The sequence below is a fragment of the Diplotaxodon limnothrissa genome, linkage group LG10 (genome assembly GCF_057381915.1).
Source record: "Diplotaxodon limnothrissa isolate DT_005_m linkage group LG10, D_limnothrissa_male_GT1.1, whole genome shotgun sequence".
NCBI lineage: Eukaryota > Metazoa > Chordata > Actinopteri > Cichliformes > Cichlidae > Diplotaxodon > Diplotaxodon limnothrissa.
Window position 1 is genome coordinate 6344977 of NC_140605.1, and position 72089 is coordinate 6417065.

At 41.5% G+C, this 72089-nt stretch overlaps 1 protein-coding gene across 1 annotated transcript; it reads left to right on the top strand.

The window, feature by feature from the left end:
* Window positions 1–22760: 22760 nt before the first annotated feature.
* Window positions 22761–56779, top strand: LOC146623794 (G2/M phase-specific E3 ubiquitin-protein ligase-like). The gene is made up of 4 exons (XM_085364845.1): window positions 22761–22816; window positions 55555–55665; window positions 56208–56515; window positions 56637–56779. Exons 1-4 carry the CDS (start codon window positions 22761–22763, stop codon window positions 56777–56779), a joined length of 618 nt encoding a protein of 205 aa, XP_085220971.1.
* Window positions 56780–72089: the final 15310 nt, after the last annotated feature.

A 72089-nucleotide genomic window follows, 5' to 3' on the forward strand; every position in this document is an offset into this window, starting at 1 on the left:
TGTATATATATGTATATGTATGTATATATATGTATGTATATATATGTATATATATGTATATATGTATGTATATATATGTATATATATATATACATATATATATGTATGTATATATATGTATATGTATATATATATATACATATATATATATGTATGTATGTATGTATATAGCAATGAGAGAGATGGAAAAGGCAAAGACTTACAGTGAAATTTATATGGGCTTCAGGAAGGAGAAAGGCAGATTGAGCTAGAAAGGATGGGTGGCAGGTTAGGGTAGTTAATGATAGAAATGGAGTTCTAACAAATGACGACAGTATTGAGAAGATACAAGAGGGCAGTGGATTTAACCAGATAGTTTAACACAATTTCGGAGAGCGAGAATAATGGAAGATAAGTCTACTGGTACTGATTTTTAAGAAAAAGGATGATGTGCACAGCTTTCGTAACCATAAAAGGATAACATTAATGAGCCATACTGTAGTAGTGGCCGCTAATAAACCAGTCCTCATAAAGGAACAGTGCTCTTTAATGAATTCAGCACAGACTTTACATCGTAGAGGTAACAGTGACACACATCAGTTATCAGTTAGCCATCTAACTATATTCTAACTCTAAACCTTTACTGACTCTGCTTTACTCTTATTTTGCGACACCACCCTCTAGTGGTGCAATATTGTACGATCATTACAGGACACAACAGGACTCTCTCTTTATAAAGAGTTCACCAAATAGCGTAGTACAGAAATAAAGTAATTCACTGTTTAGCAAATCAAACATACGCTTGTGAACAGAAATGTCGCAATAGTTATAACATCAGAATACTATAACTAGAAAATCTAAATAAGCCTGAAATTATATTGTACTCCTATGTAAAATGAAAAGAAATTATTATTGCAGTTTTTTCCATGACAATTTTTCTTAGTGCATTGGTGGCAGAAAATCAGTTCTTTTTAAACCCAAGATAGAACAAGTAATAACATTTCTCTTATGTTCTTTTTCCAAGCAACCTATTATGGTACAATATAGTCTTTGTGCCAGCGAGGCTGGTACTTGACGCGTGGCAGTCTTCTGGCAGTAGGTGAGCCAGTCTGAGTGTGGTGCAGCCTAGCAGTGTCAGCGTTCTTTTCAGTCACTGGGCGACAGCGTGCTAGATGAGTGGCATTCCAAATCTTTCCATCACTCAGCAAGAAGGCATTCGAGCCTTTGGCTTTTGTTACTGTTACAGGAGGGGTAAATCTGGGATGTCCTTTGGGAACATGGTGGGGTTTCCTTATCCTCACACTCTCTCCTGGTAGAAAAGAAGGTTTAGACAGATGTTCTGCTGTGGGAGATGCCTCTATTCTGGAGGAATAAGGTGAACATTACAGAGGTGAACTGTGTACCATTGTCAGTTACGATGTTCTCTGGGTTGCCATGATGACTAAAGACAGATGAGAGGAACTGAATGACATCATCAGTAGTAGCAGAAGGTGAAAAGGCAAGCTCAGGCCATTTGGAGTAGTAGTCAGTCAATGTTATGACGTATCTACAAGCAGGTATTGCAGTATCAAAAGGCCCAACAATGTCAAGACCAAGTTTTTTCCACGGTCCGTTAGGCAGTGGGACGGGTTGGAGAGAAGCAGGATTAGTATGTGCAGTTTTGTCATTGGACTGGCAAAGGAGGCATGAGGTTATGGCAGACTGAACTTGTGAATCCATTTTTGGCCACCAGTAGAGATCTCTTAATCTTTGTTTTGTGCGCACAATCCCTTGGTGACTTTCATGTGCCAGTGCAATCAGTTTAGGTCTCACTGAAAGTGGTGCAATGAGCCTTGAACCTCTGAGAACATAATCACTTAGGGTTGAGAGTTCATTACGGATTTTGTAGTAAGGTGCAAGCGTGACATCAAGTGTTGTCAGAGCTTGGTGGTCTGTCCGCAGAGTAAAACATCGGCCCCACAAATATGTTCTCTATTTCTCTGCAGCCCACACACAAGCATAAGCTTCTTTTTCAACAGTTGAGTACTTCTGTTCTGCTGCAGACAGTGTGCGGGAAGCAAACGCCATAGGTTTTTCTGTGCCATCAGGTTGCACTTGAGCAAATATAGCACCAAGCCCATAGTCACTTGCATCAGTAGAGATCACCACACGCAAGGCAGGGTTAAACAGTGCCAGTGCAGGACTATTCACCAGGAGTTTCTTTACTTCTTCAAAGCTTGCTTGTGCATCTGAAGTCCATGTGAAGGTGTTCTTGTCGTTAGCACAGGCACACATAGGGGCTACAACAGTTGCAAAGTTTGGCAAGAACTTGGAGTACCATAACACCAAGCCCAGGAAGGATCTCAGAGCAACAGCCATCAGATAGGGGAGGGGTTCTCAAAACAGCATCAATATCATCTTTGAGCAGGACAGTGCTAAGGTTTTGGTCATGCTCAGCTGCACTTTTACTGTAGACAATAAGGTCATCCAGGTAGTTTTGGACACCTGGGAGGTCTTTAAGGATTTCAGCCACCATTTTCTGAAAAGCTGAGGGGGCAGAGGCCAGTCCATAAGGTACTCTGCAGAATCTGAAGAGTCCATCATGAGTAATGAATGCTGTCAAATAATAATAATAATGGATTGGATTTTATATAGCGCTTTTCAAGGCACCCAAAGCGCTTTACAATGCCACTATTCATTCACTCTCACATTCACACACTGGTGGAGGCAAGCTACGGTTGTAGCCACAGCTGCCCTGGGGCAGACTGACAGAAGCGAGAATCTCTGCTATCTTCATGCAGGGGCAGCTGGTAGTATGCATTTGCAAGATCAATTGTAGAAAACATCTTTGCACCCTGTAAGCTGGCAAACAATTCATCTACATATGGTAAGGGGTAGCAATCAGTGATCACAGCTTTGTTTGGTTCACGGAGGTCTGCACACAGCCTTATTCCACCAGTTTTCCGTCCTGTCACAACAATTGGGGATACCCATGATGATGCATCAATCCGTTCAATGACACCAGCTTTGAGTAAGCGATCCAGTTCGGATGAAACTGAAGCCCTCACAGCAAACGGGAGACGTCGCAGCTTCTGACGGACAGGTTTGACTGTTGGGTCAACTTTGATTTTATGCACAAAGAACGAACACAGCCAATATCTGGGGCAGCAGGGATGCAAGAAACAGGTGATGGGTTTGTAGACATCACAGAAGCAGTAGGATCAGTACATGGAGGTAGAACAGTTTTGCCTGCAATGCTGACATTCAGCGCTTCCATCAAATCTCTTCCAAGAAGAGGAGTTCCTTTCCTTACAACAAAGAACACAGCTGAGGTGGATGCATTTCCTCTGCTCACTGTGACTTGCAGGCAGCCTAACACAGGGATTATTTTCTTTGTGAATGTAACTAGTTGAAGGTCAGATGGTTTTAGTGGCGTATCACTGAAGTGCTCTTCGTAGATGTGGTTAGGCAGGATAGGAACTGCAGAACCTGTGTCCACAATCAGTGCAATGTCCTTAGCTGATGAGGTAGGTGTGCTCACATTTATGCTGCATTGCAATCCTTTTGATGCATGAGAAGGATCTGTTAAGTAAAGGACTGTGAGTTTTGGTAAATGTACTTCTCGTACATCTCTTGTCTTGGATGAGCAGCAGACATGAGCAAAATGTCCAATTATATGACACAGTTTACGAGTAGCTTTGGCAGCAGGACACTGATGACAGTTTGCTAAATGACTGTTTGAACCACATCTAAAACAGTTCTTAGATGGTTTTGTTGCATGAGATGGCTTTGCAGGGTGAGCATTGTATTTGTGTTTCCTCTGCATGGAGTGCGAGTGAGACTGCACAGCTTGGACTGGAGTACTGGTGTCTGCAGCTATGGATTTAGCTTGTTGAACTGCAGATTCCATTTGTGTTGCCTGTGTAACAGCTTTATCTAGTGTCAAATCAGGTTCAAGCAAGAGTCTTTCTCTTATGCTGGGGCTAGACACATGTTCAACTAGCTGATCACGGATCATTTCTTCTGTCCTGTCATCAAACTCACATTTAGAAGCAAGGTCTCGCAAGCTGGCTACATACTGGATAACAGTCTCATGTGAAGCTTGTGTTCGCTTTCTGAAAGCATGTCTTTCCACAACAACATTTACCTTGGGTGAAAAGTATTGTTCTAGGGCAGACAGCAGAGGCGAAAGTATCACCTGTATTTGGCAGTGAGTAGAAAATCCTTTGTCCCTCTGTTCCCAAAGCAGTGAAGTAAAGTAGCTCTTCTTCGTGCTTCAGGCCAAGCATTCCCTGTTGCATTGATCACAAGCAAATAATTGTTGAACATACGCATCCACATGTTGAAGGGCAAAGCAGGATCTCGTTTGGACGTTTGCAGCCATGATGACTCCGCAAAAAACTAAGCAGAAAAAACATGCAGGGTTACTCGTCGCCAAAATGTAGTAGCGGCCGGTAATAAACCAGTCCTCATAAAGGAACAGTGCTCTTTAATGAATTCAGCGCAGTCTTTACATCATAGAGGTAACAGTGACACATATCAGTTATCAGTTAGCCATCTAACTATATTCTAACTATGAACCTTTACCGAATCTGCTTTACTCTTATTTTGCGACACCACCCTCTAGTGGTGCAATGTGGTACGATCATTACAGGACACAACACATACATTAAAGCTATGGGAAAGAGTCATTGAAGTTAGGTTAAGAAGAGAGGATAGGTTGACTAATGAGGTCAGGCAGGATGTGGCATCGTAATTTGTAGTGAGAGATGAATTTAAATACCTGGGGTCAACCATCCAAAGTAACAGACAGCGCAGAAGAGATGTGAAGAAGGGAGTGCAGGCAGGGTGGAGCTGGTGGAGATGAGTGTCATGGGTGATTTGTGACAGAAGGATAGCAGCAAAAGTGACAAGATGGTAATTAGACCTGTTATGATGATGGTAGCACTAACAAAAAGACAGGAGGTGGAGCCAGAGGAGGCATAGATGTTAGGTTTTCACTGGGAGAGACCATGGTTGGTGTGACAGAGATAGGGTGAAATGGAGTCATGATGGGGTTATTACATAGAAAAAGTAATTTATTACACATGACGTGTTACGTCTCACAAAAGTAACAAGTCATGTGTAATACATTATATACTCACTGAAGAAAATAATTGTTATGAATTGTTATAAATAATGTTACAGTACTGGTTACATACTTTCTCATTTCTTGGCACAATGAACCAAAAGGCACTGTCTCTTGTGTTAGACTACGGTCTAACACAACAACACATTCCTATCCTAATCGGGACACGCATTTGATCTTTCTTTTAGTATTTATGTATGAACACAAAGGCTACAATGAAAAACAAAGATAAAAATCAGCCCAAAGTGGCTTGAAAGTGATTGCCATTGATTCTACTTTAGAAACACAAACAGGTAGAAACAGATGCGGGAAGACTGACTGTTCAACACTGCGTTGGGTTACCTGTTTAAGTTCACGCTATGTCTACTGGCCATTCACTCAGCTTTATTAAGGGCCTTGGCTAGCTTTGTGTTAGCATGCTAACTGTGCTTTCTGTTACTTGCCATCTCTGATTCCCACACTATCTGGTCTTTAAGTGGTGACGTATGAATCCTGTTTCCGGGTTCAAACTACTCTGCGTTTATTAAGGCTGTTGTGTTTTTAAAATGTTTTAATGCTTTGTATCTTGTTCTATTTAATCTCAACAAGCCCCTAAAAACAGTCAGTGATCACTGCTGGCCTCTCTCAGTTTTCATTTCATCCTCTATTCATTTTAAAGCTGATTAACTAACTGTCACTGATTATTGCTGTCACTGTGTCCTGCCAAATAAAACTGGCATTAAAGGCTTTTCTTTTCCCCAGAAAAATGCAATTGCTGAGATTTATTTTGTTTTCCAGCAGACCGTGTCTGGGCTGATGCATACTATTTTCATTAGCTACAGCTAGGTTCCATGCATGTGCCCCCCTGCCCTGTTGATTGGATATCCAATTGAAATTAATTTAATCGATTGCCTGAGATTTATCAATTCACTGGGCATGCTTTTGAACAATTTTAACTACAACAGATAATAACTCACTTAAATGAAAAATATAAAGTCTTGGTTCACAGTGTTGAATATTAGTTATTAGAGAGTTATGGCCTTATTTGTGCCACTATTCTGAGCGCACTAAAAAAATTGTGTTGCATTTTGAGGAGAAATTTATATTGAGCGACGAAAAGCTAAATTTGAGTGAACAAAATTCATTGCTGCGTGCAAAAAATGTATTTCAGTGTTTGCTATTATCCATACACACACACAATAGCAGCTCCTCTTGCTCAGTTTTTGCATTTCCGCAATGTGTTGCTTGCACGCTCAATATTTCTGCCCCTGTGCGTTCAACTCTTTCTGTACACCATTATATTTGTGCCACAAAACCAGCCGATCACAGACTTGGATGCAAAAAAATCTGATTCGCTGTTTTGGTGTCCAATCAGCTCGAAATGACGAAATGCAATATCCCAGAATGCCTTTCGTCCAAAACTCAAATGAGGCAGTGGCGGAGGAACGCAGAGTGGCGGAGTTTGAAAGATTACTCTTTCTGGGTCACAAAATAAACTTTTAAGATATTTTCAGGTGAGAATGGTGCTGTGTAAACTTGAAATAGCTGCTCAATTTATCAAGACATCACATATTTGCAAAAGTGCTCTAACGTTTTCAGAGATGCCTGATACCCACCAGCTGACCGGGTGGTCGAGGCGCTGCTCACGGCACATCGATTTCAAGCCCCCCGTGGTCTTTTGCTACTCGGGTTAAACATACTATATAATTCACTTAGATCAGCGTCCCCAACCTTTTATGCGCCACGGAACGATTTAATGTCAGATAATATGTTCACGGAAAGGCCTTAATGTTTCGTGGATAAATACAACAAAATAAAAGCTCTACAAGTAAGACTTCAGTATTAAGTAAAACGTTCCAGTTATGAAGCTGAACTTTAATCTCATCCAAACTGATTTATTCAGGAACAAATCAAACACTAAAATAAACCAAACATTAACATTTAGGGGTTACCCAAGTGACTCATATATCGTGTTTAACCCAAGTAGCAAAATACCACGGGGGGTTTGAAAACGATGTGCTGGGAGTCTGCGCCTTGACCACCCGATCAGCCAGGGCTGGACTGGGACAAAAAACCGGCCGACTACACCACCAGGTATTATAGAAAAAAAACATAAAGCCTTTGAACGAAAACAAAAACTGTTGTGACAGTGATGTACACTGTCTTGTTGGTATATATGTATCATTTGTACACAGTGTATCACCTTCATGTTTCCCTCTCACCAGATATTCAAACCGATATCATGACCAGCAGCTTTTACGGCTGTGGCTCCAGCAAACATCAGCTGATACTAGAAAGTAATATTAAATAAATTCTAACAACAGCTTATCAAGCTTAAACGTGCTGCTGTTATTTAGCGCAACGTCCGCTGGTTTCCTCTTTCTGGCGCAAAGTGGGCAATAAACAAACAAGAGAGACAGGACTCTCGGCAGAAAAGTCGATCAGTTGATCATTGATTAGTTTCATGATTGAAGTAGCAGCAGGAGAGGGAGGGGGATAGAACGAGAGAAGAAGAGGCAGTTGTGCAACAAAGACACAGAATAACTCCAGCTTTGTCTTTTCTTTCATTCTAGCTGAAGTATGGGACAAATCATGTTCCTCAATGCGGATGTATTGTAATTGGTCCAGCCCAGAGCTGATCATGACCAATTGGCCAATCCACCACTTTAATCCACAACTTTTCATTGTTTATACTGTTACAAAAACAAACAAAAAACATAAAAATGAAAAGTCACCATCGGTCACCGGGCAAATGCCTGGTATGCCCAATTGCCAGTCCAGCTATGCGGTCAGCTGGTGGGTAACAGGCAAAATGTCTTAATAAATCGAGCACATATTTCAAGTTTACACAGAACTATTCTCTCCTGAAAATATCTTAAAAGTTTATTTTGTGATCCTAAAGAGTAATATTTCAAACTCCGCCACTCTGCGTTCCTCCGCCACTGTCTCCTTTGAGTTTTGGATGATAAGCATTCTTGGATATTGCATTTCGCCTCCATCTCGGCCACCATTTGGGTCAGGTCCTTACCCGGCTGGCCCAGTCGCGGGTCTGCTGTGTCCCCATCCTGGGTTTCGGCACCACTGTAACAAACCCACAGCAGACCTGGGTACATGTTCATGCTTCGCAGCTTCTCTTTATTAATGGTTGCTTGTTCACACACAGCTGTGGTGTACAGAAAGAGTTGAACGCGCACAGGAAGATATTTCAAGTGTACACAGCACATAAAATTTTTTCAAGTGTACACAGCACATAAAATTTTTTTTTACATGTGCTTAAATTTTTTTACGTGCGTTCAGAATAGTGGCACAAACATAACGCCATAGAGAATGGCTTTCATTTAATTTCAGATGTTTTTGTTCCTGCATTCAAAGCACTTTCTACTACAAGTCGAATTAACCAAGTCACAGATACATTCACATTGCATGTGAGACTTCATTTATCTATACTTAAGCACTTTTATTTAACATTCGCATACACATGCAGTTTAGTAGACATTCAACAATGAACAAATTGTTAAATGTGAATATGAACGCTTTTTCTAGCAAAAAGAAAAAAAAACTAAGATGAGACTAATGGTGCATGAAAAAAATGTTTCAGTGCCTTGCTGTTCTTAAAATTGGTTGGCACTTTGACTTTGGTTTCCAGTGACCTGTAGAAGCAAACATTGGAATGTATCACTTATATTAGACTTGAGATAAACATATGCTTCTGTTACATTTCATTAAATCATACAGATTTCCCTTCCTGTCCCCCTCACATTAAGAAAGTTCCATCCTTCAATTACTGGCTAGGGCCTTGCGTGGTCTCCCTTTATCTGTATGTGTTTTCTCTCGGTGCTTCATTCTAAGACATACATGCTTACTTGGTGATTTTACATTAGCTGCTGATGAGAGGTAAATAACGTGCTTAAAACTGTGTAGAACAAAGCACTCTATGAATATATAGTTAAATATGGCTATACATTAGTAGTCTAATGTAGTCTATTGTATTTTCTGTAAGCAGAAAGACTAGAAAAGTACTTTAAAAGCCTATATAAGAATTATGTGTCTTGAAAACTTAGAACACTGCTGTTAATTACACCTCCAGTGACTTCCAATGCTGGTAATGAAAGCCTTATCTTGGAGTAGATGTTATATTGAGCTCATTTATTGCCAGCATATGATGTGTGAGGACCAATATTTCCTTCTTTAGTTCACTTTTGTTTTAATACCAACTTTAGAGTCATCATTTTAGCATCATACATGCAGCATTATAGACATGTGCAGATTCAGTCTTTACCTGAAGTCGTGAAGTCGTTCAGTCTCAGCACTACACTGAGATTTACCCATGACAGTCTGATAATATGAACCACTGAATCACTAAGTTATTTGTCTGATTTTCCAAAATTATTTGATTCTCCTGCATTTTGGTGATTTGGTATTATAATGATAGCAGCTTTAAGTAGTGTTAGCTTTGGTAGAATTTTTGCCAATGCCAGAGACTTTTATGGCCTTTATACTCTATACCAGGGGTCAGCAACCTTTAAGACCCAAAGAGCCATTTGGGCCCGGTTTCCACGCAAAGAAAACACTGGGAGCCGCAAATACTTTTTGACATCTAAAATGAAGATAACACTGTACACAACATTGTTTTTTTTTCACCTTTGTGTGAACAACTAAGGTGTGTTGCTTATGAAATCCAAGAAGTGCTATAGAGAAAATCATATTTTATTTATGTAATTAACACATTTTGAACTCTTAAAGAAATATAACAAAAGGAAAGACACCCAGCTGAACTAAAATGATCCATGTAGCAAACAAAAACTGTTATGAGCCACAACCCTTATATCTCCTTCGGGCTTTTGGAGCCTTGACCTGACTTTTAAAAAATAATTGGAAAAAAGCACTATGCTGCTAAAAAATGAAAAATAGATATTTGCAAAATTCTTCCTAAATATGTATTTTAGCTGGTTGATGTGTGTGGTGGGGCGTGGTCTGCAGCGCCGCTGCAGGGGAGGCGGGGGCACTTGAGCAGCACCCGCAATCACGCATTGCCACCTTAACGTCTGTGCTATCTATGCTGTTGTGTTGCTATGTGTGAGCTGAAAAGCTACAACCAGCTGTATGCGTACAGCAACCGTGTGTGAAAAGTGGTCAATAAAGAGATGCTGAAAAGCATGTTCATGGAAACATCGTCGGGTCTGCCGTGATATGTTTACAATGGGACTTCTGCTCCTGAACCTCTACGCACAGTGTCTGCATATCGCGGCTGTACGAAGTCACTTTCATCTTTACGCAGGCCTGTAATCTGTCATCTGTGAGGCACAAGCGGTGTTTGTTTTTAACATAGTTCATGGTGGAGAATAGCTGCTGACATAATGTGGATCCGAAGATCCATAATTGGCCTACCTGGGGTTGAAAGTCACGATAAATGCATGCCGTTTCGGCGGGTATACCGGCTTCCGCGAGTATGACTCTTATTTTAAGAGATGAAAAAAATAATAGAATATAATTTTATTTTTGTATTTCAATATTACAATAATCTTCCAATGTAGAACCACAAGTTAAAAAAGAACTAACATAAATAAAATGCACTTCAGCTAAATACTTCTAATTTATTTTCCCAAACCACGCAGAGCCGCACTATAAGGACTAAAGAGCCGCATGCGGCTCCGGAGCCGGAGACCCCTGCTCTATACTATATAGAGACCCGTACGCTTGCTTAAGTCAGTATGCTTGAGTAAAACAGGTATTCCAATCTTATATTGCACATGCACAGAACACTTATGGATCATCACTTTACTCCTGCCTCGCTTTTTTGTATAACTGGTGACTGTCTGCTATGGTAATTTATCACCTGGTAAATTCTAATGGGCTGGCATTTATATAGTAATTTTTAAGTGTTTTTACACTATCCATCGTGTTCACACAATACTTAATTCTATGCACTTAATTTTTCACATGCACCCATAATAATGGATGAATCAAGAAATTTAGCATTCAGTACTTTGCTCCAGGACACTATCATATAGACAAGGAGACAAGGATCAAACCTCTGACCTTATTAGCATAAACTGTGGTGCATTAGGCTTTTTCCAGACTTAAAAGCAAACATTAGATTGTAGCAAGAATAAGGCAATACTTCATCCTATACTTGCTAGCACACATAAATAAACACATACAGTACAGAGCTGTGACATTTGCTCAAATCATTCAAATACATTACTTGTTATATACAATACTACAATGAACTGTAAAATTGGCAGCACTTTTGCAGTAAACTTGTTTTGAAGCATTTACTGTTTTGAGAAGTGGAAAAAGCAGCAAACTAAAGAATCATTGTAAGCAGACACAAACTCATTCTGGCATGTTGGATTTTCTCTTGCATATAAATGTTGAAACTGCTATGCATCAAATTCTGTGACGTGCATCTGACCAAACTGAACAGCACATTGCCTTCCCAGTGAACAATGCAATACACTGTTCGTTGGTGATGTATGGTGTTATTTGTTTTCCATTTTTGTTGTTGTTGTTGTTTTTGGTTTTTTTCCTTTATCTTTAACAGGAAAGCTGCAAGAATGCCACTCAGGAGCTGCCCTGAATGGACTGGAACTCAGGCCTCTGCAGTAGTGTTTCAGCATATAGAGAACTGTACCAGCACCCATGTATGAAATTCCTTAACATCCAGCATAAAACATCATTCAACCTGGAGAGCAGCTTGTTATGGGACACAATAAACAAATAAAACACGTAATGTATCTTTTCGTTGAAGCTACATAATTCACTCACTCATACTAAAAATTAGTCACAAAGACTCAGGCAACGTCTAAAATTGTGTTTGTCTTTTTAAGATAGATGTTGGACTTGATCACATTGTGTGCATCAGAATCTATGGAGGGATACAATTAGATTTTTAGTGCTAAAAAAAGAATAGCAGGAATACTTAGAAAACACATCAGATCTTATTTTGGTATGAGTGAAAGGATGCCACATTATTTGATGGATTTTATGATCATTATTATTATTTGACATGGCTTTTGCTTTGCTCCTGCTAAATTACTTCAATAAAATATCCTGCATTCAAAAATTCAAAAAACCTTTTGTAAAACAGTAAAGGTAAAAACCTGTGTTTCATTACAACATCACACAAAGGGCTCTTTCACATTACACTAGCCTATAAATGAACACATTCTTGGGACCTACGTGCCCAGGTCACTAAACTAAATGCACCTAATAGGCAAGTATACAGATTTAGAGGAGAGCTGCTGATAACGGGTGTGGCTGAAGAGGAAGAGCACCACCTTGGCAAGAAGGATCGACCTGACCTGACCTTCCCGTATTTGGGGTGCCTGGTCAAAATTCCAAAAACTTTAGCTAGTGTTTCCTTTCCATCTTCCACCACTCTTGTTATACTTGGTTTTGTTCCTTTAAGTCATGTTTTCCCCACTTTCTGGATTTTTTTTTTTTTTTTTTTTGTGCTGTCCTACCTCTGTCTTCCTCTCAACACAATTTCAAAAATGGTATATACATTGAAGTTCACACTTTCAACACAATCTCTCCCCAGACGGGAAGGATGATGAACAGGATGAGAACTGTGCTCATATATGAGCGTAGGTTTACCCTGAGCACATGTGACGGATGTGAAACTCGCTGAAGAAGCCATGGAGAACATTATGCTGCCTGTGATGTTATCTACACACCAACATATAAACATTCACACGTATCCAGGAACTGTTGAGTCAGCTATTTCTGATTAATCAACTGTGCTTTAATGCAGCAAACATGTAAGTGATTTTAGAAACAGCAGAGGCATTTGCTTGAAATATTACATAGCTTCTTGAAAATCATCTGTCTTTGTGGCATCTTTTAAAATGTTATTGGAATTTGTAAAGGATCTACTACTTTCTGTATGTTAATGCTTAAAGTGAAAGGCATATGAGCCTGTTTTGCTGTTTTATCAAAGAAAGACCTAATCAGTGTTCTTTTTTTTGTTCAAAAATTTTAGTTCTTTTTGTTTGTTTTTTGTTTGTTTTGTCATCCTGGAGTCAAATCCATGCATAGATTTTGCCGGGCTCAGAGCAGCAAACATCTGTGTAACACTGCCACGCTACATTAAATGCTTGTCACATGGAAGATGCGCTGTTGTGGACATTGTTGCATGAATTTCTTTGAACACGTTACTTGTGTATATATGTTTGTGTCTGACTGAGGTTTATGGCAGACAATTAACCATGTCTGGCAATTTGGCATAGAATCACTCACTTAGCATCTTCCAACTATGCTAATGAATCATTTCCACTTCTCATTGCTTTGTGCATTAGCATAATGGGACTTGCAAATGGAGCGTACCATGTTAGAAAGGAAATGCTGCCTTGATGTAACTGAAATATCTGCTTGTTATTGTTCCATTTCCTCTTTCGTGTAATTTTTTCTCATTTTTCTCAAATCCACATTGAATCATCCCATGAAAAGACCAGATTGCTCTGGTCTTTTCATGGGACCCCAGACACAAAAGTTACCATGTCACCTTTGCTGCTGTGTGGCAGAGGTGTCTTATGCCTCAATCACATTGCAATGCTGAAATAAAACAAAACAAAGCTCCCTCATTGCAGGGCCAGAAGCCAGGGACTGATAATCTGGCATTTGCTGGTGGGTCAATACACTTCTGGGTGGATTTGTAAATACAAGGTTTTTTTATGTCAATGTGCTTACTAGGGTTACAGGTTAGCTTGAAGGCACACTCCATGCTGGCCGTACAAACACTGACAGCAGCCCAATCTTATTTTATTTACTGACAGTGGATTGCTTAGTCAAATCTCTTAATCCAGCCGGCCCTTCCCTATTTTCCCTGTACACCTATGCACCTTCAATGCAATTCATTTCATTTTAATTTTATTTATATAGCACCAAATCACAACAACAGTTGCCTCAAGGTGCTTTATATTGTAAGGTAAAGACCCTACAATGTGACAACGGGAAGGAAAATATCCCTTTTAATAGTAAGAAACTTCAAGCAGAAGCAGACTCAGAAAGGGGGTGGCCATCTGCTGCGACTGGTCGGGTAAAGGGAGGAAGACAGAGGTTAGTGTGGAAGAAATTGTTGATAAAAATGGCCAAACAAAAGTAAAAAGTTTAAGCTAAAAATATGAGAGAGAAAAAGAAAGAAAATCTAGGAATAACTGCAGCAAAATGTGTCAAATTAACCAACATGTTAGCAGGTACACTATACACACTAGTACCAAGAACAAGTAGGAAGAAGCCCTTACAGTCACAAATGGTTGTTGTTGCTATTAGCCATATAATACATAATTAGCATTTGTATATATATACGTACGTATATATGCAGTGTTTATTTATTGATTTAGCATGAAGACATTTTTACTCACTTTTGCAAGTACTCCCTAAATCTAGAATTTCCATGCACACTGCAAGATAGCAGGAACCACCTGAGCTGCATGGAACCACCTGAGCTCAAGCCTCGGATGCAGACAGGGCAGGGTTACTCCTAAAAGTCTCCAATTGAGATCTTAGTTAAGGGCCTCCGAGCCCTTAGTAAGGGCAACATAATCACCATCCTTTCAGCAGACAAGGGTATAGGTGCATGTTTTTCTAAACCAGACAAACAATGGTTAAGTCAGCATATTCACCCTTTTTTCCACAGTTCCATTAGTAATGAATCACTACAAATACCTCATACATTGGGTATGTGAAATTTGTAACATTTTCAACATTGGCACATCCACAAACGATAAAATCCATGAACTTCATTGCCCATCTTAGAGTATAGTCAAAAGTATCCAAATAAATGTGCAGTTTCACTTTTGTAACTATAATTTGCCAAAAAGGTCTGTCATTTTAGTGTAAAGTGCTGTACCGAAGCATGGTGTGTTATTGAAGGCACTCACATCATTTAGTAAGGGCAACATCATCACCATACCCTACTGCAGTCCATTTTCAACCAGCCAGAGCAACTTGTTTCACTTACCTAGAAAAAAAGGGAGAAAAGAGACAGAAAAAAGGCCAATAAATTACATCATACATTCAACGTGTCACATTAGCACAAGGAGTGGACTCACTTATTTATTCATTGCACTGGGTATTGGCACTGACTTGCTAAAGGTGAGTCAATTTGATTTTGTTAAAATGTCACTGATGGTAGGATAGCATGCAATGCACAGCATTCTGAGTCTAAATAAACAACATATGAGAGCTCAGTTTTACAATACACGGAAACCTGCAATAACACAGATATCCTGTAGCACCTTTTTTCAAGGTCACAGATGAATTCATTTGTCATAGTATCATAGATGCAGTTAACTATTTCATTTTTAAAACAGGTTTACTGTATGTAACCTGAATAAAACAAATGCTGGACATAACATGAGCTGCTTGACTTCTGGTAATGAAATGGTGTTTTAATTTTCAGGCATTTAGTCACGAAATAATAAAATATCCCTTATATTTAAATATTTACTTGTACAGAGGATAAATAGTAAGTATTCACACATAATCTACAACAGTTAAGGTAGTCAAATGCACAAAAGAATCAAAATTATAAGGAACATTTTCTTCCACCAATAAAATCATTTACCTTAAACAAACAAATAAATGAATTCTGATCTCTTTCTCCCAGTTCACCAATTATTTGAATCTTTACACTCAGACAGAAGCCATAAATCATATACAACTAACACACAGTTTTCACAACTCTGCAGTGCACATTTGTCATATATATTTGGATATTTGAATTTGAGTGCTTATGACTGTCAGCACATGCATAATGTTCTGTTTGATCAGATAGCACTCAGATGTGAAAATAAAACCTTACAGATGGTTCGAATCTATCATAGCTTGTTCATTTCTGTCCTTTAACACTTAATACATGAACTCCTTTTATGCAAATAAATAAATAATAAAAATGTAATGTGTATATATATATATATATATATATATATATATATATATATATATATATATATTATATATTATATATATGTGTTATATATATTTTTAAAGTTTAATCAGAAGGTTCACTAAAACTCAATTTTTAAATAATTCTGGTAAGAATTTCATAGTTCTAGCTTTAAATTGTTAAGAAATATGATGTTTGACAATTGAATGAACCTAACTTAGAAATTATGGCAGTGCTTTAGATTGTAGCACAAATCATCAATATAGCCAATTATTTATACACCGACTGGTTTGCGCTACAGGTGAAAAAGTGAACCAACACCCCCGAATTCAGGGCAGTTGTAGTTTTAACATGGTTGCTTTTTTCATCTTTGAGATTAAATTAACTTACATTGCTGATGATGGAATTTGGACATCACCCTGACGTGCAGATTCAGAAGTCACATATGACATTGACTGGTTCCTAAAGAAGATGGTTTGGCAATCTGGTGAACTACTTCATGTTTACTAAGTGTTTATGGAAAGTATGAAAAGGAAATGTTTGAACTGAGCTTGGGGTATGATTATTACATAGTATTTAGGCTACGTCCACACGTATTTTTGAAAACGGCGTTTTCAGTCACTGAAAGTGGAGATTTTTAAAAACTCCTGCCAGGGTGGAGATTTCAAAAACTCAGTTTTTGCATTTACGTGTGGATGAGGAAAACAGAGACAACGCAACATCATAGGTGTGCGCCTTTTTTGACGTCACATTGTGTGCCACGTTATTGTTTCGGTGAAATGGGTTTCTACAATGGCGGACTTAGACAAAATACTGTTACTGTTAACTTTACTCGCTGCAGTGTCTACATGCATATATATACAACACAGTTTCTGTCCCTCCACACATAGAACTCAGTTCTGTTTCTATGCGCCATCTTTGTTTACTCTTTCCCACCCAAGCTTCTAGACTTCTGATTGGCCAACATTTCTACACGGTTAGGAATATATCGCTAACTTGCTTTGGCCGTTGAGTCACTGAGTTGTGTTTTATTTTCTCTCGGTTCCCCTCCCAATTTCCCAGCTTGTGTGCTTCTGTGTTTTGATTTGTTTGTGTTTCCGGAAGTCTGGTTTTGAGCATCATCTGACTGGAAAGTGATTCACGCTTTTACGATTCACACTGCGGACAAGAGCACTGTGCTGGATTTGGGGAAAATCGCCATGGGAGCCAAAGTGCCGCAATTGTTACATTATTGTTCACTTTTGTAAATAAATTCACTGTCTTTGTTTGGAAAAGTCCTGTGTTTGCGTCTGCTTTTTACCACTGACCTGACAAAACACATAGAGACTGGGAAAAAAAGGTGAATGAAACACTCTGCATCACAGAAAGCCCCCAGCACCCTAGGCGTATTGCAGCTACTAAGGGAGGATTTTGAATTTTCCTTTATCAAAAAGGAAAGTTTTAAGCCTAATCTTAAATGTAGAGTGGGTGTCTGTTTCCAAAATTCAAACTGTAAGCTGCTTCCACAGAAGAGGGTCCTGAAAACGGAAGGTTCAATCTTTCATTCTACTTTTAAATGCTCTAGCAATCACATGGAAACCAACAGACTGAGAGTGAAGTGCTCTGTTGGGGTTACACTGCAGTCATAAAAGAATAGAAATGTTTAGCAACAATACTCAAGTAGATTATGGCATTTTAAAAAACACTTGCTTGTTACTAAGGGTCCAAAAATGTCCTATGAAACTATTACAACACTATCATCATCCTCAATCATCAAGACCATGCACTATGAATACATGCTTTCGCTCATCTGTTGCTGTAGCCACAAGTGTGTCATGAAGTACAGGTTAAGGACTGGGGACAACATTGCACAATTGAAACTAATCAATGACTAATCATAAACTAATCAAAGAGAAGAAGTAGAATTAAATACAAAACACTAGATATAAATGACTATCAGGATAAAACAGGAAGCAACCAAACAGGAAAACACTAACAGAGACAGAATTGATGACTTAGAGAAGGCAAGCCTAATAAATCAAATTACAATAATAATATTAAAAAATAACTCCAAGTACTAACAGAAAACACAATGCAAAAATATCAAGAAACTCATAACACTAGAATAACTATGGAAAGTATCAAAGTAAGCCAGATTCAAATCAGAAAACTTTATAACTTAACCTGAGGCAGGGGTATAAAGAAAAACTCAGCTCTATTTAAAACACAGGTTTAGGGAGGATCAGCCATCTGCTGTAACCAGTTGGAGTGAGGGGAGGAAGTCAGGGCAAAGGCACACTGTGGAAGAGAGTCTTCTTCTTCTTATCCACCCACGCTCAAGTGTATTGGGCGACAAGGTCTCTCCATCAGTCGTGTTTTCCAGTGAGCTCTTCAGTTTCATCCCAAGAGATGCCAAGGCTTTGAGGTTATCAAGAAAGTTCCCTCCCTCTTCCCACTCCACCACAACCACCCACACATGCAGGGCCTTAGGGTGCAGGTGTGCGACTAGGGTGCAGGGGAGGCACTCCCCCTCTGCCCCCTCCTGGCTGCCTGTGCCTCAATTTTATTCTGCAACCTAGACATCCACTATCATTACACATACATATAGGGCCTTAGGGGTGGGCACGTCATACGGCATCCAGAGGACGGTCTGTGTATTCAACCTCACCTCTGGAGCCGGTGCCCACTTCTCAATTTTAAATGTATGTAAACATTGAGGGATCTCGGGAGGGGCCATGCCACACTTGCTGCTCCCTGGCAGGAAGCACCACGCCCTCCCGTGTTTTAAATGCACTTTAGAACAGCATGCAGCAACACTACATATGAGTGGGCAGAGCGATTTTTTTGGGTCTTCACACACCCCCATTCTCTGTTAGCCATCAGGGCGGAGGGGCTGGGAGGAGGAGTTAGCTGTCCAATTGGGGTCTGGGATGCGGGGCAAGATCTCCTGGTGTGATTTCCCCTTTTAGGGGTGGTGGTGCCTGAACCTGGGGTATAGAGTATGTTTGTGCGGAGTGTGTTTGTGTGTCTTTTTGTGTCTGTCTCCACGTTAGGTGAGTGCCCAGTATTTATATATGTGTGCATGAGCGTGGGAGTGCACGTTTGTGTCTCTGTGTGCCAGAGTATGTCAGGTCGGGTATTAGACTCCACCTCTCTGGGAACATCTTAGGCTCTCCAAGGTATGGAGGCCTATCTCCCCCCACCACATTCCTTGCCGGTGGATGATGCCCTCAGGTGTCGGTGCGTTGGTGGTTCTTGGTGTCCGAGGCTGGGCGCTCAGGTATATACCGGCTCACTCCCAGTGGCTGCTTGGCGGGGCCTGGCGCCCATGGCTCGGTCGGGCCCCTTCCGGGGGGGTTGAGGGGCCCTCGGGCCACTGGCCTCTGGGCCTGGGGTTTAGTCCACTCTGGCACAGCAGGCTGCTGGCAGAGCCCGCTGGCATGTCACTGCAGCCCCCTCTGGCTTCTACTACGTGGCTGCTGGGTGACCTCTCATCGGGGGCTCTCCTCGGCTCCTCCCAGGAGGGTAGCACAGTTGCCCCTCCAAAGGTCCTTTTTGGGCTCTCGCACTCTGGGGCCTCTAGATGTCTTGGGCCCAGCTCTCCTCCATGCCTGCTTAATGCCCTGGGGGACGGGGCTATGGTTCCCCACACCCTCTAGCACAGGGGTGTCAAACTCAAATACACAGTGGGCCAAAATTCAAAACTGAAACAAAGTCGTGGGCTAACGTTAATAATAATTGAAATATATTTATTCCTCCAGATATAAGAATGAATCTTTTCTAATGGACTCAAACACGTTTTGCTGAAAAACGGAATATGGAACAAGCAAAGCTTAATACTAAACAATATATAAATTAGCTGTATAATACCAGTAGGCCAGCTCTAATAGTAATTTGGTTTGGCTTTGCGGGCCAAATGTAATTAGGCTGCGGGCCAAATTTGGCCCACGGGCCAGAGTTTGACACCTATGCTCTAGCAGATCGTTACATGGAGAAACCTTTTGAATACAAGCGCGCTCATCCACACAGGTGCACACACGGGTGTTCACAGACACAAACTACACCTTTCCTGGCTGCTACCTCAAAGCACATTGTGCGCTGTCAACCTTGCGTGCTGCACAATAATATTCACTATTTAGTATTTACTCTTAGCTAGATTATTGCAAAGGAGTTGTGTTTTTTATGTTGCTCTCTTTTTTGCTTGTTTTCTCTTCTGTAATTTCTTCTCTCAACAGGCTATCCAGGTGACTTTCTTACTGTCCCTCTTCCCCTCTGTTTTTCTTTCTCTCCCTCTCTTTCTCTCTGTCCCGTCTGTAACAACTGAAAATAAAATAAAATAAAATAAATGCATAATAATAATAATAATAAAGGTCAATCAAATGGACCAATATGGCAAGGCCATCATGATCCACTTGCTAAAGTAAATTCATTGGGCATTTTTCTTGACCTTCAATTCTGATGCACTGTAAAAAAAAATTGTAATATAAAAGTAGTTTACTGTGTATTTTACAGTTTTGCACTGTTCTTCTAGAATATCATTAAATTCACATAAATAGACTGTGATTTTACATTTCAAATGTAAATTAACGTAAAATCACTGTAAATGTAATAAAACATAATTTTCTTGTTTTTTAAACGTATCTGTCTGTACATATGCATATTTAGATTGTTAGAATACATTCACAAATGCATCATAATTTCACAAATATTGGCAGTTCGCCTTCTAATCAGAAGGTTGCCGGTTCGAGCCCCGGCTCGGATACTCTCGGTCGTTGTGTCCTTGGGCAAGACAATTCACCTACCACCTACTGGTGACGGCCAGAGGGGAATTGTAAAGCACTTTGAAGGTCTAATAAAGCGCTATATGAATGCAATCCATTATTATTTAAACCAACTGTTAACTGTATATTTCTGTACATTTAAGTATTATTATTCATATTGCCGCATTCATTGACCTTGTTTATAGGTAATTGCATTGTTTAATCACGTTAAATTGTTCCTAATTTAATGTTTAAAAGCACTTGAAAAAGGCAAAATCCCATGTAAAATTAGGGCAACAAACTGTATTGTCATTACTGAAAATAACCGTATTTTCATGGGAATGTTATTTTCTGTTATTTTCTGGTATTATTTTGGCGCCCCAGCTGCCAGAATATTATTGTTTTCTTAGGATTTTTTTTTACTGTGTGGCTAAAGAACCAAATGGGACAGGCAAACAAAAAAAGAATGTTCCTTCCCAGGCCAGATCAGTTTCTTCATCTCCGTCCCAGCTCAAGACGCTTCCCAGGTATGTGAACCTCTCAACCAGCTTGAGTTCTTGCCCACCAATCTTAGGCAAACGAGCCTGGTCGCCAATGTGCATTATTTTTGATTTTTCGGCACTGACGCACAGTCTGACTTTTTCCACTTCTCAGGCCAGATTCAATGTTGGATCCTGGAAGCAGTCTCCATCTTCCGCCAGCAGGGCTATATCACCTGCAAAATCAAGGTTGGTGAGTTGACTGTTCGTGTCCAAGTTGATGCCTGCATCTGGCTCGATCAGGGCTTTGTTCATGATGAAGTCGAGGGCCATTACGAACAGGAAGGCCGAGAGGATTCATCCTTGCCTGACACCAGAAGATCGGTGTCGCCTGTGTTCATCTTGATGCAGCAGTTGGGGTGGTGGTACAGTGACTTGGAGATTGAGATTCATTTTCTTTCTTTTCTTTTTTTGATGCCGATGAAGTTTATTGAGAGTGATCGCTTGTACTTCATGGACTGTTCAATAATATTCCTAAGGGTGAATATTTGGTCAGCGCATGACCATCCTCGTGGAAAACCCGCCTGTTCCTCATGGAGGCATTGGTCGACAGTGGCTTTTAGTTGGCAGAGTAGCATGATGCAGAAGGCCTTTGAAGGAACAGAGAATAGGATGATTCCATGCCAGTTTGTGCACACCAAAAGGACCAAAGATTAATAATAGGTAATAATTAAATGCAGAGAGGTGTACAAACAGATAGTAAGTGAAAAGATGAGTGAAAAAGAAAAAACAGAATGCAAATATAACCTAAACTGGGAAAGAACTAAGAAACCAGAAAAGCTGAAAACACAGGGAGACAATATATACACAGAGGGGTGATAAGGAAAGCATTACCACATGGGAGAACAGCAGGAACAAATTAAGCATAAGGGGAAGAAGCAAATTGAACACCAAGGTCATGAGACGAGGGACTGTCAAAATAAAACGGGAAGTGGCACACAGACTGAAACTCAGACAAGGACACGTACGCTTGATAAAGAATGAAAACATGCGAACTGTTAAGGGAGATAAACACAGACAAGGCAAAGGCATGGAGCAGGGAGGCAAGGGACACACAGAGAGCAAGAGAGGAACATGGAGGGAGAGAAAAGCTGTTAAAGTGAATTGTTGTCATTTTTATGCTTACCATCTCTACATTGTTTCAAACTGATGATCAAAGACATTCCTTTGTCTCTGTCCACCTCTCCAGCTACTCTGGTTTTGGGGGGAGGCTGAAAAGGCTTCATTATAGGCACATCCTATCTGAAAGATCTGTTTCTTGTCTTGTAAACTTCCTGCTTTTATGATCCTTTTGGTGAGCAGGAGGTTACACAAACGCACCCCCATGACACACACACTCTCTCACACACACACACACACACACACACACACACACACACACACACACACACACACACACACGTTGTTGCACATGCATACACATGCATACAGGTGCTTACACATACACACACATAGTGCCTTGTCTTTTAGAACCTACAGGGGGTTTTACGAGGGGAGGTGCTTGTGTTGTGTAAACTGTAACTGTCATGGGAATAAAAGGCTACGAGGAGGGCTGCTCTTTGAAGGAGTTGGTTGGAGACAGGTGAGGAGCGTTGAGTTCCAGGAGCCTGGTTCCGACCAAGCCTTCCCTCGCTAGCAAGTAAAAGACCAGTTGAAGATGTTCTTGTTTTTGTTCTTCATGAGGAATAAGTCTCTAAACTAGCGGGGCCTGTGGAAGCGCAGATTCAACACAAACAAACAAACAAAACAAAAAAAGCTAAAGACAAATAAATTATCTGAGAGAACTAGAAACACAAATGAACTAGGAAGAGAAAGGAAACTGAACCAAGAATAACACTAAATCAAAGAATAGAAATTGAACCAGAATACGAAACACTGGGTCCATAGACCCAGGACCATGACATAAGGAAAGATTCAGGGTCACCTGAAGTTTAATTAATTGGTTTGTGTTTTCTGACTTCATGGATAGAGGAAGTTCGGTGGCATATGCATAGCAATGAAAAATGTATGCTATGCCTTCTAATGAGACTGTCCTTAATACCTACAGCATGCGTTTATTGCTGTAATTACTTATTATGGTACAGTGGTATGGTACAGTATGGAATGCTGCACTAAGGTCAAACAAGGACCAGCACAGAGACTGTCACAGTACATAAGATCATTTGTAATCATCACAAAAGTTGTTTTTGTACTGTGTTGAGCTCTGAAACCTGATAACAATATTTTCTATAACAAACTCACAGACCATGACAAAGTGGTTATTTGAGTTTCTGTTGCCTTCCTTGTCTACACTTCTAGTCTACACTACTATACTTTTATTACATTAAATATGATAGAGCAGGTCATCTACTAATCAGAATGTTGGTGGTTTGATCCCTGGCATGCTCCAGTCTGTGTGTCAAAGTATCCTTGAGTAAGAAAGTGAACCCCAAGTTCTGTCTTTGCCAGAATATTATTCTTTATTTCTTTATTTATTTTTACTGCAGATTTGCAAGCTTTCTAAATGGGCCTCTACAGCTGTGAAATAAGAAGCTGTGAAATTAATGTCATCCTAGCAAACATGCATTTATGTAATCATTTAAGATAAAAACAACTGTATGAATAATTTTGTCAGTTTGGCAGTTAGTCAGTTGAGGAACCAAAATTAACATAATGCTTTTTTTTTTATGGCATTGTACATATTTTTTAAATTTATTTTCTCGGTTGTTACTCATGAAATAGCAAAGCCATTCTCCACAAATATGCCAGCCTCAGATCTTAGTGACAGATCTTGTATCTTGCTTTCTTCTTAAATGAGATGGTCCTGGTTCCAAACGTTTTGTAAATAAATTTTGAGTCAATAGTCAAGCTAACAAAATGAAATTGATGTTAGACAATGAAGTAGAATGGATGCATCTCAGTTTTGCTGATAACAATGAGAGCAATAGATAAAATGCAAACTGACAAAATCTCATCTTATTTTGGGGAAAAAATGAAAAGAAATGAAACCACTGTTCTGTTTTTCATTCTTTAATCGTTAACAACAGCTTTCTGCCACTACTGTCATGTTCAGCACTCATAGTCTGAGATCCAAAAGTGCAGTTCAAACTCTAATTTGAGATTGCTATAAAATCCCAGAAGTCCCACATGCTAAGGAGATTCACCTTGTTCTTAGACATGTTAAAATGTTAATATAAGCTGTAATAGTGGTGTTACAGTTAGAGATCGCACGATACCACTTTTTTATGTCCGATACCGATACCATAAATTTGGATATCTGCCGATATCGATATGAATCCGATATAGTGTTTTTTAATCAACAAAACTGTTTTTTTATATCTTGCTGCATTTTGTATAAGTTCATACTCAAGTTTAAAACAACAACTACACTAAAGCTATTCTGTTATACCTGTATGCAAAAAAAAATATTTCATAGTTCAGCAATACTGATCAATCTAATAAACTTAAACCTACACCATCCTCCCTATTCTGGTATTTTAAAGAGTACTTAGCGTAAATATTAAGCAACCTAACTAATAGGGTTCCAACTCCCAGCAACAACAAAAATAAAAAAATAAAAAATAGGGAACCACCCCTCACGCTCCACCTCATGATGCTTAATCGACGTAATCAACCTTAATTTGATGCAGTGTGAAAAAAATGCACAGAAATCAATTATTTTTCAAGAAATATTAAATAGATCCAACATCTTTCTTCAACAAAATTGCAGACTGCACAGATGGTACCTTCCCAAAGGAAAAAGTACTATAGCTTACTAGGGTATATACACTCAACAAAAATATAAACGCAACACCTTTGTTACTGCTCCCATTCCCCATGGGATGGACGTAGAGACCTAAAATTCATTCCAGATACACAATATAACCATCCCTCCCAAACAGTGGTCACAAATCAGTCCAAATGTGTGGTAGTGGGCACATCTGCTATATTGAGATAATCCATCCCACCTCACAGGTGTGCCACATCAGGATGCTGATCTGACATCATGAGTAGTGCACAGGTGTACCTCAGACTGCCCACAACAAAAGGCCACCCTGGAATGTGCAGTTTTGTCTCACAGCAAAATGCCACAGATGCCACAAGCAATGAGGGAGCGTGCAATTGGCATGCTGACAGCAGGAATGTCAACCAGATCTGTCGCCCGTGCATTGAATGTTCATTTCTCAACCATAAGCCATCTCCACAGGCGTTTCAGAGAATATGGCAGCACATCCAACCGGCCTCACAACCGCAGACCTCGTGTAACCACACCAGCCCAGGACCTCCACATCCAGCAGGTTCACCTCCAAGATCGTCTGAGACCAGCCACCCAGACAGCTGCTGGAACAATTGGTTTGCACAACCAAACAATTTCTGCACAAACTGTCAGAAACCGTCTCAGGGACGCTCAACTGCATGCCCGTCGTCCTCATCGGGGTCTTGACCTGACTCCAGCTCATCGCCGTAACAGACTTGTGTGGGCAAATGCTCACATTCGATGGCGTCTGGCACGTTGGAGAGGTGTGCGCTTCACGGATGAATCATGGTTCACATTGTTCAGGGCAGATGGCAGCTGAGAATGTCCCAGTTCTTGCATGGCCAGCATACTCACCGGACATGTCACCCATTGAGCATGTTCGGGATGTGCTTGACCGGCGTTTACGACAGCGTGTACCAGTTCCCACGAATATCCATCCATTGAAGTGGAGTGGACCAACATTCCACAGGCCACAACTGACAATCTGATAGACTCCATGCGACGATGTGTTGCACTGCATAAGGCAAATGGTGGTCACACCAGATACTGACCGGTTCTGGGTCCCCAGACCCCCAATAGCGCAAAAAACTGCACATTCCAAGGTGGCCTTTTGTTGTGGGCAGTCTGAGGTACACCTGTGCACTACTCATGATGTCAGATCAGCATCCTGATGTGGCACACCTGTGAGGTGGGATGGATTATCTCAATATAGCAGATGTGCCCACTACCACACATTTGGACTGATTTGTGACCACTGTTTGGGAGGGATGGTTATATTGTGTATCTGGAATGAATTTTAGGTCTCTACGTCCATCCCATAGGGAATGGGAGCAGTAACAAAGGTGTTGCGTTTATATTTTTGTTGAGTGTATATTAGACTTAATAGTCACTATATACAGTAATTGACTTCTATTCATTTTACATCAAATTAAAACTTTGGGTGTCAGATAATTATTTATTAAAAGCTAGACATTTTAAATGAGAATAAGAAAGAAAAGTATGTCTTTGTGCCCCCTTTTCCCTGTTAATGCCCTATCGGCCCACCTGGCTAAACTTTGCTAGATCCGCCCCTGCACAGTTACCAGCCGTCAGCTACGTAGAAAAAGATCCTGGTGTAGAAAGTAATATTAAATAAATTCTAACAACAGCTTATCAAGGTTAAACGTGCTGCCGTTGTTCAGCCACTGGTTTCCTCTTTCTGGTGCAAAGTGGGCCAAAAGCAAACAAGAGAGACGGACTCGCGACAGAAAAGCAGATCAGCTGATCATTAAGCAGTTTCATGATTGAAGTAGCAGCAAGAAGAGGCAGTCGCTCCATATATCGTTTGTTAAGCTTAACGCAGGAATGCTTTACAAACATTCAGAGATGGACTTACACACTTGCTTTACTTCTCTCGGGGATAACTTTGTCGGAGATGAAATGCTAGCGAAGCTCCAAATGCTATCCAGACCACCGACAAGTCCCGCATGCCACAGCCGCTCTATCACGTGATGCATACGGCTCTGACGTGCTAACGTTCTGAGGTGAGTTACGGCGTGTTGCAAGTTTTGTGAGGTGCTTTCGTGATATTTAATGGATCGGATTGCATTTTTTATTTTTCTCCGATATCCGATCCAGTAATTTAGGTCAGTTTTGGACCGATACCAATACGTAATATCGGATCGGTCCATCTCTAGTTACAGTTAATACCTCACAGGAAGAAGTTCCTGGATTTGAATCTGAGTCTGTATGGATGTATGGCGATCAGAAGAACTTCATGCCTGATCAAATCTGAATACAGGTGTTAAAATGTACCCAAGTAATCTTAAACATTCTGTCATAAAGTTTCTCACCTGTTTGTATCCATCTTTCATATCATTAAAATTTTATGGCTGCAGTTAGCTAGCTGTCTTGGACTCCATTGGGAAAGCTTATAACAATGGCTGGAACTTGTCAAGCTGAGAGGCCAGCAGCTTATTGTGGTTATTTGCACATGTAAACTTCTGGTCTTTGACAGGAGACTGAAGGGAAATTAGTGTGCTAGATGAGCTGACACAGGCTGTGCTCGTACTGGTTCTGGATAATTGGGCGATTGTGGCTCAAGAGTTGGCAGTTCGTCTTGTAACCAGAAGGTTGCCGGTTCGAGTCGTTGTGTCCTTGGGCAAGACACTTCGCCTACTGGTGATGGCCAGAGGGGCCGATGGCGCGATATGGCAGCCTCGCTTCTGTCAGTCTGCCCCAGGGCAGCTATGGCTACAACTGTAGCTGCCTCGACCAGTGTGTGAATGTGAGAGTGAATGAATAGAGGAATTGTAAAGCGCTTTGAGGGCCCCGAAAAGCGCTATATAAATGCAATCTATTGTTATTATTATTATAATTATGAGCTTCGGTGTGTAAGGAAACAGTGCTACCATTACCACAAAAATGCTCTTCTGTGACTTATCATCATATCAGTTTAGTTTTCAGTTATTAACTATCTTGGCATGTGAAGAAGATAGAGTGCAGTGTGAAAAAGTATTCCTTTAACTTATTAGCAAGGACATCCCTGATCATGGAGAGGTGATGGAAAATTGGGTTAATAAATCAGTCAAGTGGAACAAGTAGAGACTGAGCCAGCACTTTCAGAAAAGGTCTCTGTGCAAAGTTCAACTAGCTGTTCAACAAAAACAACAATATGAATGTGTTCATTAATATTTTAATCTTTCTGTAGATATTGTTGGATAACTGGGTCACGCAGTGCTTCAACTTTTTAACCCAGCTGTTATTTTTTTTTGCAATGGATATATTTGAATATAATATTAAAAAATCAAAACGTAGGCTTGCTTTTTCAAAGCTCATTAACATCAGTACTTCTCAGAGATAAGTGGTCCTAACAGGACAACCGCTAAAAGTATGATTTTAAATATTTGTAATGGCATTGCTGTGTATTAACACTTAAAGGGACATTTTGTCCTTTTTGGGTTTTTTTTTTTTGTTTTTTTTCCATGTCATTTTGGCTACGTCGAATGAGGATTTCCTCACATTTGCTAGCGGATATAAATTTTGAAAAAAGTTTTAGAAATGTAATCTCAGTTCCTTAAATTATCCTAACATGTCAAAGCTACGTAAAAACCAAGGCATTTGATGCTAAGGCAAAAATTTCCCATTGAAAATCATTGATAATTCAATTTTTGGTCCCACATTTATGTTAACATCAATTAATGCATTCCTTTATGCAGCTTTACTATTTACTGTTTGAAGCGTGCAGCAAAATTTTACCCTTGTGTGTTTTTTTAAAGGGTGCTTTGCTAGTTTCTGTCACTAGAGATGCTGGATAATGGTGGGTGTAATCTCCAACTTTAAGTCTTCTCTATTACAAGACCACACCCTGCAGATTGCACTCACTACTTCTCTGTAGAAGTAGCAGTGGAGGAGCAGTCACTTTGGGGATGGCAAGATTTTACAACTATGGAATACTATGATCGGAAATGACCATGCACTCTGAAGTGGTGGCTCCTCATCCTCTCAAAAATGCACTTCCCGAGTGTCCCCTCTCCCCACCAGTGTTGGTCAAGTTACTTGAAAAACGTAATCAGTAACTAATTACTGATTACTTCCCCCTCAAAAGTAATCCTGTTACTTTACTGATTACTCATTTTCAAAAGTAATTAGTTACTTAGTTACTTTTAAAAAATGATTTACAACCTGAATAGGTAATAAAGCAATAGATCTTTCAGCCCAATTCTATTTTTTCTGCATAATCCACCATATAAAATGTAATCAAATGAAAAAGTCTCTTTTTGAAACTAGTTTTATTAGTTTTAATCTTTTAACTTTAGGCATGAAGCAAACATTAAATTATATGCAACATTCTCTGACTGGAAGAAATTTGTTTAACATTTAAACCTATTTTCTGCATGATCCATCATATAAAATAAAATAGTTTTTTTTGTGTTTACACTCACTCTTTCAAATAAATGCATGTAAAACACAGCAGAAAATAAATAAAGTCAAATGTGTTTTTGTCACTTTTTACGGAATCAAACTCAAAGTAAGGTCAGTGTCACGATGAGTTGTGTGGCTGTCGGTGGCTGGACCCACGTGCAGGACTCGGAGACAAAACATTAACTTAAACGACGGCTTTATTTGCTGGAGAGTCACCTTTGGACGATACATAAGCAACAACTTAAACTAACTAGACAGGAGATGCTGAAGGTAGACGACCATGGATACACACACAACAAACGTGGAGGACGCAACAACTGGCAGGGAAAAACACAGGGCTTAAATACATACTGAGGTGATTAGGGAATGTGAAACAGGAGGAGAGCACAGCTGGGACTCATCAGACATGACAAGACAAGGGGAGGCAAAACTCAACACATTGACATAGTACACAGACTTTCAAAGTAAAACAGGAAACTGAACAGACGAGGACTAAACTAGGGGATACAGTGACAGAAATCAAACCCAAGAGAATCAAAACACATCATGAAAACAAAGATAACTAATACAAACAGAAAAACACTGAGTCCACAGACTCAGGACCGTGACAGTCAGTACTTCCACGCTTTAAACGCTGCACGGTCATACTCTCTGCCACACTCGTTATATTATCCATTGTTGATCTGCACACAGCTGTTGCCACGAACGTCGCACTCGCTTACATCATTGTCATGAGACACTCTCGAAAAAAATCACAGTTTTAGTAACGCAGTAATGCAGCGTACTTACGGGAAAGTAACAGTAATCTAATTACCTTTTTTGCAATAGTAATCCCTTGCTTGTTACTTGAAAAAGTAATCAGATTACAGTATATTACTGCCCATCTCTGCTCCCCACTGCCTTTAAGCAGCAGGCAGCAGTAAACAGGTCATTAGAAGAGGCCGAGATGATTTAGTTTAACATTAACTACAATTTTGTCAAAGTGCCAAAGCACTTTAAGCACAAGCACTTTTTCAGTAACTTATCCGTCTTGTAGAACTGTGCTCCAAATAAAGACCTTTGTGTTGACAAGATTGTTAGTTTATCATTTACAAACAAATCAATATTGTCTGTATGGAAAGCAAATTCCCACCCAAAAAAGTGCACATGTAAAACTGCAGTGTTAATCGATACGGTTGAAAAAACTGGATGCACTTAACTTTTCTGCTGGTGCACCTGAGAAAAAAGTTAGGCGCACCAGTGCAACCGTGGCAAAAAGTTAGTCTAGAGATCTGATACCATCTTTTTCTAAACCTAACCATAGTAAAAACGTTTAAAAAAAGAAAAGAATAGAAGGCTGCTAGAGAAAGCCAAACCGATTTACTCACGAACAAATAAAAGACTGAAAAAGCCAAACAATAACATTTTTAGGTCATCAAAGTGACTTATATATCATGTTTAACTCGAGTAGCGAAAGACCGCGGGGGTTTGAAAATGATGTGTCGGTCGGCTCAGATACTTGAAGTTTACACAGCTACATTCTCACCTGAAATTATGTTAAAAGTTTTTTTTGCGACCCAGAAAGAGAAATAAGAGTAATATTAGAATAGAATAGAATAGAATAGAATAGAATAGAATAGCCTTTATTGTCATTGTACAGAGTACAACGAAATTGGAGTGCCACTCCCTTGGTGCAAGTTTCAATAATAAATATAAATGTAAAATATAAAAAGTACAAAAAAACAATCGTAAGTACTCAAACAATAGTATGTACAATATATACAGGATAGCAGCATTAATATAATGACAGTATGAATAGCAGCATAATATAATGACAGTGACGGTATGGAATAGGTTCAATTGTTTTTGTGCTTATTTACTACGGTGATAGCTCTGGGAAAGAAGCTATCCCTGAATCTGTTTGTCCTGGTTCTATGTGACCTGTACCGTCGGCCTGACGGTAATAGTTCAAACAGTTGGTTGCTGGGGTGAGAGTGGTCCTTGATGATATTGCCAGCTCTGCTGAGGTACCGAGAGTTTGCAGTGACCTCCAGGCTGGGCAGACAGCAGCCAGTGATCTTCTGGGCTGTGTTGATGACCCTCTGCAGTACTTTCCTGTCCGCAGCTGAGCACCCTGCATACCATGTTGTTATGCCGTACGTTAGGATGCTCTCTATGGTGGCTCTGTAAGCTCTCCAGGTTGTTCCTCCTGAGCACTCTCAGAAAGTGGAGACGCTGCTGGGCCTTTTTAACCACCGCCGTAGTATTTGCAGTCCAGGAGAGGTCATCAGATATCTGCACGCCCAGAAACCTCATGGAGTGTACCCTCTCCACACAGCTCCCGTGAATGTAAAGTGGGGCCGGGTCTGCTCTGCCCTTCCTGAAGTCCAAGATAAGTTCTTTAGTTTTCGTGGTGTTCAGTTGGAGGTTGTTAACTGAACACCACTCAGTCAGTCTGTTGACCTCATCTCTGTAGTCCGACTCATCCCTCCTTGAGATGAGTCCAACCACTGCGGTGTCATCCGCGAACTTTATGATGGTGTTTGAGAGATGGGTAGGGGAGCAGTCGGATGTGTAGAGCATAAACAGGAGGGGACTCAAAACACATCCTTGTGGAGACCCGGTGCTGAGTGTGATGGTGCTGGACCGGTGGGGGCCGAGTCTGACAGACTGTGGTCTATTTGTCAGGAAGTCCTTGATCCAGAGGCAGATGGGGGTGGAGAGTCCCAGGTGAGACAGTTTCTGGACCAGGATCTCTGGGATGATATGATTGAATGCTGAGCTGAAGTCCAGAAAGAGCAAATTAGCTACTCACAAATGGCACCCTTACAAACTCCAGCTACTGCAGCATCTCAACGAGGATGACCCAGATCGGCGCACAGAATTTGCAGAATGGGCAAAACAAAAATTGGAACAGGACCCTCAGTTCACGCAGAAGATTTTGTTCAGTGATGAGGTAAACTTTTATGTGAATGGTGAAGTTAACAAACAAAACCACCGCTATTGGTCTGACACTAACCCACATTGGATGGATCCCTCCAAGACTGTTGGAACAATGTGGTTTGGTGTAGTATATGGGGTACAACAATAGTGGGTCCATTCTTCATTAATGGAAACCTCAAGGCCACTGGATATTTGAAATTGCTACATGATGATGTGTTTCCCTCTTTATGCACTGAAGCTGGCACGTTCCCTGAGTTTTTCCAGCAAGATGGTGCACCACCACATTATGGGTGCCAGGTCTGAGCATTCCTAGATTTACAGTTTCCTGGAAAGTAGATTGGTCGTCGTGGGCCAGTTGAATTGCCCCAAGGTCTCCCGATCTGACCCGCTTAGACTTTTATATTTGGGGTCATCTGAAGGCAATTGTCTATGGTGTGAAGATACGAGATGTGCAGCACCTGAAACTACGGATACTGGATGCCTGTGCTTGCATTTCTCCTGCGGTGTTGCTATCAGTGTGTGAAGAGTGGGAGAAGAGGGTTGCATTGACAATCCAACACAATGGGCAGCACATTGAACACATTTTATAAGTGGTCAGAAACTTGTAAATAACTCATGAAAGAATAAAGTTACGTGAAACCAAGCACACCATTGTTTTTCTTGTGACATTACCAATAAGTTTGATGTGTCACATGGCCCTCTTCCTACTGAAAAAACAAAAGTTGTATCCAAGATGGCCGACTTCTAAATGGCCACCATGGTCACCACCCATCTTGAGGAGTTTGCCCCCTCACATATACTAATGTGCCACAAACAGGACTTTAATATCACCAACCATTCCCACTTTATTACGGTGTATCCATATAAATGGCCCACCCTGTACAATTGAAACATGAACCGATTGAAATGGATGGTGCAGCCTGACTGCTCATCAGTTTGTTACCTGTTGAAGTTCAGGCTGTGGCTGCTGGGCTGCTATCAGCATTGATTCACCTTTTACGTCACTGTGGGTTCTTGGCTAGCTTAGCGTTAGCATGTTAGCATGAGCTGAAGTTGTGTTAGGAGTATAATGCGGTTGTTTCTGTCTTGGATTCAGTTTACACAGAACCATCATGCTTTCATCATTTTTGTACAACAACAACTAAAAGTATTGTCCATATCCACACTGTAGACTTCACCACTGTTTTTCCTCATCCAACACACAAACTGAAATAAGCTGATTGTAGCAACTGTGCAAGAACAGATAAGCAAGATCGATAAGAAGGCAGACTAACAATTCTCAATTCTCATCCCTACAGCTCACTCGAGCTCACTCGCAATGACAGGAAACTATTCGTGTCAGACTTGGGTTAAGCTTCACACATCATTTGTTGTCAGTCAAGTAGATCACTACAGCAAAGGATAATAAACAGTGTTGGGGAGTAATGGAATACATGTACCATTACGTATTTAAAATACAAAATATGAGTAACTGTATTCTGTTACAGTTACCGTTTAAAAAGGTGGTATTCAGAATACAGTTACTTTGTTGAAATAAATGGATTACACGGCAGTATTTTCTTGTTTCATATGTTAGGTTAGGCTATGCCCTCTCTATTTTTGGTAATTCCACGCCGATGGAAACCCAAACAAAACACGCATTAAGAGGCTCTAATGCCTGTGTCTCAATCTCATGGCCCATGTCACCTCTACTTGCAGCCTGCATAATGACGTGAAGAAATTTTTTTTTAAATTATTCACAAAAGTTATTTAATATGAAGGAAATAGGCAGAGTGTTACAGGCATAGCCCTAAAGAATGTAGCCTCATAGGCAGTGTAGTCTGTGCCGCAGAGAGAATGGACTGCCATACCGGTTATGTGTCTGTGAGCGCGAGGGAGGGAGAAAAAGGAGAATGTATGAGTATGAGTTGTCACCGAGCAGAAACGGGAGATGGAAGCATGTAAATATAATATTAACAACTCCAGCCAAGAAGAGTGCCTGACGAGCCCAGTTCTAAGTAAGCTATTAAGAGTAGATTGTACACTTTGGTCGTGTTTTCCTCCGAAACAATTAGTTCCGTTGGAGCAGCCTTTCAACGCATCTATCTGTCTCTCACTAACAAAGTTGACCCAGACAACAAACTAAAGCTAGTTTTTGGCTACAAGCCCGACACGGAACCCGACGTATTAGCCAGAGGTCCCTTTACAGTTTTACGCCTTTACGGTTCGGAGCCACGGACCTGTTTTATAAATGTGCGGAATAGTTTTCTATATAAGATCGTTGCAAAAAGTGCAGCCCTACCTAATGTCCACCCTACTGTTACTCATTTTATATTAAGATTTAAAAATCTAGTTGGTATTGGTATGGCAAGTAGTCTTCAGTAATAGTAAGAAATCACACAGCAACAGTACATTCATGTAGCTGTAAAAAGCATGATAATATATAAAGTAAAGTAATATATAAAGTAAGTATTCAGAATACGTTACTCTCATTGAGTAACGTAATGGAATACGTTACAAAGTACATTTTGGGGCATGTATTCTGTAATCTGTAGTGGAATACATTTTAAAAGTAACCTTCCCAACACTGAGGATAAATGAAGACAAGTATGTCCTACCTGACAAGTAAGCTCTATTTAACAGAATAAATACAGAGGCTGTCTGTGTGATTTCAGATTGAATTTAATTCTTAAATTAGGCTACTGTTAAGATAGGCTGTCATTGTCAGCAATATTATATCCTTATAACCTCCACAGCATTGTGTGGTATTTATATACTTTTTTGTGTGCTTCATGTAAAACCTAAATACAGGCATCAAAGAAGAACAAAATTCAAGGTTTTAGCACATCAATCTATAAAATAGACTCACAGATCCCAAATGCAGGTCACTTAGGGTTAGGACCCTTTCCTACAGAACATCCACTGAAGGTGATTAATACACAAACTAAAGCTAACTTTTTAGCCAGTCAAGAAATTATATGAATGTTAAACATGAAATACGAATCCACTGAGCTAATGCTTCATATAATTGATTGTGCGGGAGCCATCCAACTAACTAAAAAATATTAACTGCTTTATGTGTGAGCAGTTGCTTTCCTTTTCAATGCAAAATTTACACTACACTGCATCGCAAGTATCTCTCCCCCACAGTTAAGGCTAGACGAGACTATTTAGGATTATATTTAGTCATTATCTGCTTCATTCACCACTGTCTTGCTTTTTTTCCTTCTTGCTCTTCTTTCTTCTTTCTTTTGTGACTCAGGAATTTAAAAAATTCACTGAGTTACATATATTGTTGTCTTTAGCTTGCTTAAATAGAGGCATGGATGCCACTTGGACTGAGTGGGGTCAGGTAGGGCCAGTTTAGTGGGATCAAGTCTTTCCCATTGTTACTTCAAACTTTGCATATTGCCACAGTTGTAATTTGTCAACCCTTGGGAGACTGTACTGGCTTGTGGTCCCAAGCAGTTTCCTGCTTTGTCCAGTGGCAAACTGTGCCTGTGGTCATGGCCTTAGTAATTCACTTTGCAGTTAAATTTTCTGCATCATCTAACTCAGGACCTTGTTATTTACTGGTCAGCTTTAACGTTACCTTCTGTTTGACTTGATAAATAATTGTTTTTTTCATAAACACTGGTGCATGAAGGCAGGCGATTTGTTAATATTAAATGCGCCTTTCCTATTTTAGTTATTTCCCTCATTGAGAGAAGTACGAATGCTAAGAAATGCTTATGACAACTCAGATTATGGCTAAAATGTTTCAATTGCCTATGTTCCCTTCTTGTGATATTATTACTTTATGCCTGATCTACTGTATTTTAATTAAGCACATCACTGTGGTACTTTGAATGCAATTCATCTCTGCCCTAGTAGTCTAAATGTGACCTCATACAATCTCAGTCTCATACAATTGGTCTCACAATGAAGCAATAGCTACCCATAATCCTTTCAATCAAAAGATTGGCTCAGCCACAGTGGCAAATTATATCAAACAGCTACAACAGAATCTTTGATATTATTCATTTAATTGTGTTCCACCATAACACTGGATCCTGTTGAATATAATGTCCGAAGGAGAACAAAATGAACTGCCATTAACAGCCATTAGTATTTTAATATGCAACTGTATATTACAAATTACAAGGCCATTTCACAAAGAGGGTAACAACATGCATACAATTTGTGTCTCAATATGTTAAAAGTTTCAACTGGTCACGGTGCTGATCTGTCATTGCAGTAAAGGAAATGTGGAATTTTTAAGACAGATCCACATCCTAAAAGGATTTTTCTTTTTAAATTTAACTGCTCCACCAAGGTTAAAACATTTTTAAACAAATAAAAAGGAGGATGAAGATTTCTGTGAGTCCCTTACTTTTTTAATAAGAAATATTTATCCAGATTCTTGGAGAATCATTCTAGCAGGACAAAATATTAAATATTGCAGGCTGCATGCAAGGACAATATGATAGCCTTGATTTTTTTTTCTCTTCCTCTCTTTTTGGTGATGTGTTTTGTTTCTGTCTGGACAGACATACAGTTTGAACAAATCAAACTAGGTTGTGAAGTGCAATCTAAAAATGCAATGGAAAGGTTTGGCAGGATTTTTTATTATGCTCAGCTTTAGAAATAGAGAGCATAACAGTCATACCTCATCTCGTTTATGTGTGCTAATTTTCCTGGTAATTATATATTCTATGTAAGCAAATGTTTGCTTTTTCTTCACGTTTGTTGTTTGTTGTCTCATCCTGGACGATGGTTCTGAGAACTGTCCATGAGCCCTGGACTTAAGCAGAATATTGGCCTGTAGTGTCAAAATCTCATCCACTCCAGAAAAGTTCAGGTGAAAAAGTGTTGCAATTTTTGATGTGAGTAAATCAACCTCAGCATCTTCTTAAAAAGGGTAGCACATGAATGTTGCAACTGGCTCCAGAAAAACAAAAACAAAATAGCCATCTTTCAAGATATTTGGCACAAATGGAACAGCTGATCTTCGTTGCCAAATGCATTATGTCTTTCATGTTGAGCATTTTGGTGCATAACACTTGTTGGTGTATTATGCAGTGGTAATTGAGGAAGTTCAGGTAAGCATCATCCTCCCTGCACCTGGCATTGAGCGGCCAACCATCACAAGCTCTCCATCTGCGGTGATGGACACCACCTTATGTCCTGGGAGCTGGGTTTTGTCAATAAACTTTTTGAAAGACTGAAAAATGTCCTCTCCTCATGTGTGTTCTTTCATTGGCAGTACTGTTAACAGCTCCTCTTATGCAGTCATATCTGACTTTTGGACTATTATTATCAGCATGGAACACAGAGATAAGTTCTGGATGTACCCGTTCTCTCCTCAGCATCTCTCCTCTGAAAGATCAGAACAAAATCAGCCTTTGCTCAGAGTAGGTTAATCAGAGTATAATTCAAGTGATTTGATTCTGTGATTTTTATTATTGTTTGACTTGGCAATTAGTTTCCTCCTGTTAAACTAATAAAATATCCTGCATTGAAAAAGTCTAAATTGTGTACAGTCCCTTGTTGATCTTGTGTGAAACAGTAAAGGTAAAAGGCCTATTGGTTTGTGGCTCAGCTGCAGGGGAGGGGTGGCCATGAGTACCATTCACAGAGAGTTGGGGAATGGCTGCAATCAAAGCATTGTAAGATGGTGAAAGAAGTGAAGAGAGATGTAACGTCTTTCATCATCTTACAATGCTGTGATTGCAGGCATTTCCCAACTCTGTGAATGGTACTCATGGCCATTGATCAGTGGGCTTTGATTAGTGGGTTTTGGTCAGTGGTTGTTGATCAATGGTCATGAGAATTTGCATAATTAAGATTAAGGAACTGACCTCCCAGCCCATTGTTCCTTCAGTGGGCTGGTTTCAGTCATTATGCAAAGGTACTGTTTATAGGATTGGGGAAACCTGCAGACAGCTGAGACTGAAGAAGTCACTTGGATGTGTGACGAAACGTTTCTCCCACAAAACGCTACATCCAGATGAACAGAATCAGCTTCTGGAGATGTAACAAAAGATGTTGTATGGATGCATGTTCTTACACAAAAAGTATTTTTGTCAAGGTAAAGATGTCCAGCGTTAGCTGTTTTTTAGGCTAAGCTGATTTAATTTGGTCTTTACTGTCCTTGTCTAATGTTGTCTCAGCATGGTGGAGATGCACCCTCATATAATTAGTATTCCCAGAGTAATTTTCTATAACACTCCTTGTTAATCCCATGTTTCATGTCTATCGTCTTTGTCCCATTCTTGTTGCTAAATCCAAAATAAGACTATATGTTAGATTTATATGCAGAAAGTGTTTTTCTGATGACTTTCACCAGTACTTAATCTTTCTAATGCTAACTTCTTCAGCACCATCACATCAGTTGATCTTACTAGAAAAAAAAACTTAATGGCACTACCTGGTGGACTGAAAGAGCAACTGATTTTACTATTCTAGCACTAAAAACTGATTTCTGTCTGGAATGTATATAGTAACGTAACGGTACTTGTTGTCCCTGTATTCATACAATATTCAAATGCAAAAATTTAACTGCTATGTTGTATTTTTCCCGGGCACAAAATTATTAATGCACAGATTCTCATATGACAATAACATAAAAAGCATTCTTGGTAACTTAGCTATGCTTCTAGTTTACAAGAGCACTATTTATATTTGCACCATGATATGGTGAGTAATTCCCCTTGTGCAAGCTGAGGAACATTTTGCTGTGGACTGAAAGCTTTGAAAACATTCCTTTGAGAATCAATTTTGATGTTCAGTGGTGTAACACATTTTCTGTTGATCAAGTCCTCAGTGCGGTCAGCCTCGAGTCCCACATCATTAAAACTGATACAAAGTGGCCATAACAGCTGGCCAAAGAAAAGCAATCAAAGTTAGTGGAGCAAGAATGGCTTTTAAAAGGCTTCACATTTTGCAGTATCCTTTAAAGAAATCCATAGACGAGGAGCGTAATTTATTTTCACACTTCAGATTCTACCAAAGAGACTTTATATAAATGAAAGTTTGCAAGTTTGCCATCCCTAGTGTCCCTGCCTGTACAATATCACACCTCTTCCTTTACAGCAAACGTGAAATAAGACACACAAAAAAAAAACCCTGCTCATCAAATAATGTGTGAAGCATCTCCACTTTAGCATGATGATTGAAGGTTGTTCACCCCCTACTGAAAGTCATGTTATTCCATTTTTGCTGTTTAACGCTGCCTAAAAAGCTGATGCCTCTGGATGCATGGTTACAGGTTCAAAATGTTTTGAGTGAAATTTGTTTAAACCAAGTTCTCTGTTTTGCTGAAGTTCGTCAAGTACTGGCTCACATTTAGTTCAAGCCCCCTGAATGAATGACAAGCAATAACTGCTGTTAGTTGAAACAGGTCTTAGCAAAGCAATGAACAATAATTCAGTTTCCTCTTTGAAAGAGCACAAACATCACAACAGAAATGTGACCTTCAAGCACATGAGATTATGCAGAATTTTTCAAAAACCTATTCAAATATTCATAACACTTTGCTCTCAGACATTTTCTTCGGCAGCTTACTTTTTTCTGCAAGGTAGCTTTACTCATTGGAAGCCCCTTTGTGAACTTGTTGCATTATTCATCAGATGCACGATGCACATTATAATGCTGCTGAATGCAACCCCAATGCAATTACATGACAAATATCTTAATATGTGTTTGGCATAGCTGAGACTCCATGCCCAGATGTCTATACATTCACAAATACACATGCAATCAAATGAATACCTAAAACTATAGGTGTATGAAGCACCCACGCTTTGTGCAAGCCTTCAGGGAAAAAGAAATATTATACTTTGACAACCCTTGTAAAACTGCAAGAGCACAGTCCAGAAATGCATTCATACGCAGATTTCTTCATAATACACAAAGTTACACTGTCACATCACAGGTTCCAGTATCCTTGTTTCTTTTAAGATGCTTTTTAAGAAGGTTTTTGCATCACACTTGCAACACACCTGGCACTTAACAATGTGTGCACTTTCTATAGGCACACTCTTAGAGCAGGGCGATATGGCCAAAAATATTTATCACGATATATATTTTAAAATTTGCGATAACGATATAACTGATGATATAATTGATGCGGGACAAAATACAACTCCACAACTTTACTACTGCAAAAAAACCCATCCATTTATTTTCACTTAAGCAGCTGTTTTTTATGTGCATTAAAGCTATATAAAAATTTAACAGTACAAATGCAAATTCCTTCCTGAAAGTTTAACCAAAAGGCATTTCCAGTAGAAATGGGCTGACATATCCTGAGCATAACCATGTTTAATATCCACTGAAGTTAAAAAGAGGTGCCTTGAAAAGGGTGCAGAGAGAGCTGAGGGGACTGATAAGGTATGGGAAGGAGAGCTATAGGCAGAAGATGGAGAACCAGCTTCAACAAAACAACGTTGGTGAAGTCTGGAGAGGCCTCAGAACCATCTCGGGCCACAAACAGCAGAACTCTCTGCCTGGGAGGGATGTGAGATGGGCAAATGAACTGAATCATTTCTTCAACAGATTTGATTCAGCCATGAGGCAGTCTGCAACATCGGCTGCAGACTCACCCACCCCCACTGCTGCTGTTCCACCTCAGACACTTCACACCTCCTCTATTCACCCTGCTCACTCCCCCCCACCCCCAACTGCAGCATCCAATACACACTCAACACAAGGCTCCAGCCTGTCTCTCTCAACCACCCAGGTTAGGAGGGAACTGAGGAGGATTAATGGCAAGAAGGCAGCGGGTCCAGATGGCATCAGCTCGAGGGTCGTCAGGTCCTGCACGGACCAACTGTGTGGGGTGATGGAGCACCTCTTCAACCTGAGCCTGAGGTTGGGAAGAGTCCCACAGCTCTGGAAAACCTCCTGTGTTGTACCAGTGCCAAAGACTTCATGCCCCAAGGACCTCAACAGCTACAGGCCGGTGGCTCTGACATCCCACCTGATGAAGACCCTGGAGCGGTTGGTCCTGGCTCAGCTTCGGCGCCTAATAAGCTCATCACTGGACCCACTTCAGTTTGCCTACCAGCCTGGCATTGGAGCGGATGATGCCGTCATTCACCTCCTACATCGTTCCCTCGCTCACCTGGAGACCGCTGGAAGCACTGTGAGAATCATGTTCTTTGATTTCTCCAGTGCCTTCAACACCATTCTTCCCTCGGTTCTAAAGGACAAGCTGGTGAACTCTGGAGTGGACCATCACCTCACTACCTGGATCCTGGACTACCTCACCGACCGACCACAGTATGTGAGGACTCAGGGCTGTGTGTCGGACAGGGTCGTCTGCAGTACGGGGGCCCCACAGGGAACGGTTCTGGCTCCGTTCCTCTTCACCATCTACACTGCAGACTTCTCCCACAATTCCACCCAGTGCTTCCTGCAGAAGTTCTCTGATGACTCTGCAATAGTCGGCCTCATCACTGATGGGGACGACAAGGAGTACAGAGGTCTGACCCAAGACTTTGTGGACTGGTGCCAGCTGAACTACCTCCAGATCAACGCCAGTAAAACCAAGGAACTGGTGGTAGACTTCCGCAGGCACAAGCATTCTCCACTGCAACCACTGAACATCCAAGGTATGGACATTGAGGCTGTGGACAGCTACAGGTACCTTGGTGTTCATCTGAACAATAGACTGGACTGGACTCATAACTCAGACGCCCTCTACAGGAAAGGGCAGAGCAGGCTGTACCTGCTGCGGAGACTCAGGTCGTTTGGAGTGGAGGGCCCACTCCTGAAGACCTTCTATGACTCTGTTGTGGCTTCTGCTATCTTTTATGGTGTGGTCTGCTGGGGCGGCAGCATCTCTGCTGGGGACAGGAAGAGACTGAACAGGGTGATCCGAAGGGCCAGCTCTGTTCTAGGATGCCCTCTGGACCCAGTGGAGGTGGTGAGTGACAGGAGAACGGCGGCTAAGCTGTCATCCCTGTTGGACAACATCTCCCACCCCATGCAGCAGACTGTGACAGCACTGAGCAGCTCCTTCAGTGGGAGACTGCGGCACCCACGGTGTGGGACGGAGAGATTTCGCAGGTCTTTCCTCCCCACTGCTGTCAGACTCCATAATAAAGACTTTAACTGATCAAGCACACACATCCATACATATGCAATAATACTAAGTGCAATAATCCTTTCTGTCATCGTTGTATTTTTACTCAGTTGTATATAGTATTTGTATTTGTATTCTATTTTTATCTTATTGTATATTTATTTTATTTTATTCTACTGTATATAGTATTTTATTTTATTCTATTCTGTACAGTTGTGTACTGTATTTATTCTTATTGTATTCTAATTTTTTGCCTCATAACTTTTGCACTGTCCACTTCCTGCTGTGACAAAACAAATTTCCCACGTGTGGGACTAATAAAGGTTATCTTATCTTATCTTATCTTATCTTTGCAACATTAAACTGCAGTGTGCCAAATAAAAAAGTCAAATACGTATTTTCCAGACCATAAAGTGCACGGGATTATAAGACACATTAAGCGAAACAAAGCAGTCAGATGAATCAAACTTTATTCAACTCATTCTTCTTGCTTCCTCCACTTCTGTACCATTGATTCATTAATGCTGTATTCTAGCACAGCTGCTCTATTTCCATGTTGTTGCAGTATATTAATGACTAACCTTCTATTGTGGATGGATTATCTCAGTTGTTGTCCTGACTGAAGTTTGGTCCGTTTATAGCATCCTGCCATGCGATTGCATTTGTCTCTTACCATCAGGAACCTTCACGTTAACGTTTATCGAGTGGAAAAGTGTTAGCGTTCATCCTCCAGCTTCACTGTTTATGTTATGCAAACATAGCTGTGTTGCTAGCGATCACGTAGCACATCATTATATACCACCTAGTCCAACTTCAGTAACCTTACAAACGTCACTGCTGTTTAGTTTCCTGTCTTCATTGATGTTGGAAGTGATAGCAGAGCTGTACATTTGAATTTTTTCAGAAATCTCTCAGTCAGAACATGCTTAGGTAACTAGCGAAACTAGCAAGCTAACTTCCGCTAACTTCCTGCTAACTTCTAACTCCATTAAATGTAATAAATTCTGTTTTCATGGATGCCTGGATGTTAAACTTCATAGTTACACCTGGTAAAGCAGCAATGCTGGTCATTTTATTAAAGATGAAAGAATTTAGACAATTTTTAACTCTCAGTGATGCTGCAGTGTTCGTTTGACTTTTGGACCTGAAGCGGATGGACCCAGATTACTCCCAGATTTACGAGCACCTTAGTCCGACAAATACGGCAATAACGACGGCCTGCTTGCATGTTCTACAAAAAAAAGTGCTTTGGTGGGTATCTGACGGACAAACACCAAACCAGTTCCACATCACTGAAGTGGCACCATTTTTACAAACCAATTCTGGTTCATCCGTTTCACTCAACAATCCGTTTTCTCCCTTCTCATTCTCCATTGCCGCCATGCGTTTTCGACCATGTGCGTATGAAAACAAAGGCACTGTGCATACGCGTTTTACCCATATTCTATCGCGATATTTCATTTTCTTATCGTTGCCTAACATTGTACCGGTGGCTGTAGCTCAGGTGGCAGAGCAGGTCAGCCACTAATCAGAAGGTCGGTGGTTCGATCCCAGGCTGCCTCCTGGCTGCATGCCAAATATCCTTGGGCAAGATACTAACCCCATGTTTACCTACTGGTGGTAGTCAGAGGGCCCGGTGGCGCCAGTGTCCGGCAGCCTCGCCTCTGTCAGTGGCGCACTGACAGCTGTGGCTACAACGTAGCTGCCATCACCAGTGTGTGAATGACTGAATGTAGTGTGAAGTGCTTTGGGGTCGTTAGGGACTAAAAAAGCGCTATACAAATGCAGGCCATTTACTATTTTATTACCGTGAACAGTATAATATGGCCCAGCCCTACACACTATAATATATGTGCTATTTTTAGAAACAACAGTGCAAAATATAGTAACTACAAATTAAATAAGGAGAGATCACTTGATGGAATTGAATATGATTTACTGAAATAGAGAAGTTAATGTATTTGGCGATTATACTCCAATGCTGCATCCACCTGAGGACCTGGACTCCGCAGGCTAAGTGGGCCGGGTGCTCCGAAAGCCGGGTGGACCAGAAATGAGCGACTGAAATTGGACGGTCTAGCCTTCAGAATTACATCACGAGCTCTCTCGGTGGAGTGAAACTCTGTCAAATGCTCCTAGCTATCTAAAATACGGGCCAATCTGGGTTACAGTTTTTCAATTTTGTTGTCCAGGTGGAAAATCGGGAGAAATTTGTGAGAATGGTGGCACTGAAATTCAGGATTGGCATGTATGTCTGTAAACCCAACGGGAACAATGCAGCAATTCACAACGCGAGTGATATAAGAGCCGGAAAGATAAAACCTGTCTAACCTAGTTGCATGGCATCTATCTTGAGCTATTCTGACCCAGGCTTACTGTCTACTCATGGGATTATTTCTTCTCCACATATCAATTAGGTCTATCTTAGTTAAAACATGAGACAAGACGTTGGAGGACTCGAAATGTGTTTCCTTGCCGGTTCTGTCCAGGGTATAATCAACACAGCAGTTCCAATCTCCACCCCAAATAATACATTCACTGGAATCTATAACACTTAAATTGTCTTCCAATATTTTAAATTGATATTTCAGTTCTGGACCATAATTTGATGAATACACATTAATAAATTGAATGACAACACCATGAATTTCTGCCTTTACTCGTAAAATCCTTCCATTAATATATTCTGCACTTGTCAAAATCTGGATGTCCAGAGTTGGTGAAAATAAAATTGATAGAAGGAAGAAAGAAGGAAGAAAAGCAGTGAAGAAGAAAAGGTATATAAGAAATACCGAGTGATGTCTGATCTTGCGATTAATATAAAGATTTCACATTTTCCTCAAATGACTTTTAACCGCTCTTTTCCCCCGTCCAAAATTAGTTACAAGTTTCCTTAAACAATATCGCTTCTTCTCATCCAGGAGATCCACACCAACAACTTTCTGTATTGTCTTCACAGACTGAATAAACTTGTCAACATAAAAGTCTGCTACCAAAACTGATCTCCCATATCGTCCAAGAAAGAGTTAATTTCTTCTACAAAGGTTTTGGTTTACATATTTTCAGTTTGGGAAAACGCTTTCCCCAACAGAGAAACAATCTGAATCCGATTCATAATTGTACTCTATGTTTGCCACACTGTTATCATGGCAACAAGCCTGCATCGTAGATTATCTCTGTACCTTTATGCCCAATCCAACCTGTTCAGCTTCTTCCACAGTCTCGCAATCATCTTTCAACCTTTCCTTATTATTACCACATTATAGCCACTGAAACGTGCCTGGTCTTTGCATCTGAACTACAACTAGGCTGAGGCAAACCCTCCAACACAGACCTACAAATGCCAGCTGACACACAGTTCGTGTCACCATTGGTGTCTGTTGTACCAGTGTCCAGCAGCGGCCCTAGACTCCACTTTCTCCACACCACACTCATCAACTGACTCAGGCTACATCAACACTAGCCCGGATAAATTTGAAAACTCTGTTTTTGTCTGAAAATGCTCCGTGTCCATCGTTTTCAGTCGTTTTCACAGCGTTGTGCGCCCACATTGAAACAGCCGAAAATGCTTACGCTCCAGTACTGCACATGCGTGAAACGCAAGATGATTCGACCTACCTCATTTCTGTCTGCCGTTTATTTACTTTCCGGCTCTCTGAAATGTCACGGCAAAATGTTGAGGAAAAGCATAGAGTTTTTTAAATGGACTAACAATGAGGTGGAGTTGTTGCTGCGAGTAACACAAAAGTACAAAGTTGTAAAAGCGAGTGAGAATTAAAGAATTTGAAGAAAAGCTATCTGGAGGATGTACAAACCGTTATTAATCTTTAATAGGGCTGTCAAAATTGAGAGCAAACAAAACAACTGCTGTATAATGCGCTCTGCCGTCTTAGTTTAATTGGTCACATGACTGCATCACATGACTAAAACGTGTAATCGTTTTCGAAAAGGCTTGCAGACGAATGGTAAAGGCTTGCAGATGTAAAAAAGCGGAAGCAATTTATTGCGATTGTGCAGCTTTCAGACTTGATGCTGGTAGCTAGAATTTGCAAAAGGACAGGCTGTAGCGCTAAGAGAATGTGATGCAAGATCTGTAACTCCTGCTTACGCGGTAGAACTTCATGGACTGGGATCAAAATGGGATTGACAAAAATGAAATTTAAATGATTTAGAGGCCACTAGTAAGCAAAATTACATGGACACGACTGCATGAAACAGAATACTTTGAACTTACATACAGATTGTAAAGGCTTGCAAATGTGAAAAGCCTAAAGGAAGCTCTTACAATTGCACATTACTGGGCTGAATGCTAGCAGCAAGAATTGCCAGGAGACTGGAAGAATGGAATGCAGAATCTGGTACTCCTGCTATTACATAAGAGAACTTCATAGACAGGACAGGGATTATTATGGAATTGAAGAAAATGCTGCCTAAAATCAAAATGATTGAAAGGCTAGCACGCAAAATGACATGGATGGAAGGAGTCTGAAGAGACTCTTTTCTTTTGCACCAGTCAATAAAAACAGAGGCCAACTTAAGAAGACAGCATTCCCAAGGTGGAAAGCCGACTGAACAAGAGATTTTAATCACAAAAACTTGTGATTAAAAAGGCAAACATATGCTTGTCACTTCTGTTTAGTTAAAACAAGGATAAAAGTATTTTGACAAGAATGTTTATGTGGGTTTTTTTTACGTAGTTACACCATAAAAATAATTATTTTATTACATCAGTGTATCATAGTTGCTAGAACATTTCCTTATATCAGCAAGGTTCGACAAATATCCAAGGGAGAGCGTCAAAATTACTAAATGCACTTGGGCGACCGTGGCTCAGGGGGTTGGGAAGCGCATCTGTAACCAGAAGGTCACCGGTTCAATCCCCTGGTCGTTGTGTCCTTGGGCAAGACACTTTACCCTACTGGTGTTGGCCAGAGGGGCCGATGGCACGATATGGAGAATGTGAATGCGACAGTGAATGAATAGTGGCATTGTAAAGCGCTTTGGGTGCCTTGAAAAGTGCTATATAAATCCAATCCAGCATACAATAGTTCCCATTGTTCACTTTTTGCCTAGCTAGCTTCAGTTCATAACATCTCTACCTGTCACGGGTTGCTGGGGCAAGCCGTGTATGAATTGTTAAAGGACCCAAGATGCAGACTGTTTCGGAAGTGAGCGAGCTTTATTAACATGAAGGTGAAACAAGCAGGAACGTGGTGGACAAAACCAAAACCTAAGAGTAACCTAAACTGGGAAAAGCTAAGCAAAAACAAACCTGAAACCTTGAGACATGAAACAGCGATGCGGGGAGAATGCACAGGAAGCTGGAGGAAGATACACAGAATGACGGAGGGGAACAACACAGACGAACCAGCAACGAGGACGAGGGAACACACACTATAAATACACACACCAGTAATCAGGGGATGGGAAACAGGAGGGAAACACACCTGGGAGACATCACAGCTGACGAGGCAGGGGAACTGGAACTGCAGATCAAGGAAAAGGTAAGAACAAAACAGATTGCCACTTAACTGTACAACTGCGAAATACAAAATACGAAATGTGCTTTGCTGATTTAGCAACGCACTTTGTTACCCTTATAAAATTTTAGCCCTAGCTAATTTATTCAGCAGCATCCACATTAAAAACAGTAAAGACCGTGGCATTTATTTCAATATTAGTGGCTGTTTGTACTTGTGACCAGAGTGTAAGTTGATGCTTACTTTAAGATTACTTTATACTAAATCTTCTTTATTAATGTGGGAGGTGGTAGCTACATTAGCCTGCTAAATAAAAGGTTGGATTAATTTTCTTGTTATTTTTGTTTAGTTTTGTATTTATTTATTTATTTTTCGGGGTAGAATTTTAATCTTGCTAGAAGACATCAATCCAACTCTGTGTTGTGAGTGGATCAATATCTGTACCACTGTAGAGGTAGATAAACATGGATGCCAAGTCATGCCTTCAGTCCAGTTTCTACAGTGTGTGTATGAAATAAGAAAAAAAGAAATATGATTGGTGTCTTTTTTGTTCTTTACTCAAAGTAAAAAGTAATAGCAAATGTTTCTTTGTATGCCTCTTTGTAGGCGTATTTCATTTTAAAGAGCAGTAAAAAAAAACAGCATTCTAGTTTACGTACATTTTCCATTTTTTTCAAAGGCAATTTATAAGCATGCTATTACTTTATGCATTTTTTCTTTCAAATTATGTTTCTGTTATTTGCGTTTGCTATTATACTCAACTCTTACATACACAAGCAACTTTAAACATATTCAAGTGGGCTAAATGGCTAGCTGTGATACTGTGTTTTTTAATATGAACTGTGTAACATTTTATTTCATTTATAAAAGCTTAGCAACAGTTTAACATGTAAGCTGGTCACTACCAAGTGACATTAGCAACTTTCTTAAGGAACTGACAGTGTCTAAGTGTAGATAAATAAAACAAAGGGTACATAAATATGAATATAGTTTCTGTTTTGTTTTATAGGGCCAAGGGCCAAGTATCATGATACTTTCAACAAAGATGTCATCCTTCTTCCACGGCCATCAAGCAGTGTTGTTGTCAAGCATCGCACAAAACAACATTTACATGAACAAGGGCATATATTGAATGGATTTGAATTCCAAAAATCCTGGGACCAGAAAACTGTCTCTGAACAAATAAGGGACACCTTTGGAGATAAACTTTCTATTGATGTAAGGTAGGTTGTGCTGGCAGTCGAAACCTAATGCGACACAGCTTTTGTCAGTAGTCTTTTCGATATCTAGGCATTTCAAAGCTTTATTTAACGATTTAAGTCAGAGAACAGGTAGACATGAGTCAGTAAACTAAACTAAAAGAACCAAAGCAGTTATCCTTTCTTGAACACTCCATTTTTGGCATACTTTTTTTGACATTTGTACAAAGTTTACTTCTCTTACTACTGGTTTAAGTCTGATTCAAAGAGGAAAACAAGATTAGCTCTAAAAAAGTTATTGGAACATTTTAAGTAAAAGTAATTGTGAGAAGGATCTATTAACTCTTGAAATTTCTCACCCTATGGTAGCTGGGATAGGCTCCAACCACCCCACCTCTGATAAGAATAAGCAGAAGAGGTTGGATCGATGGTATTTAATGTTCAAATTCAATATATGTGAATTATTATTATTTTATTTCTAAGGATGATATTACAAGCTACAGCAGTGAGGAAAACTGTGAAGAAAACCCTGTTTCATCAAGGCAGCTGCGCTCATCATCTTCAGACAGTTTTGCCAGTTCAACAGCTGTCTTCCAACCAATCTCTGCTCCTACGCAATCTCCTGCCTCATCAGTTGGTAATGGAACATTATTAACGGGAACTCCTGCCTTTTATAGTTACCTTATCCTCAGCGCTCCGTGTGTCTGTGGCCCAGACACAGCTGAAGCCTGATTACAGCGTCTGGGCACCGAGCAGCCTCGATAGCCTAGAAAGGTGCTAACCGCTAGGCTAACTAGCAACAAGATGCCTTCCCTCTCCACAGATGACTACCACAGCCTCCTGCAGAAGATTGCAGCACTGGAGACAAAAATTCATCGCTTAGAAGTAAACGTGGAGGTAAATGGACTGTGTGGAAATGAAACAACCTTGCCTTTGACTCAAAACAATGGCGATGAGCAAGCTAGCACACAGCTAAGGAGCACAGATAACATGACCAAGAAAGTAGACTTTGTGCACTATTATAAATCCTCAAGCGATAATCCCCCCTTGGACTGTCTTGGTGCAAAACCAAGACATAAATCATGTCTCCTGGAAGGGGGAGGACGTACCACAGGCAGGGCACAGCGAGCTGAAATCTCTGAAACCGACTGGCCTTCACTTCCTACGAGACAGAGAAGCTCTTCTACCCCTGTATACGAGAGGAAACAGGACTGGACAACCGTGAATAGGAAGGTTAACAACAAACCTTCAAAACAACTGAATGTGAAACTGCAGAACAGATTTGCTCCACTATCAAAGGACCCTGGATCTATATCGGACAACCATCCATCTAAAAGTAGCGAAGTAAGGCCTGAAAATCCACGGGGAAAGCTAAAGGCTAGGCCTGAAACGCTGATTGTGGGTGACTCTGCTGTAAAGGATGTACAAAGCATGTGCGGTAAGAACACTAAAGTCCTCTGCTTTCCTAACGATATGGTCAACATCCTGAAGGAGAGAATTCTTCAAATTGCAGATGAATATCCAACTGTGACAAACATTGTCCTGCATACAGGGTCAAACGATGTGTCCAAACAACAATCGGAGGTTCTGAAACGGGACTTTATTGGATTATTAAACACTGTAAACTCTCTGAATGCAGCTGTATTCATCAGTGGGCCTGTACCGCCGGTCAGAGGAGGAGACGAGAGATTCAGCAGGCTGTTTACACTGAATAAATGGCTTATATCAGCATGTGCTGACCACTCAGTGCATTTTATCAACAACTTTAATATTTTTTGGGAACGCAGGCATCTGTTTAAAGCAAATGGATTTAATTTTAACAAGTCAGGGGTGAAACTGTTCACCTCCAACTTGTTTTATTCCATACGTCATCCATCTGTGCTTGGAGCCAAGGCTGAGATAAACGAGGAGTTATCTCATAAAGAAGAACAAACAGTACTCCAAGAACAGACAAAGCCCAGCAGAAACCTTGAGGAGGAGCTCCATCTGCCCCCACCCGGGAAGAGCCTCAGAAAGGAGAGACATCTGAGGCAAGAAGAGGCAAGAAGAGGGGTCCCTATTTGCCTCCAACTCTCTCAACAACACCAACGACCAGGACCAGGATCTTCCCCAGTCCCCCAAACCCCTGACAGGCCATCACCCCCATCACCCTCCTCCCCCTCCCTTTCTCCCTCCTCCCCACACCTGAAATTCACTGAGGAGATGATGGAGCGGGTCAATGCTGGGCTCAGATCTACCCCCCGGCCCAATCCCTCTTTGTCCCCCATAAACCCCCCACCAAAGCAGCCAAAGGTTCGCCACCGAGCCCCACCCTCAACAGAGCAATCGAAGTCACATTGCCCAGCCTCGCCCCCCTTAGTTCCTCCTTACCACCTTCATGCTTTGTCTCCGCAGTCTGATGTGTGATGTGTGGAGGGTCCGGGCTGCGAGGATTATGGCAGTGGTGACTTTTCCCAGGAGAAGCTGGGACCCTGTTTACTAGAAGGTTTTAAATTTCTGTACTTTTAGGTGACAGAAGGAGACATGTGGCCTGGTCAAAACACAGAGAGCTGCACTCTAAAAGATCTTTAAACATAGTAAACATACCTTGTGTGCCACAGACTGCTCCCAAACACGAGGGGACAAGTAATGCCTCTAAAACACTTAAGTTGGCTTTATTAAACGTTAGATCTTTAGCTGGGAAAACATTTTTAATTAATGATTTAATCACTGAGCACAGCCTTGATTTTATGTTTTTAACTGAAACTTGGTTGGACCAAAATAACAGTGGAGCTGTTCTCATCGAGACGACCCCTCCTAACTACAGTTTTATCAGTGAGGCCAGGGTGAGCAGGAGAGGAGGAGGGGTTGCTGTCTTATTTAATGAATCATTTCAATGTAAGCAGCTATCTCCTGGAAGTTTTCAGTCTTTTGAATATGTGGCTTTACAGCTGAAGGCCCCATCCAAAGTTGTGTTTCTTAATGTTTACAGGCCTCCCAAATACTGCACAGACTTTTTTAATGACCTCAGTGAACTGCTGTCTGTGATCTGTGTTGATTTCGACTGTGTAATTATTGTTGGGGATTTTAACATCCATGTGGACAACCCTCAGGACAAAGGGACTAAAGACCTGAGTAACACTCTGGGCAACTTTGGGCTGACTCAGCATGTAACAGAGGCCACACATAATAGAGGACACACTCTCGACCTACTGATCTCCAAGAGCCTGAGCATTTCAAACATTACTGTGTCTGATGTGGGCTTATCTGATCATTACTGTGTTTTCTTTGAAAGTAAAATCTCAGCCCACACAAATATATCAACAGCAGTGATCACAAAACGGTGTATAACTGAAGACAGTAGTGAGATCTTTAACCAGGTCTTCCCATTAACACCTGACCTGTCCAAAGGTTCAGTCAATGAGCTCGTCAATAGCTTTAATGCAAAAATGTTAAATGTAATGGACACTATTGCCCCCATTAAGGTGAAGGTTATCTCTGGAAGGAAAAAGTCTCCATGGAGAAACTCCACACTAGTGAAAAATGAAAAAAGAGAGTGTAGGAAAGCTGAGCGCAGATGGAGAAAAACAAACCTCCAGGTTCATTATGACATCTATAAAGAGAAACTTCACAATTACAATTTACAACTGAGGAGTGCAAGAAGGTCCTACTTCTCTGACATCATCACTAAAAACAGCCATAATGCTCGGGTCTTATTTTCTACAGTTGACAGGCTAACAAACCCTCCTGTGCCAGTGGCAGCTGAACTTCATTCAACCATGGCCTGCAATGACTTTGCCAAATTCTTCACAGACAAAATCCAAAAGATTAGACAAGCAGTTGGAACATCAACAGCAGATCCAGGATATGTACTGTGTCCACCGAAAAGCTGTTTAAACACCATCAAACAGTTTCACCCGATTAACAGCAAAGACCTGGAGGACATCTTAGGTCAACTGAACTCCTCCTCTTGCTGTTTAGATGTCCTGCCAACAAGTTTTTTCAAAAAGGTCTCAAAGACTTTAGAGTCAGACCTGTTACAGATCGCCAACTTTTCCTTAATGTCAGGTGTGTTTCCAGAACCACTAAAAACTGCTGTAATCAAACCTATACTGAAAAAGGACAATCTTGACAAGACACAAATGAAAAACTACAGGCCGATCTCAAATCTCCCATTTTTAAGTAAGATCATTGAAAAAGCAGTTTCTCAACAGCTCAATTACTTCTTAAAACAGAATAACTGCTACGATGCCTTCCAGTCAGGTTTTAGACAGAACCACAGCACTGAAACCGCTCTGACAAAAGTGTTTAATGACATATGTCTGAACACAGACAGTGGAAAAATGTCAGTCCTAGTTTTACTGGATCTCAGTGCAGCATTTGATACAGTTGACCACAACATATTACTCAAACGACTGGAGAACTGGGCAGGTCTTTCAGGAACTGTACTAAACTGGTTCAAAACATACTTAGAAAACAGGAAATACTTTGTATCAATAGGTAACTTCACATCCGAGCAGACAAGTATCACATGTGGAGTTCCCCAAGGTTCCATCTTGGGACCCCCTCTGTTTAACATTTACATGCTCCCACTGGCACAGATTATAAAGAACAACAAAATAAACTACCACAGCTATGCAGATGACACACAAATATATATCACAATGTCACCAGGAGACCGAGGCCCTGTACAGGCTCTTGGTAAATGCATTGAGGAAATTAATGACTGGTTGTGCCACAATTTTCTCCAACTAAACAAAAACAAAACTGAAGTAATAGTCTTTGGCGCCAAAGAAAAACGATTACAGGTCACCAGAGAACTTCAATCTATACATCTAAAAACCACAAACCAGGCGAGAAATTTGGGTGTAGTGATGGATGCAGACCTAAACTTAGAAAAACACATTAAGACAATAACAAAATCAGCTTACTATCACCTCAAGAATATTTCAAGGATAAAAGATCTGATGTCTCAACAGGACCTGGAAAAACTAGTCCATGCATTCATTTTTAGTAGGCTTGATTACTGTAACAGCATCTTTACAGGTCTACCTAAAAAATCAGTCAGACAACTACAGCTCATTCAGAACTCTGCTGCTCGAGTCCTCACTAAGACCAAAAAAGTGGACCACATCAGTCCAGCCCTGAGGTCTTTACACTGGCTGCCTGTCCGTCAGAGGATAGACTTTAAAGTTCTGATGCTGGCCTATAAAGCTCTGAATGGTTTAGGACCAAAATACATCAGTGACCTCCTGACCCAGTATGAACCTTCCAGATCCCTCAGGTCATCTGGATCCGGTCTTTTATCAGTTTCCAGAGTCAGAACCAGACACGGAGAAGCTGCATTCAGCTTTTATGCTCCTTATATCTGGAACAAACTCCCAGAAAGCCTCAGATCAGCTGAAACACTCAGTTTATTTAAATCCAGGTTGAAGACTCACCTATTCTCAGCTGCATTTGAATAAAGCACCAAATCCACACTTTTAAGCTTAAATTTCAAAACTTACACTAACTACTGATCTTATCTATTTCTGATTTTATCTGTTTTGATTTTATATACTGTTTTGTTTGTTTGTTAAGCTTAAATTTCAAAACTTACATTAACTACTGATTTTATCTACTGTTCTGATTTTATCTGTTTTGATTTTATATACTGTTTTGTTTGTTTGTTTGTTTGTTTGTTTGTTTGTTAAGTGGGTTTAGAGCTCTGGGTAGCTCCCCAGCTGGGTCTAGACTGGGTCTAGAGAGTATTTTAAATTCAGGGAATTTAAAATAGAAAGTAGCTCGTCCACAGAAGGACTGGTAGCTCCCCTTACGATAAGGGTTCAGATCGCGCGAACAGGTGTGGGATTGGAGCTCTGGGTAGCTCCCCAACTGGGTCTAGACTGGGTCTAGAGAGTATTTTAAATTCAGGGAATTTAAAATAGAAAGTAGCTCGTCCACAGAAGGACTGGTAGCTCCCCTTACGATAAGGGTTCAGATCGCGCGAACAGGTGTGGAATTAGAGCTCTGGGTAGCTCCCCAACTGGGTCTAGACTGGGTCTAGATAGTATTTTAAATTCAGGGAATTTAAAATAGAAAGTAGCTCGTCCACAGAAGGACTAGTAGCTCCCCTTACGATAAGGGTTCAGATCGCGCAAACAGGTGTGAAATGTGTGTGTTTAGTTAGTTTGTTTGTTTGCTTGTTTTAATTAATTTTAAATCATGCTTTTTATTTGTTTTTGTTTCTAATGTCTCTGTAAAGCACTTTGAATCACCTTGTTGTTGAATTGTGCTATACAAATAAATTTGCCTTGCCTTGCCTTGCCTTGCCTTGCCCCATGAAAGTAGTATCTTACACAAATACAGCAGCACTTCAACAAACATTTCCTTCAGCCAGTTACCAGTGTCTTCATTGGAAATCTACCCTTCCACTAGTCAGCCTTCTACCTCATCTGCATCTTTAAGTGATCCAGTTCTGGTCCTGACGTGCCAAAATACCTCAAGCTCACCCTACCAGACCAGGAATACAGAGAATCATTGTTCAGCATTACCCTCTACATCAACACACAGTCAATCTGTAAACTACGATAACTACCTTTCAATCATGACTCCACTATCTGACAAGTCTTCTGGTGATGAGGAACTTAACCAGGCTATATTAGCAAGCTTGCAGAGCGAAAGGTTAGTTTCAAATACAGTAGCCAATTAAACACACCATATTTGTTGCAATCCAATTCTGTAAACAGTGTTGTGAAGGAGTGTAATACATCCTCAGATATTAATATGCATATATGATATTTATATTTGCTGTTAACAAAACCGTTTTTGAATAATGTCTACAGAGTCAAATGATAATGCTGTAATCCTGGCAAATTTTATTTTATTTGAAATAGGCAGCAAATTTTTAACAGAGCCAATCTGACAATGAAATTTACTTATTGTGCATTGAAACTCAAAAATATCATATGTTTCTTTGCTCTACTGCTTTCTAGCTCTCCAAAACATATAAACAATATAAAAAGCCACTGAGCAATATACTCCTTTGTACATTTTGCTTATGATTATGATAATTTCCTTTAGGGATTAATAAAGTATGCTGATTCTGATTTTGACAAAACTTTGTATGTCCTTGTAGCCCTTGTATGTGAATGTTTTTACTGATGTTCTTTTCAATATTTTTTCTTTTTTTTTTCTTTTCTTTTTTAATCCTACAAGACTTCAAGTTGTTTGGTATCAGCAAAAGATATTTTGGAGGAACTTTCTGCAAAAATAAACCAACAGAAGAAATGCAAGTTCAACATTAATAGATCAACAGTCCTGGATGGAGCAATTAGAGGTTTTAAACGAGCGACACATGATCCATGCCACACAATTTCTGTCAGATTTTCTGACGATATGGGAGTACCTGAAGAGGCTGTTGACTTGAGTGGACCAAGAAGAGAATTTCTAAGACTTCTGATCAAAACTTTGCCCCTGTCTCCAATGTTTGAGGGTGAAGAAGGCAAAATGAACTTGGCGCTTGATAGTGCTGGTATGTATTGATTTTAGGCTGATATCCCTGGAGTAATGCAATAAAAAAAATCATTTTTATGAAGTTCTTGTCAAGCGCTTTCATGCATCTATTGACATGTAATGTTTTTCATTATTTCTAGCCATGAGGGAGGACAGGTACTTCATTGCAGGCAGAGCCATTGCAGTAAGCCTTGTACATGGTGGTCGACCAGCAGGCTTTCTGTCCTCAACACTCTTCTCTTGCCTTGTTGATGGCCCAGATTTGGCTAAACAAGTTTTTTAAAAGATGTTGCCAATAGTGACCTGCGTGAAAAAAAAATAATTAAAAGGGTAAAACTGATTTGTCAGTTGTTGGATAATGTTTTAGTATTGTGTGCATTTCGTTCTACTCCATGTATTAATTGGGGCCCATTAATTTTAAATGTTTTAATTTTTTTTATTTGAAGGTTAAAGAGTGTAAATCCTTTTAAGATCTGATAGTAGCAACTGAGCCACTTCAGGAATACTTAGCCAATGCTGGCTGCCTGAGGCCACTGCGGAGATCAAGACAGAATGCAGAAGCTGGGGACAATTCTTGCCTTCGCCACTGGAGCCAACACTGTTCCACCAATTGGCTTCTCTCCACAACCGTCCATTGAATTTCTTCACCAAGAGCCTGATGCACAAACCATGTTTAAACTACCCATTGCAAACACGTGCACTTACCACTTCATACCTCTTACAAAGACTTTCAGGAGAATATGGACTTTGCATTAGGTAATACACATGGTTTTGGAATAGCTTAATTCCTGGTTAGGTTAGTATGCTAATCTGAGCTTTGCACTCAGTTAAATTAACGAGTGTCAATCATTAAGTAATTCTAAGGGGGGGTTGGTTTGAATATCATTGCATTTTCTTTCCCAGACATCAAACAAAAACTGTTCCACCTAAAACACCAACTAACACACTTGAGACCAAGCTGAATTTACTTTATGTTGCCATATTTCATATTTCACCCACCTATTTTTGATTGGAGGCTCTGTTTTTGCATTGACCTTTTAACAAATGTTCATTTGCTTCAAGTCTTTTTGCTTGTCAGGGTACCTTTCTACAAGTATACAATAGTTATAAGGACTAACATAATTAAATTCAGTTTTTTTTTTCATTGCATTAATTTATGTGCATTGTGATTATTTTTGTCTTCTAGCTTTGTACTTGTTTGTTGCTTTTATTCTCTGGTGTTCTTCAATATTGTTTATCTGACACTTCTATTCTATTTGATCAGTGATCCATGTTTGATGTATTTACTGACTGTATTAATGTTACTGTTATCAGTTTGAGTCATCTTGTTCCAAGACAATACATCTGGTGATTGTGATTACCAAAAACCTCAATAGAAAGTGGTTGTACAAATTAATTTTTTCTTTTAACAAGGTGTTTTAAAACAAAACATGGTTGTAAAATCTCAACACACTCACATAATACAACTCATAAATTCTTTAAAATTGTATACAAACTGTCAACATGCATGTAAAGGTTGATAGTAGGATTCTTGATATTTAAAGCTGTGACTAAACTTCTAATAATACTGAACTAACAACAGTCTTGGCACTGTATTCTTTTTAAGCTGCACAACCACAATTACAGTAAATGAAATTTTTCCAGAGGCCTTATTGATATTTTAGGATTGTCTCTCAAGAAAACGAACGAGGTTGCAAAATAAATTTATATCGTTATTGCCATCATCTTCAAATGGATCAAAGGTCGAATGGATCAAAGTTGAAGTGTAGCCATCATGGTGTCACTGATATTTCCATCAGTGACACCATGATGTTAATTGATGGAACAACGACATTATTGTTTGTCTCCATCTCTGGCAGTGGTCTGCATTCATCAATACCAAAGTCATTTTCACAAATACGATTTATATTTGGGTTATGTATTCCTGCATTGTTGATAATGCCCCTTTGCCACAGCTGAAGAGGGGTTTGCCCTCCTTGTGTTGAAAGTCTATGGTTATTCCACTGGTTCTGAAATTCTGTGGCAGCTCTTTGAATATGTGGCAAATATATATAATGAAGACAAAATAAATGGACCTCATTAAGTGAATCTAATACACCATGCTCCTCCATAAAATTGAAAAGATTAACAAAATGATATGAGACCACTCGATTTAATTCTGCCCATAATCGCTCAATTCTTTGATTATGCACAGACCTGCCAGTGATAACACTATGCCTGTTCAGTCCTTGCCTGTAAAGCATGAAACGGGCAACACCAGTGTTTTCTAGTCCATGATCACATCTCACTCTGGATGGCATTCCAAAGTTCTGAACACCAACCATGAAGAGTGACAAAACACTTGATGCCCTGTTGTTATCTAAACACGCAAGGTAGATGATGGTTCTACTGAAACCATCCACACAGCCATGGAACACCATCCTCCATCTCACAAGTTTGTGGTTTCCATCTATATGCCTATAGAAAAATGAAACAAGTATAAGTTATGTATGGGGAAACTATGACATGGTCAAGGATATGCACAAGTTTGAGTAAATAAAACAATGAGTTATTTTGCTTTAGATATTCCAATTCGCTATAGAATTAGAATCAGGACTGTTTTTCTGTTAGAATTTTCTCACCATAACTGATTGGGGGAAAGGAACACTGTACAGTCATCGACGTATTGCATTGCGTCTTCTGAGGGAACATCCAAAGGGGTCAATTTCTTGTAGACTTTGTCTTACATGCCACCTTTGAATGCGTAACCCACGTGACCTCAAGCTGCCATGCACATATCGTTCACCTGCATTTGTGGTATACTGAAGAATTTCCCTAACAACCCTGTTCAGGTTTTCATTGGATAATGTTGCATAAGTCGGTGGCTCAATCCCAAGCTCCTCTCTGTGCCTGTACAGAGTACGGGAGCTAACCCCTAAGCATGTTGCAATGCTTTGCCAGTTCATTCCAAGAGATACTAAATGAGATATTTGCTCTCTTGAAATGCTGTATCGCGGTCGACCTTGAGAGCAAGTCATGAGAGGTGGAGGTAGCAAGACAAGTCTGTTCTCAGATGTAGTTCCTTGTCTTGTTTCATAAGCAGTCAGTAAAATATTTAGCCATCCATTTAAGGACTGTAATGTATTCACTGCTTCTCTGTTTCTTGCATCGTCAACAAATCTTGAGATGGACAAAATTCCAGATAAGGTTTGAATGTGATCACCAAGTTCTCTATGGAGCCTCTGACGAACAAAAGAATCTGTAGCTTCTCTTTGAATTTGTTCCAAACATTCTAATACATTATTTAAAAAAGTTCTAATGTCATTTTCATTACTACTTACTCGACAAATTAACTGCAATACTAGCAAAGAAAGCAGGATGACTTTGAACAGCTTCATTGCTTGGTTCTTCTGGTTTAGGTCTGGGTATGTCAAGTAAGTTCTCCAAGTGTATTACATTTCCTGGTTTAAGAATGACTTCCTGCTTAAAGGATGAACTCCCTGTTATAGGAAATGCAGATGTGAATGTCAGAGTGTATGTATGCAAGGGTAAAGGATAAACACTGGGATTGTGTGTGTATATATATATATATATATATATATATATATATATATATATATATATATATATATATATATATATATATATATATATATATGTATGACTAGAAAGGGCTGCACCTGCAAGGAGAATAAATATATGTCACCATAAAAATATGTAGCATTAAGAAAAATAGAATACGTGTGTGAAAGGAAGATTAATGGATGTATGTGAGAGTGAATATACATGGATATGAAATAAGAATATATGTATGTGAGAGTGACAATACATGTGCCTGAAAGAAGAATATATGTATGTGAGAGTGAAAGAATGAATTTTGGCTTGACACAGACTCAGAGACGCGGACTAAACACAGAGACCTTACTACACTAAAGGGGATACACAAGCAGGGATGACACCAAACAGAGGGAACACAACAAAACCCTGGGAAACCCAAAACAACAGTCACAATACATAAAACTACCAAAAGTAAAAGTACACAACCAAAAACACTGGGTAACAGACCAAGAACCATGACACTACCACTTCGAAGCTAAAATGCAAAAGCTTGGGCTATATGGATAAGGGACAAATTGGATAATCTGCAAATACAATAAGGCCATGTCCACATAAAAGCACAAGTTTTGCTATGTTTATTGTCCCGTAAGTATATCAATTTACCTTTGGGAATGTTCCCCATGGAATCATATCAAAGATAGTTTTTCTTAATACTAAACCACTTGCAAAGCATTTTTGTCCCTATTAATAATTTAGTCCAAAAAACATGGCGGAAAAGATCCAGATCTACAAATTCCTATTTGGGGAAGTGCAACTTATATTCTGCAAGATGTGCGCTCATACATTTGTATATACCTGCTCCTAGAAACTTAAAAAGAGAAAACAACCCCAAACTATGACAGTAATAATTGTCACACATCACCCCACATGCTTGCAGCAGTGATATAAACAGCACCAGAAGCCCCAGGTTTAAGATTAACATGTTATGAGAAGGGAACTTTATAGCTTTAATTCCAGATTGACTAATAGGGAAAAAGAAATAAGAATTGAGTATTATATTAATAGGCTGAGATTCAGTTTTACTTTGAAAACATCACATGTCATGTCAAAGGCTCTGATCAGTGCGAAACTTATGGATCAAATCTGTTTCTCACATCCCACTCACATAGCACCCCTGGCTTTCTCACAAAGGCACTTTCATTTTCATTTGCACACTTCTTAAAGCAGAAAGACAGTCTGAAGCTCTCTGAAGCAGTCTACACTACACTGCCCAAGCCAATGATTGTAGAATGATGAGATCCTTGTCTCAGCACTCCCTGTCAAATAGATCAAACAAATAAATATTCTCATTTTAGACCTTTCTTTTCACTCTACCCACTCTGCCATCAGTCGGCCCTAGGTCCTTCAGCCTGTAACATTTGAGATAATAAGCTTCATCGCTGGTATGGTTCCTGTGATCATGACAACAGTAATACCAGTGGTAATATGGTTTTATGGGGTCTCTCATCCTGCCATCTGCTCAACTCTCCTGCACATCTCTGGCTGCTCAGGACCTGATCTGAACTCCCTGTGCCATCTGGCCTCTCCTGCTTAATCCCTCCCTTATTCCTTTTCCCTGTCGTTCCCTGTTAACCCCACAACATCTCTCCATTAATATTGTGTGTGTGTGTGCGCGGGCACCCTTAAAATACAGTAATATACAATCAGTGCATCAACTCAAATCAAATGCTCACCACATGACACTTTGCTTCTTTAACTTGTAGTAGATAACCAGTGCAGGGATCAGTTCAGTTGCTCCCTTTAGCAGTCACCATAGCATCCTCCTCTGTCACATCAATGCTCTGCTTGTCTTTCTTCACTACATCCATGAATATTCTCTGTCATCTACCTCTTTTCCTCCTGAGGTAGTTATATTTTCAACACTTTGTCCAACATATCCATTATCCCTCCATGGCATACTTCCAAACCATCTCAGCCTTGCTTCACTAATTTTATCTCCAAACAGAGCTCTCTCTGTTATAGTTATTTCTAAGATCTTTGTGAGGGCAACAGATCTTAAAAATGAATCAGTTTCCATAAGGGTTTACCCAACTTTTGGGGTTGGGGTGTGGGATGGGAATAGAGAACAAAATACACATACAGACTAGGGCTGGGCGATATGGCCTAAAATATATCGCGGTATACTTTGAAGCATGTGCGGTAACGATATATATCGCGATATATTCTTTTCTTCTGTATTTTTGCACTAAAAAGGTGCATTTAAAATCCTTTAATTTTCTCAAAAATCTACAGTGTGCCTTATGATCTGGTGAGCCATATGTATGAATTCTGGTTGTGCTTACTGACCTCGAAGCAATTTCATGTGGAACACGGCACTCAAAAATCTGTCAAAAATGTTTTAGTACGACTTTGGTAAACTACAAAGCCACACCGCTTGATGAATTGTTGCATGGATTGGATGGATTAAGCCTACCGTAGTCAGGAGCCTCACGGAGTAATCTGGGTCCAAAACTCCGTTCGGTTCAGGTCCCAAAGTCAAACAAACACTGGGGCATCACTAAGCGTTAAAAACTGTCTAAATTCTTTCATCTTTAATAAAATGGTCAGCGTTGCAGCTTTACCAGGTGTAACAATTAAGTTTAACATCCAGGCATCCATGAAAACCGAGCAGAGTTAGATGTTAGCAGGAAGTTAGCTCGCTAGTTTCCACCTAAACATGATATAGCATGTTCTGACAGAGGTTTCTGGGAAAAAAATAAAACATACAGCTCTGCTATCACTTCCAACATAAATGAAGACAGAAAACTAAACAGCAGTGACATTTGTAGGGTTACTGAAGTTGGACTAGCTGGTATATAATGATATGCTTATGTGATCGCTAGCGGCACAGCTATGTTAGCATAACATAAACAGTGAAGCTGGAGGATGAACGCAAACTTTTTTTCCATTCGATAAAACTTAACGTGAGGGTCTGATGGTTAGGGACAAATGCAATCGCATAGCAGGATGCTGTAAACAGACCAAATTTCAGTCAGGACAACAACTGAGATAATCCATCCACAATACAAGGTTAGGCATTAGTATACTGCAACAACATGGGAACAGAGCAGCTGCGAGAGAATTCAACAGTAATGAATCAATAGTACGGAAGTGGAGGAAGCGCAGTTTTTGGCTTTCCTCGTTTTCTAAAACATGCTTTTGTCAGAGGTTGTGTGTGGAGGCGTGGAAGAGATGACCCAAACGCTGGACTCACGGTGCAGAAATGAAGAGGATTTATTGGAGGGTGAATGAACAAAACAGGAACGATGGAGTGACTGGCTGGCTGAAAGACTGGAAGAATGGCTGGCTGACTAACTGAACATACAGACGGAGGGACGACATGAACATCAACATCAATGACACGACAGAGAACTGGTGAAACCGAGGAACTTAAATACACAGGTTGAATGATGACAATGATTGGAAACAGGTGAGTACAGGGCTGAACATAATCTGACTAATGACACGGGAGACAAGCTGACACAGGAAAAAACAGGAAGTGAGAACATTAATGTGGCGAACTAAACTGAACATGAACAAACTGAAATCACTGGGTCAACGACCCAGGAACCCTGACAGTACCCCCCCCCCCCCCTTCAAAGGCCGGCACCCGATGGCCAAACGAAAAAGAACCAGAACAGGGCGGGTGGAGGGGGCCCAGGACGGAGGGACGGAGTCCACACAGAGACAGTTCAGGAGGGCGGCCACGTGGCCCGAGGCCGAGACGAGATAGTTCAGGGGGCTGACCGTGCGGACGGCAACGGCGGCGACGTGGACACAGTTCGGGAGGCCGACCGTGCGGAAGGCAACAGCGATGACTACAGCGCTGGTCCGGGGGCCGGCCGTGCGGAAGGCAACGGCGGCCACTCAGGCGAAGGAGACGACAGAGCAGTTCAGGGGGCCGACCGCGCGGCAGGCAACGGCGGCCACTCAGGCGAAGGAGACGACAGAGCAGTTCAGAGGGCCGACCGCGCGGAAGGCAGCGGCGGCAGCGAAGGAGATGACAGAGCAGTTCAGGGGGCCGACAGCGCGGAAGGCAGCGGCGGCTCTCCAGTGAAAGGCGTGCTGGCCATGGCCCGGTGGGCACAGGACCAGACGAGGCAGGACCAGGCGAAGACGGGGCCGGACCAGGCGAAGCACAGGCTGGGGCCGGACCAGGCGAAGCACAGGCTGGAGCTGCAGCAGGCGAAACAAAAGCCAGAGTCGAGGCTGGGCCAGACGAGGACGAAGACTCTGAGGCTGGGCCAGACGAGGACGAAGACGAAGGCTCTGAGGCTGGGCCAGACGAGGACGAAGGCTCTGAGGCTGGAGCCAGACCAGGCGGAGCAGAAGCAGAGGCCGACGCCAGACCGGGCGACGTTGAAGGCGATGCAGAGGCCGGACCGGGCGACGTTGAAGGCGATGCAGAGGCCGGACCGGGCGTGGGTGCAGCTGATGCAGAGGCCGGACCGGGCGTGGGTGCAGCTGAGGCAGAGGCCGGACCGGGCGTGGGTGCAGCCGAGGCAGAGGCCGGACCAGGCGAAGTTGAAGCCTCTGGCTGGAGACAGGCTGGGCCAGCGGGTGCGGAAACCCCTGGCTGAGGAGCGGCCGGGCCAGCGGGTGCGGAAACCCCTGGCTGAGGAGCGGCCGGGCCAGCGGGTGCGGAAACCCCTGGCTGAGAAGCAGGAGAGCTCACAGCTGGCTCTGGGTGCTGTGGCTGCAGGTCCGGGAACTGAACAGGATGGTAGACGGGCGACTGGGCTACGGACTGGACAGGGGCAGACTGGACTACAGGTGAGTGGACAGGAGCAGACTGGACTACAGGTGAGTGGACAGGAGCATACTGGACTACAGGTGAGTGGACAGGAGCAGACTGGGCTACAGGTGAGTGGACAGGAGCAGACTGAGCTACAGACTGAGCTAGTGACGGGGATAAAATTACGGCTTGGGCTAGTAAGGCCGGTGCCTGGGCAGGGGACAGTTCAGCTAATCTAACTAGGGATAGTGCGAGGGCGTGAAAGGCTGGGTCAGGAGGTGGATGAAGTGGTGACGTAGCAGGTGAACCGGTTAGCTCTTCCAAGTCTCTAGGGAGGTCAGGCTGGGTTCTGGCTGCCCTCAGCCTGGGCGCTGGGACGGGCACGGAAGGTGGCTGGACACCAGTCACCCCCACCTGAGAAACAGAAGCAGGTGTGGAGGTAGACCGGGTCGCAGCTGCCATCCTCCTGGGAGCTGGCACTGGTGTGGGCGTGGACTGGGCCCCCATGCTGGTGGGAAATGGCTGAATAATGGGTGTGGAAATAGTGACGGTGTGTGTGTTACTGGCAGGTTTATTGGAGAATGTTCGGGTTTTTCTGCCACCACTATTTACAGTCTTTGGAGAAGAGCAGAAAAACTCTTCCCAGTCCACGTCCTCGTCTAGGAGGGAGACTCCCCATGAATCAGAAGTGGGTCTATGGTGCGTTTCAAGTGAGTAATCAGATGGTGAGTGCGAAAAACAGTCACTGGAGCTCACCATCGGGAGTGGCTGAAAGTAGTCCGTTTTATGGCGGCGTGTGCGCCGCTTTCTTCGGGAAGAGACAGCAGGCGGGGTACACAGCCGAGCCTCTGGCACGGGAGCCTCCATTGAGCCGAGGTGGTAGGCAGAGCCGCTGTGCCATGGCGAGGTTGAGGGTCCGGTGAGTAAAACGGCTGGCGGGCGAGCGAGGAGCGGAGCAGCGGGAGAGCGAGCGGCCGAAGCTTGGCCTGCGACGCCCACTCTCCGCGGCGAACGCTCCGATGCAGGTGAGGCAGCAGGTGGAGGACCGCGGCGTCTCCGAGGCCCGCCCAGAGCCAGACGAGTCCCCTCAAAGACGTGCTCCCTCTCTGAGAAGAGCCGCTGTTTCCACCTGAGCTTCTCCGCCCAAATGGAGAGCGCTGCGTCCTGCCGCTCGTAAAGGTCCGAGTCCGCTGGGTCAAAAGTGTGTCTTCTTGGCACGGGTCGTGTCATTCTGTCAGAGGTTGTGTGTGGAGGCGTGGAAGAGATGACCCAAACGCTGGACTCACGGTGCAGAAATGAAGAGGATTTATTGGAGGGTGAATGAACAAAACAGGAACAATGGAGTGACTGGCTGGCTGAAAGACTGGAAGAATGGCTGGCTGACTAACTGAACATACAGACGGAGGGACGACATGAACATCAACATCAATGACACGACAGAGAACTGGTGAAACCGAGGAACTTAAATACACAGGTTGAATGATGACAATGATTGGAAACAGGTGAGTACAGGGCTGAACATAATCTGACTAATGACACGGGAGACAAGCTGACACGGGAAAAAACAGGAAGTGAGAACATTAATGTGGCGAACTAAACTGAACATGAACAAACTGAAATCACTGGGTCAACGACCCAGGAACCCTGACAGCTTTGTCTCTTCGCTATTACTGTCACCCAATTTGCAGATGATATTGCTTGCAGCCGCTGCGATGCTTTCGACCAAAACAGGCGCAGCTTGATGACACCATCAACATGCGCTATTGCGGCATAGTCAAAAGCTGTGTCCAAATTCATGGACAAATGCCTCCTGAGGACGCATTTGTAGACCGATTATGTCACAGTGACGCGCCGAAGGCTGGTCAAATTCGTAGACTCCTCCGAATGCAGCCGACACATGCGTCCTCCTTTTCCCCAAATTTGAAGGATGGGTCGGGTGTGTCCTTCGTGGCCCACCATATCCCAGAATTCATAGCACGGCCCAGCCAAACTCCAGTTTCCAGCAATGGCGGCCGCTACTAAGTTTTAAAATTACTCTTACTAGTCTTTCTGGGTCACAAAATAAACCTTTAACGTATTTTCAGGCGAGATAGTGGGTGTGTAAACTTCAAATATCTGCTCGGTTTATCAAGATATCGCATATTTGCAGAAGTGCTTCGACGTTTTCTGAGACATCTGTTACCCACCAGCTCGATAGCTAGCCAAGAGCTCGAGGGTCACTGAAGCCGCCGGGAACGGCACAACTCCCGGCACATCATTTTCAGATCACTGCGGACTTTTGCTACTCAGGTTAAACGTAATAAGTCACTTAGATAACCTAAAAATGTTATTGTTTGTCTTTTTTTCAGTGTTTTATTTGTTCGTGAGTAAATCAGTTTTGCTGAGATTAAAGTTATTAGATTAGATAAAATAAAACTTTATTAATCCCACGGGTGGGTTCTTCCTTGGATTTTACACAGCTGAATAAACGTCAAAAAGAAAACTGATTAAACAGAAGGGTGAGATGGTCGAGAATTTACGCCAGTGTCCTGTTATATTTTAGATAGCAAGGAACAGACGGCCAAGTTTATTAAACTCCACCGAGACAGCAGTGACGCTAATCAGAAGGCTAGACCGTCTAATTTCCCCAGCCATTTACTTCCGGCCTACCCGACCTTCTGAGGACCCGGTCCACGTAGACCGCGAAGGCCGGGTCCTCAGGAGGATGCAGCCCATGAATTTGGACACAGCTAATATTTCTACCGTTGGCCAAATTCATATTGCTTCTACCGTATACCGTTTATACTGCCCACCCCTAATACAGACACACGAAGTTTGAGTTTGATATAAATATAATACTGTCCTTAATGACTGGATCAGGCATAACTTCTTAGTAGTGATACTAAATGTCACTACATCTAAATGGTCATCTATATAATCAAGTCCATACTATCTTGTACAGAGTAGCTAATTTATGTGTGTGCGAGACAGTGAGAACGTGACTTCGAATAATCTTGTAGCAGTTGTTTTTGTAAAAGTCGTCACTGAGCGATTGGGACAGGCAGCTGTCATAAACTCTGGGCAGAAGTGAATCAAACAAATCCTATATGACTGAATATACTTCCAAGCAAAGGGAAGTGACTGTCATTTATTGGACACTGTTAAACACTTTAAATGCTTCTCAGCTATGTGCACAAGCCCTGCATTAAATTAATCAATATGCGCAGTGTGACTGTAACATGCAGCATGAGTCACACATTGAAATGCACTAGCTTCACAGTGAATTAGGGGCATCATTTAATACAGAAGAAAAGGCCTATATAGACAGACAGACAGACGGAGGTGGATTAAAATGGTAAAACAGTGCTGTATCGTTTTCAAACATGTTACCATACAATAAGAAGAAAACTGCTATTTCTTTACTGTTTTCATATTTTTCTTTGAAATTATAATTGTTACATTTAAAAAGATTGTAGTAATCATATATTTCTATATTTATTAGTAATAATTTACAACATTTATATGATGGTAATGCAAAATTGTATCGTATCCGAAAGAGTCGGAAATCCCATCACTACTGTAGAGCACAAGAAGTCACGTGATTATGGAGCACAAATTAATGCAAAAACTTACACCGGGACCTTACAAAGGCTTGCTTCAAACTGCCAGCGTGTTGTTCCAATTTATAAACCGTCCAAAAAATGATTACAGTAGCATTTACATTTCAGTGTTACTCAGTGTCACAGATCTGTCCCAACCCTAAGTAGTTAAGTCAGATTAGACAGAAACACACAAATCTTCTTTTACAAAAACAAGAATCTCTTGAGTTTAAACAAACCTCTGAACAGAAAAAAAAACATTTTATTACAGGTAAAGAATTTACTCTTGTTTGTCACTGGTGGCCATATTTTATTCTCTTCATCCAAGTGAGTATGAGAACAAACACACCCATCAATGACAAACCATTTCTGTGCAGCCAATCAGAAAAGACACTTCTGGCCAGTGGTCTTTAATGGGGCATTTTAAGTTATGCTTTATGTCAACAACTGCTGGTCATATTTCAATAATCATGTTTCATTCCATATAATCTTCAGCTTCTCATTCTGCTACTTTCACATGTTAGCTGATAACTGATTTTTGCAATATATAATTCTTAATAAGTTTTAGACATTTAAAGCATTTCAGGCGAAGCGGACAAAAGTCTTTCAGCATTCATGCTGCATTGAAACTGTATTTACAAGAAATACCATCACTGGATTCAGGCCAACCAACAGTAGGGGAGCTGGGGGCGGTAAGGATAGAGCTAAAATTTGAATTTGTTTTTTAACAGATTTGACACTGCAGTGAATGCTCATACCCCTACAACCTCACCTGGTATCAGTCTGAAATCCAGAGCCACACCGCTGTGTCTCCCTCTCTCTTCATATAGCACTGTTGCCTCTGGTGAGTCCTGACATCCCTCCCCCACCCATCATTTTCACTCAAGACCAGGTTCAGAGGTAAATGAGAAGACTTCACTCAGGCAAGTCTGCTGGACCAGACGGAGTGAGTCCCTGCATCCTCAAGGCCTGTGCCCTTCCACTTTGTGAACTCTTTCATAAGCTGTTAATGTGGAGTCTGAGTCTGCAGAGGGTTCCAGTGCTATGGAAGACATCATGGCTTTTCCCTGTACCAAAGACACCACGTCTCAGTGGCTCCCAGGATTACAGGCCTGTGGCACTGACTTCCCATATCATAAAGACCCTGGAATGACTTATCCTGGACCAGCTCTGACTCATAGTCAGACCACATCAGGATCATCTTCAATTTGCTTACCTTTGCCTGATATTTATATTTATCCTCCTGTAACTTTACTGTATAAAGAGCTAAAACCTCAAAAGTTTCAGGAATAGTTATTCATTATAAGAAGTGTTTGTGAACCAAAAATTAAGAATGTGGGATACTGTTTGTCTGTGATTTGTCCAAGTAGACAAGCAAGAGTAGAAAAGTGCTAAATAAGAATCAGTCCATTTACCATTTACCATTTGGTAACCAAGGATAAAGTGTTTTGAGTGCCTAAATACAGTAGAGAATTGCTATATAAGTATAGGTGGATTTACCAGTCTAATGATGTAGTGATAATGTGGCGGACCACCAGGTGGCTCCACTCACACCCAAGTTGAAGGGAAGTGTTGGGGTGGAGATTTTGGCGCTCACTATATGTGAAGTTCTGAGAGTCAGTTAATAAAGTTGGAGTGAGACACTGAGACTTCTCCTGTCGTTATTACATACCTCCACATTGGTGACCCCTGTAGCGAACATGCTAAGGCTCGACGACGAAGCCAGCTCCGGCCTGGAAGCATTGGCTGCCGCCGGACTTTCACCTCCGCCGATGGCTGCGTTTGCTGTGGCGCTTAAATTGCCGGATTTTTGGCTTCACGATCCTCCTTCATGGTTCGTGCACGTAGAAGCTCAGTTTGCTCTTCGTGGAGTTTCAGCCGACGATACTAAATACCACCATGTGGTGGCCTCACTTGACCCGCTGTCAACCTGCCGCATGATGACTCTCCTCCGGGACCCCCCAGCCCAAGGCAAGTATGCCGCCCTCAAGGCGCTGCTGCTGCGGCGTTACTCCCTCTCTGATGCTGAGCGGGCCGAGAAACTCCTTTCCCTCGCAGGCCTGGGCGACGGCACCGCTCTCGAGCTCATGGAGAGCATGCTGTCCTTGCTGGGCGCGGATGACGGAGGATTTCTCTTCACCCACCTCTTTCTCCGACAGCTGCCAGCTCCAGTGCGCGCTGGCCTTGCCAACTCCCCGCTATTGGCCACGAAGGATTACCGCTCCCTTGCAGAAGAGGCGGATCGCATCCTCCTGGCTACCAGGACTTTCAGCGTCCAGGCGATTGTTCAGGACTCACCAGCGTTTTCCCCCGCCCCCTCACCGATGCTCCAGGGGCCCTCCGACTCGTCCACGGTGGCCGGAATCGCTGCACGGCGGCACCGCGGAAAGGGGCTTTGTTTTTATCACCAGCGTTTTGGAGCGAAGGCACGGCGCTGTCTCCTGCCTTGCAGTTTCCAGACCCAGGGAAACGGGCATGTCAGCGCTCTGTAGCAGCCGCGACCGCTGGCAACAAGGAAAGGCTGCTTTTCTTAGAGGACTCACGCTCGGGGAGGCGTTTCCTGGTGGACTCCGGCTCACAGAAGAGCCTTCTTCCCCCGGCTGGCTCGGACAGGCTAGCTGAGGGCTGCGGGCCATTGCTAACAGCGGCTAATGGCTCTCCCATCAAAACCTTCGGTGAAAGGTTGGTGACTGTTTGCTTTCACGACCGTGACTTTCAGTTGAACTTTGTTGTTGCTGCTAGCTCTGTGCCTATAATAGGCGCTGATTTTCTTTGTGCTCACGGACTGCTGGTTGATGTTGCTAACAGACGTTTAATTGATGCTGTGTCATTTTCCTCATTACCCTGTTTGATTCGGGGTGCTCAGCCCGTGGTGCATGCTAACTCAGTAGATTCGGGTGACGTTTTTCAGTGTTTGCTTTCTGAGTTTCCCTCACTCTCTGTCCCCACTTTCTCGAGCACGGTGACGAAGCATGGGGTGGAGCATTACAAAACTACAGTAGGGCCCCCGGTGTTTGCGCGCGCGCCGCCTCGACCCTGCCAAACTGGCTGTCGCTCGGGAAGAATTTGCCACCATGTCTGGGCATCGTGCAGCGTTCGAACAGTGCCTGGGCTTCTCCGTTACACATGGTGCCTAAATCTGATGGTCGGTGGCGACCTTGTGGGGATTTCCGCCGTCTTAATAATGTCACAGAGAACGATCGTTATCCCATTCCCCACATCCAAGATTTTTCCGCCCATCTTGCGGGGACCTCGGTTTTTTCGAAGATCGATTTGGTACGGGGATATCACCAGGTTCCCGTGCGCGTGGAGGATGTCCCCAAAACCGCCGTAATTACACCTTTCGGCCTTTTCGAGTTTCTGCGCATGCCGTTTGGCCTGAAAGGTGCCGCCCAAACCTTCCAGCGGTTGATGGACTCGGTCTTGCGCGGGCTGCCCTTTGTTTTTGTATATCTTGATGATATACTGGTGGCCAGTAGCTCGAAGGAGCAGCACATGTTCCATCTGCGTCAGGTTTTTCAGCGTTTGGCGGAGCATGGACTGATTATTAATCCGTCTAAATGCCAGTTTGGGTTGCCCGTTCTCGATTTTCTTGGGCACCGTATTTCCGCCAAGGGCATGGTTCCGTTGCCTGACAAAGTCCGAGCTGTTTCGGAATTTCCGCGTCCCACGAATGTTAAGGGACTGCAGGAATTTTTGGGGAT

What these genes read in the sequence shown, in the direction of transcription:
- LOC146623794 (XM_085364845.1), top strand. Translation starts at nt 22,761, where the DNA reads ATGGGAATAAAAGGCTACGAGGAGGGCTGCTCTTTGAAGGAGTTGGTT. An exon ending in GCAAGCTTGCAGAGCGAAAG is followed by an intron (nt 55,666 to 56,207) that starts GTTAGTTTCAAA and finishes CAAGACTTCAAG; the next exon opens with TTGTTTGGTATCAGCAAAAG. An exon ending in CTTGGCGCTTGATAGTGCTG is followed by an intron (nt 56,516 to 56,636) that starts GTATGTATTGAT and finishes CATTATTTCTAG; the next exon opens with CCATGAGGGAGGACAGGTAC.